This window comes from Lactuca sativa, chromosome 8 (assembly GCF_002870075.4).
Source record: "Lactuca sativa cultivar Salinas chromosome 8, Lsat_Salinas_v11, whole genome shotgun sequence".
NCBI lineage: Eukaryota > Viridiplantae > Streptophyta > Magnoliopsida > Asterales > Asteraceae > Lactuca > Lactuca sativa.
The window spans coordinates 201,030,967-201,103,055 of record NC_056630.2 but is presented as its reverse complement, the minus strand read 5'-3'; the positions used below and the strand labels follow the sequence as shown (position 1 = coordinate 201,103,055).

The 72,089-nt window shown below is 36.1% G+C and overlaps 1 protein-coding gene and 1 long non-coding RNA gene across 2 annotated transcripts; both read right to left on the bottom strand.

Moving 5' to 3' along the window:
- Window positions 1–30,350: 30,350 nt before the first annotated feature.
- LOC122195571 (uncharacterized) lies at window positions 30,351–32,699 on the bottom strand. Its single transcript, XR_006185935.2, has 5 exons — window positions 32,437–32,699; window positions 32,188–32,304; window positions 31,200–31,403; window positions 30,992–31,057; window positions 30,351–30,796 (listed from the first exon to the last, which is right to left on the bottom strand). It is a non-coding gene; the product is annotated as an uncharacterized LOC122195571 (long non-coding RNA).
- A 6,771-nt stretch (window positions 32,700–39,470) lies between these two features.
- LOC111889704 (ADP-ribosylation factor) lies at window positions 39,471–40,823 on the bottom strand. Its single transcript, XM_023885847.3, has 5 exons — window positions 40,672–40,823; window positions 40,483–40,553; window positions 40,258–40,377; window positions 39,722–39,840; window positions 39,471–39,623 (listed from the first exon to the last, which is right to left on the bottom strand). The coding sequence occupies exons 1-5, from the start codon at window positions 40,817–40,819 to the stop codon at window positions 39,485–39,487; spliced, it is 597 nt and encodes a 198-aa protein (XP_023741615.3). The 5' UTR covers window positions 40,820–40,823; the 3' UTR covers window positions 39,471–39,484.
- Between the last annotated feature and the right edge of the window lie 31,266 nt (window positions 40,824–72,089).

Genomic DNA, 72,089 nt, shown 5'->3' with positions numbered 1-72,089 from the left:
TAATACGTAAATATGCTATTATAATTTGTAACTCGTTCATACGAACTCCGTTTTTGACGTTCTTTATATCCACGCGTAGGTGAAGACGTACTCTACAACTTTCGTTTAGACTCCGTCGGCTAATTTTGACTTTATTTTTAAAGTTATATTTTTAACAAGCCGGGACAGGATTGGTCTGTTTAAAATCTCATAACTTCTTCATACGAAGTCAGATTTGGGCGTTCTTTTTATCGATGTTCTTAGTTTAACATATTCTACGACTTTCGTTTAGATCTCTAAGGCTAAATCTCGCTCTATCGTAAATTCACTATTCACGCTTCCCGGTATCGTGTCGGTTCTGTCGTGAAACTTCGACGGGTCATAACTTCTTCGTTATAACTCGGATTTTGGCGTTCGTTATATGCACGGAAACCTTGAGACATATTCTACAACTTTATGTAGAGATATCGGGATTATCTCACACTTTAATTTTGACGCTCATTTTTATTCTTTATTAATTATACATTTGTAATTAAATAATAAACACATATAATTCACATAATACTCAAATATTTCATCTTTATTACTTCAAAAAGAGTTATAAGAGTTGACCTAGACTATTACATTGACAAAAATGCTTAGCCCTGAAACCCGGGCGTTACATCACTCCCTGATCCTAAATCTATGATCTCAAGGGATCTATCCTAAAGGATCTCTAAGTGGATAACACTGCCTCGGGGATTCCTTAGGAATATGTGTTAATAAGACAACCATGGGTGAATAGAGTACCCTTATGAATACTTCATTTATATCCACAGGTCGTAGTCTTGTCCGTATGTGGTTCCTTAACATCTACAGGTTGGAGACCTGCATATATATACAACTTAGTAACACCCATATTTCTTACACCTGACTACATATTGTTCATCAATTCCTACAGGTCGTAGACCTTTCCGCAAACAAATTATTAACATCTACAGGTTGTAAACCTTCCCATGTATGATTGATTAACACCTACATGTTGTAAACCTACCCGTGTATGACTTATAAACACCCAGAGGTTGCATGCATGTCCATGTTTCACCAGACTTGTCTAGAATAGTCTGTGGCCCATCCTCTATAACCTACTAGACGACTAACCCCTAGTAGTACAATAATACCATGTTAGCTACAACCCCTCATCATATTTTACTTTCTATAACCTTCCACTACCCAATATACTTTTAGGTATAATAAATAGTTCAATACTTTCTTAAATTTAGTATAACCAGGTAAGTACTATTGAGCACAAGTATGTAAAATACAAACAATAGGCACACATAGAATTTAAGAAGTTAAATACTTTATATTTGTATGTAAGATGAAAGTAACTATGCACACACATGTTAAAAGTGGATGAATCGAAATTTGAGCAGCGTTTCTCCTAGCACTTTTAGCTTTTCCATTGATATGACCTAGGTACAAATCTCACTAAGTCTTGGTCTTATATTCCTTGATACTAATGATAATCTAGATTCCTCAATAATTTCAATGTCTAATGATCTATAGCTGATAAGGAGCAACCATGTAAGATCATATCGGAGGTGGGGTCTGTTCCTCACTTTAAAAACCTCACTAAATCTAGCCTAGACATCACCTCCGTAAGTAGATTAATTAGTATAATGAGTTCGAATCAATGATAAATCTTATTTATAGATTCATAACAACGACTATGAATATAAATATAAGTTACACTGAAAGCAATATAAGTGTAGCTTAACTTAAAAATATTTTCCTAACAAAAGTATGGAAGTTGTACTGCCAAAACTCCAACTCGAGCATTTCTAATTGTCGGATTTTCGATACTCTAGGGCTCCACTAAAACTATAACATCTAAAGAAAAATCAGACCAAAGAATAAAGAGTTCATAGGAATTGTTTCTGAAATATGGGAGGAGAAGTGAGGGGCTTGAAAAGCTATTTATAGTGAAAAATACTGAAAGGAACGTGGCGCTCAGACCAGGAGCACGTCGTGCCCTGGCCTGGTCGGCCTCCCTCATCGTGACATGTGGCATGCTTGCAGTGGGTTGTTGTAGCCCCTTTTAGAATCGTGCGTCGCGCGTTTGTGCGTGTGGTGTCAATGAGAATTTTCAAAAATTCATATCTTCTTCATACGAAATCCATTTTTGACGTTTTTATATCCACGTGTAGCTATCAACGAGATCTACAACTTTCATTTAGACACCATCGGCTAATTCTCACTTTATTTTTAACGTTGTACTTTTTAACATGCTTAAACTATTAAATTCCATGTAAAAATCATAACTCTTTCATTTGACATTTATTCTCGACTATCTTTTCATGGACAGAGTCCTAATCTCGAGATCTTCGATCTCATTTAGATATTTTTGCCTAAGAATCGACCAATCTAAGTACTCATATTATGGTAGAAGTAGCTGCTGGTAGGAATGTATCTGCTATCAATAGGTTAGAAAGCGTAACCATCAACTTAAACAAGAAAGAATTCTCTAACTAATTATTACCCTTCAAGCTAAATTAATTCGACATAATTTTGTGAAGGGACTGGTTGGATGAAAACCTCACGGACATATTATGTGAAAGGAAGATGTTACACATTAATACACCCCGGAGAGAGCCTTTCGTTTTATATGGTGATAAGAGTAGAGTAAAATCCGGAATCATTACAATGATGAAGGCCATAAAAAGCTTAATTAAGGGATGTACAACGTTCTTGGAATACGTTATTGACGCAAAGAAGGAAAAGAAGGCAATGACTAATACACCTATGGTGCATGACTTTCCTGATGTATTTCCAGATGATTTGACAGGATTACCACCAGAGAGGTAGGTAAAGTTTAGAATTGACTTATTTGCAAGCACGACGCCGATTTCAAAAGCACCATATCACTTAGCTCCTACAAAAATGAAATAACTAATGACAAAACTCGAGGAATTATTGGACAAAGGTTTCATCTTACCTAGTTCATCACCCTGTGGAGCTCCAACACTATTTGTAAATAATAAGGACGATACGATGAGAATGTGCATTTATTATCAAGATATAAACAAGGCTACAATAATGAATCGATTCCCCTACCTAGGATAGATGACTTAGTTGATCAACTGCATGGAGCAATCGTCTTCTCCAAGATTGATCTCTGGTCAAACTATCACCAGTTAAAGATAAGAGACCATGATATTGAGATGATAACCTTCAGAATAAGATATGGACATTAAAAATTCCTTGTTATGTCATTTGGACTAACAAATTTCCCCGCATAATTCATGGATTTTACGCATCGATTTTGTAAACCTTTTCTTAAAAAAATCAGTTATAGTGTTCATTGATGACATCTTGATCTACTCCAAGAACAATCAAGATCACAGTAAACATCTCTGAGAAGTATTAGAAGTCTTGAAGAAGGAGAAGTTGTATGAAAAGTTCTCCAAGTGCGACTTTTGGATTTGGGAGGTACAATTCTTGGTTCACATGGTTAGCCAGAAGGGCTTAATGGTCGACCCAACGAAGATCTAAGCTGTTATGAAATAGGAGACGCTAAAGAGTCCTACTAACGTTCATAGCTTTTTAGGATTGGTAAATTACTATGGAAGAGTCATCCAAAACTTCTCTTCTATTGCGGCTCCACTGACAACTCTGACCCGAAAAGGAGTTGCCTACACTTGGAGTGAGAAGTAAGATAAAACATTTGGGGAATTGAAGAGGTGATTATGTGAAGCACCACTCCTCATTTTACTAGAGGGAACTGATGACCTTGCGGTATTCAGTGACGCCTCTAGAGTTGGATTGGGATGTGTCCATACCCAAAGTGACAATGTGGTAACTTATGCCTTGAGAAAAATGAAGGACCACAAGCAGAATTCGTGTCCTGAAGATGCATCTCGTATTCTGAATTCTATTAGAGGCGCTGGAGAAATGATATAGACTCGCGAATGAACTGACTCCTTTGGAATTCTCGTACTAGAAAGAGTAAATAGAACCTCCTAACTATTCCTATAATAGTTACTGGTATCTCTGATCTATGAACGATGAATGGAAGGATGCCCTTGCTACCCAAGGGAAATGAACTGGTCAATGTAAACCTTTATGTCTATACGTGTATACATGATATATAACTAATGTTTAAACGACCTTCAGACGGATATCCGATACCCACCAGACCACATTCCAACGAGGAAAAGGAAATAGGGCGAACTAGCCTTCCTAAGTCTTTTAAACATTATTTATATAACTATACAAGTACAGGCATGCATTTAACGAAGTAGAAGCCCAGAAGTATAGAAGAAAACTTTGGTAAAACCTTTGGAAAACCTTTAAAAATAAGAATTTACGACTTGATATCATTATGTAAAACAAGCTATGAAAACTGTTCATAAACACGTTTTGAATATAATTTGATAACACAATATAAGTAAAGAAAACCTTTGTTGCAAACACTGCTGTAATTGGTTTAGAAGTAAAACATACAGCATGAGAGACAATTTGAGAAAAGATTTAAACAAGTAAAGACGTTTTGGAAAACCATCTATAGTATTATACTTGGTAAAACAGTTGAAAGTGTGATAAATCCTTGTGCATGCGGGTTATTAATCAAATATGATTGATATTATAACTAGCATGTTTTAACTTGTATTCCCCCCATAAAAGCATGTAAAAACATTTAAAAGGTTAATTCAGGGGTATGAACTCACCTGTTGTAAGTGGATTGGGCGGAGGTACCGGTTGGGTGCTCGGTGACAAGTAAAGACTTAAACACACTTAGTGACCTATTAACATATGATGACATATGTTTTCATACAATTAGTAATTATAATACTAATTAAATACGTAAACGCATCCTAATGTGCGGAAAACACTTTGGACAAGTGCTAGGAGTGCCCCGGGTAGCATCTAAGGGTGTGTCTGACTTGTATATGGAGTTTTCTCTTCAAGAGTAAACTCCTTATGGAGTTTTCGGCCCAAATGACCAACTCCCCATGAGTTTATGGCTGTAAACTCATGGTGGGGGTGTTCTAGGATGCTTAATGGTCTTAAACTCTTGAGGGGTGATGCTAGACTTACTTTTAAGGCATTGGAATGGAATTTGAACAACATAAGGACCATTTGAGGAGTTTACGGAAGTAAAATAGGAGTTTACGGCTGTAAACTCTTACATTCCCTTTCCTTATTTGCATTAAGGTCTTAAATGGAAGGGTATAAAGTTCTATGCATTTTTCCAAGACATATAGGGAAGTTAGGGCATCATTTGGCCTCCTTTTGGGAGTTTACGGCCCATGGACCAATCCTAGGGGGTTTATGGCCGTAAACTCCTAAGTCCTTGGTTTAATTTATGTTTAAATCCCCTACTTCAATTATGGTTGATTCTAGACATTTATCTAAGCCATAGGAGGTGTTTGAGGGCAATTCTAACACCTTAAAAGGTGTTCACAGCCCTTGAAGAGGGTTTTACGGTCCAAGAGTGTTCTTGGGCCATAAAATCATGCTTACTCTCCAAAATGCAAGGTTTTGGTGTTCTAAGCTCGTACATGCAAGTCTACAAGTCATATCTAAGCCCTAGGAGTGATTTGGAAAGGTTTTGGGGCTTCAAAACCCCACTTATGGGTGTTTACGGTCCAAGAGTGTTCTTGGGCCGTAAACACATGATTTGGCCCCTATTTGATGTCTTAAACACGAATTTGCATGTTAAATGAGCTAAACAACAAGTTAGGGTAGATTACTTACTAGTTTGGGGCTCGAAATGGGCGGTTTTTGGATCGAAAGCAACTTGTAGAGAGAGAGTGTGTAGAAAGAGAGTGAAAAGTCTCAAATGGAGTCCACTCACCCTTATATCGGGTTTGAGTCTATGGCTCGGAGGAAATCTACCTGATATTGACGTTAAACGGGGCTTTTGGTCGCACCCGATTAAATGGTCGAAATTTGGCTTGGTTGTAACTAAAATTTTTCAAGGGAATATTGAGGGTGTTTCTAATTTGTTTCAACCCTTACGAAGTCATAAGAGTCCCAATTTAATTAACCTAGTCCAAAAGGTTAACGGACAATTAATAAAGCGGGTTTTATTAACGGAAGATGAGGTTAAAAATGACGGGATAAATTTCGGGTCGTCACACTATATACATGTAGGTCTTTTGAGAGGCTTAGGTGTTAAGGCAAAGCCTTGACCTAACCTCAAATCACCCACTTTTTTCAAGTGAGTACATAGTTACATTTAAGAGCATAATTTAATAAAAGTATTTATTAAATGCTAATTGTATTAATTATACTTTGTGCTATTTTTATAACTATAACAGTACAACTTTATAGGAATTGTATTAGAGATATATTACCTTTAGTTATAGTCTTGTTTAGTTATAAAGATAAGACTTGTAAAGGGTGATTAGTTCAAAATAAGATGAATATCGAATAGGTCTCATTATGAGGTAGCATGTGAGATCAGAGTGGAGTGTAGTAGTCCTCCTCTTTATGGATAACTAGAAATGGTGGGTCCAGATCAGATAACCGACACGTATGTTTGGGTTATCGACTAGAGTGGATGACAACACTTGACTATTCTAGGCGGTCTAGTGAATTACGCTGCTAGTGTGAACTTATAACCTACAGACGTAGATAAAATGTAATACCATATTTATCAAATACTATGAACATCGGTTTCCTTAAATATTCAAGGACTCCCCTACCTGCGTAGTAAAACAGTTGCTCAAACGATTCATCAGGTAAGGTGATTCTTCCAGATGACTGTTGATTTAGGGTTTGTGAGGAATCTACGGGGCTCGGTAGATTGTCATAAGGATATTTAGATCATATTTTATATATCTAAATTAATTGCAAATGATTGTTTTTGTTGGAATGTTATAATGATTTATTATCATTAAAATATTATGGGCTTGGAAACCCTATGCGTCTCACCAAGTTTCACAAACCCGACCCACTCAATTTATGTGCATCACAGGTAACAGATCTAAGGCTGCTGGAAACTAATTACAATGCTGAGTGAAATAAGTGATGAACTTATATTAGTATTTTAAGACCTTTTTATTTTATGTTGTATCCTATGTTTGGATATTAATGGTGACGTCCATGGTATTTTAATAAAATCAAAGGACTTATGTTATCTTAAATTGTTTTAATTAAACTGGGATTTTCCGCAGCACAATAACTTGAAGCATAAAGAAAAAGTTTTAATTGGTTCTGAAAATATGGGGATGTCACAACAATCCCGCACAAACCTTTTAGTTTCATGAGGAGTAATCAGACTATCTAACATTTGAGACTGCTGGATCGAAATTGTCTTCTCGAACACCTAGGTGATAGAAGGCCGAAAAGAAGAGGGTGAACCAAACCAAGACTGAAATGGAAGACCCTTTGAGATTAAAAAACTATCAAGTTTACTCATCTTAGAGGCTGATTTATGAGCCAAGTAAAAGAGTAACCACTAAGATAAATATCAAATAGACTCGTATTTGTAATAAAGTCATTAAACAAAATTGCTTGATTCGGATAAAAAAAACAGAACCATATCTATAAGATTCATCCATCACCTCTTTAAAATCACTTCCGCATGCCAACGATCAAGAAAACCACCACAGTGAACCCAAAGAGGTTTTTTTCTCATTCAAATCCTTTTGAGCATAAACCGACACAATGAGCATATTTGTATTTGTAGGGATCCAAATACCTTACAATATAACAAGATAGTAATCTAAAATGGAATTAGTTTTTGAGAAAAGCATATTATCCCAAGCACAAATAATCCCACCCGAAAGGCCTTTGGATAAAGAACAATGAAAATCAAAATGCAAATCACCCCAAACCGAATGGACATGTAAGTTCAACCGCCTCATCTTTGTCTCTTGAAGAGCCAAAAAAGTAACATGATGTTTGATACATATATTCTTCTCCCATGATTGTTTCCCTTCCTTCCTCAATCCTTGAATATTTAAAGAGAGATAGTTCATGAAAACCCATTCACACCTCCATGACTAATAATTATTTCTTACTATTTTGTATACATCCCTCCATATAATACCCCATTGTATTACCAAATTCAATGAAAGTATTCAATTCACAAAACAAAGAGAACACTTGAGGTTTTTTAGTAATCTTAATGGAATCACAAAAAGAGGATTGAGATTCAGCAGGGCCTTCTTTAAGTTATTTGGAGACCGAAGAACTTTCATTATTTGTTGCACATTCATTTTTAAAAGAAGGAGAAGGTCATGATAGTTTCTTCCTTATCTGATACATCCCCAACCTCCCGAATGAAAGATTTGTATATATTCCCAACTAGAATGTAAGTATATTCTTGTCAAATACTATCTTCAGAGGCCGCCTACCGATTGCTTCGTATAGCTTGTACATTTTTTGTTTTGTGCCATACCTATTTGTTTTGGAGGTAAAACAGCATAAGAAAATATTAGACACAGTAATTTTTTTATATACACACAATATGAAATAAAATGAATCAAAATAAATCTTAATTACCATCGATCTGGTGAGCTCCAAAACCTCCATCAAACGGATGCGGTGGCTTATCACCACCATCACATCCATGGCTCATCACAACAACCATAAGATAGAGTAATGCAATCTAAAAAATGATATCCTAAAAAATTATAACACGATATGAATATATATATATATATATATATATATATGTGTGTGTGTGTGTGTGTGTGTGTGTGCGTGTGTGTGTGGATATCAAATACAAACCTTATTTTGCAAGTCAAATGCAAAGATTTTTTTATTCATTCTCGCCCTCAGACACTTTAGTGTCTTCTGACACATCACTATTATAATCAAGATCCTCCTCATCACAATCAATCTCGAATTCAGACACATTAATGATGATACCCGTTGGCGGACCAACTTCAATATCATCTTTCAACTGATTGAAAATTTTGAAACTACTGGCCAAAGTCAACTTAAAGAGTGAAATTAGAAAAAGCATTATTAAGAATGAAATCAAATGAATCATTGCCGACATTTCAATAGGATCATGGTCGAAATCATTTATCGGTAAATCCCAAATTCTTCTATGATTATAATTTTCAACAATCCACCGTTGGTTTTTATTTTTATCACTTCGAGAAGGTTCTCGAATGTAAAATAGTTGTTTGAAAGGTGTAGCAAATATGAGTTGATCTTCGCTGCTCAATTCACGTTATGGGTCAACACTAGTGAAACTATTATCAAATATAACTCCTGTAGTATCGAACCACTTGCAACGAAAAAGTACAGTGGAATAATTATGAGGATAATGCAACTCGATAATCTCTTCTAGTTGACCATAATATTTCTACTTATTTTGTCCCTTAATTATAAACCCCTAAGTTTTGTGTTGTTCGTTGGGTGTCATACATAAGTACCTAACACCGTTCACTATGCAGGCGGTGTAATCCAATAACTCCTTGTTAAATTCTGGAGATTTTTTTCCATATCATAGACCTTGTGAAGGAACCATTTAATGAATTCGGTTTTTCATCACTTTCAAGATGTAATGATTTGAACTCACTACATTGATGAAAAAATGATATAGATTTAGTAAAATGAAGAACTTAAAAACAATGAATTAAAAGATAAGAACAGTTACACAATATACTAACTGACTTCTTCATAACTATCAAGCACAAACCATTCTAGATATTTTTTTCTCCTTTAGATTGAGATTTTTCATTTTCCTTGCACTAGGAGGTCGACATTTACACTGAAACACCCATAACTTTGTTTCTTCTATGATAACATCCACGTTTCTTTCGGGGTGATTGAATCAAGTTTGAATATCTTCAAGGCACATCGAACATAATGAGATACATGGCATTAAAATACATACGTAAGAAAATAATGTCTCGTGAGCTACATGGGTTTATGACCCAAAACATTTATCACATTTTCGTCAAGAAAACATTTCATCTTTTCAAAACATATTTTTAGACCATAAAATATTTTCAAGCATTTTCAAGGAACACTATTATCATACGCATTATAAATATCATTTCATATCTTCTCATTTCACATCATTCACCTCTTAGATGTTAAACATCATGTAGTTATCCTTAGATTTTCCAAAATGCCCTTGTGGCCAATTATTCCATAAATTCAACTATAGATTATTTAAGCTTTCATGTTCTTGAACTCAAATCATATTTTTAGTGTCAACTCATGTTTATGAGTATCATTTACTCATCAAATGCTCAATTATAAAGGATCCATTGATTTCATGATATTGTCCCCAAATCCTTTTCAATCCAAGCTTATATATGATTCTCCCATCATGGATGAATTTGAGCATTCCAATTGGATTTGTTGCTATAAAATATTGTCTAGGTCAAAGAAACAAATTCCATTTCACCATTAATTGCAATATCCCAAAATTAGATTTCTAGGGTTGATGGAACTTTTAACCCAAATCATCAAATCCATCAGTAAGATGATTGGATTGAGATTAGAACCATGGAAATCACTCAATGTAGGTTATAAATCCAAAAGATAATAATTTATTAAAGCCAAATTCGACATTGGGGTTAAACCCTAACCCATGAACTCGAAAATAGAGCTAGAGGAGGGGAAATTATACCTATCAAGCCTTTGATTCATCTTCCTTTTGCTTTGATGTTCGATTCCTCACTTGAATCAAGACTAGATTGACAAGGGATGAAGAATCGCGATTAGAGAGGGTTTTTGGTGCTCAGAATCGTTCTTACTCTAGAAGATAAGAGTGGATGCATCCTATTTTTGGATTTGTCACATTTGGTCCCTCTAGTTTGTGTAGTTTTGCCAATTCCCACCATAAACTCAATATTTGTAATTTTAACTCAATTTTTTGACCTAACAAGTCCTCCTCCATCCATTATATAAATTTCTAGTACCTTCCAATAAATTAGTCAAGTCTTTGGTTAACTCACTTTCGTAACTTGACACTTTTGGTCCTTTAACTTTTAAATGTTATTGTTTCCCACTTTTAACTTTGTAAACTCCATATCAATTAATGATATGATTAACATATAATGATTTTATTATATAACTCATCTTTCGCTAATTTACTTTATTAATTAAATAACCTAGTCTGAAATTTTAGGATGTTACAGTTATCTACCCCTTAAAAGGATTCCGTCCTCGGAATCACGTCATAAGCCATCTCATTAGAATATAATCTTGTCACTTTTTATTTTCTTCAATGACCATATAATCTTGGTTATTTTTTCATAATTGTAATCCATTATATTAATTGATAATCCATCATTGGGGGTTACCAATCCTCTTGGACACTATTAAACTTTTGTCCCATTCTTGAACTTTTAACAACATCATGCATTAAGGTTATCCAACCTTAAGTCAACATTAGTCTATTTCCTTACTTTGGTTCTAATTTGCTTGCGCATGTCCCTTCGTGCTCAGAAATGTCACCGATATCCCCTTCTATACTAATTCCATTAGTAAATCATTACCCAGACTTATCTTCTGAAATATCTTTTCAGCTTGCCCTTTTTCACTTTCTCTGGTATCAAATTCTCAAACTTAATATAGTATTTTCAACTTGGCTTGAACGCCTTCCAAAAAAAGATTTTCAAGGTCTACACACTTACATCTCATATGGAACTACATGCTAAAACACACTATGGTACACATATTGTCTCATTTTTATTTCTATAATCGCAGTTAACCCGTTGTTGGGTTTTATACTTGAGTCAAATCACTCTACATGACCTCTTATTTTTATACTTTCTTTCTACAGGTATTGATTTCCAAATAATAATACTAACACTTTACTTTGAAGATATCATACTCGTTTATCCATACCAATGATTTTATCCTTCAACATTCACCTATAAGATAGCTCAACCATATATATCACTCTAAATCTTATACTTTTGTACAAACTGATATCATCTCACCTAAATTCATTTTTCTTCCTAACCTTGTCCATATCCCCTTTCATTCACTTTATATATCATGTCAAACCTAAATTCTCATTTCATGGGTTAATGCACTTCTTAGGCATGCAATCCTAAGTACACCATGAAAAGAAGGTCCAAATAACATGGTGTTTTTCCAGCTCAGTTTCAAAATCTTGTTGGGTCCAAATTGTCTCATCACTTATAACTTGATTCTCCCCAATTATCTACCCCTTAAAATAAATAAGGGAATTTCTTTTAAGGTTAAAACATAAGATGATCCTCATCATGTGGCAAGATGTTTCATTTATTTCCTCGCAGAAAGCTAGTTTCCTCACATTTACTCCTTATGGTATTCGAGTTCCACCTTAGCTTTACACCATTACTCACCTATAGCTTCTAATTTCATCATTCATGTGTCCTTCAACATTATTTTTTGAGTACTCGAGTCTTCCATTCAACACTTTGTTAGTTTAAATTATCATGCATCATACTTTACTCCTTTCTATTTCTTGTCCATTTTCCATGATTACGCAACCAACTTTTATATCAACAGATTTTTGCGTCCTTTAGTTACTGTCACGTGACCCATAGTGCTCGGAGACAAATTTATATTCTCTATTTGAAATCATAACAAAAATTCACATTATCATAAGTCTATCCACTCTTTGATTGAATGTCAAATCCAATTTAGCAGCAATAAACAAATCTAATATTCAATTATACTTGAGTGTGCATGGTCTACATCATTAGGTTGCACAACTTGAAAGCTCTAAATCTTGTATCATTGGTTCCTTTGTGTAACACATAATTCCAAGCATCATGTGTTGTTCTTACTCATCCTAAGGAGTGTTACAATCTCTTGAACATCAGATCATCACGCTTTCGTATCCTTCTTAGCATCTAACCCTTAAAGAAATGAGGACATTTATTCTAAGGTCCAAGCCACCATATGATTCTTATACTATAGTAGTTTGTCTATCTAACTCATTCATGGAAATTTCAAAAATTTCCTTTGCTCATTATTGTCTTCTTGACAAACCTTTTTAACAAATTAACTTCAAGTGTTCATTCTTGTCCACACCTTGTTAGTATTATAAAATCATTGATGTTCACTTTGCATTCTTCTATATTCCATCATGTGGAATCATCTTCCTACTTTATCGATCACATAAAACCTTCCAGATATTGTTCCTTCATCATCAAGCTATCATACCTTGGGGTCTTATTTCTTATGTCACTGTCGTCACATTGCCTATATAATATTTACCTTTCCTCACAATTCATGGAACTTGTATATAGGGCTTACAATGTCCCCACTATTAAACTGTTCATCACAATAGTCTAGTACTCCAAGGTAAGGTACTCTCATGGAATTATCATTATCATTTTTAGTTTCCAAATATATGCACTCTTTGAGATGGTCTTTATATTAGTTGTCTTCCCTTCATGCTTGAGAAATGCCTTCAGGTATTTTACACAACTCTTCCTTCCTTGTGGTGACTTCACTCACCAGTATAGTATATTAGGTTAATGCACTATCGCTCATCTTAGACTAGTGTCTTGTTCTCGCAAGGATGCTTTTCTTCCACATATTCCAACACACTCGATATCCTACATTTTTGTCGTCTTGTCACCAACTCCTTAGGATCCTAAAACGACCCCATTACATATACACCAACATACTCATTCCCAAGTTGTCTCATTCATGCTTTCTTTTACTATCTCACTTTCATCATCATATCACAATTTCGAAAAATTAGGTTATCGACTCACCTTCCAGTGCCGTTAATCACATCACAACATTTCTTTCATCCAAGAATGGAATTCATCATTCCATTCCATTATTTTATTAACCAACTTGTTTGTGATTTGAAGTTCTCACTCCTATGTAATAACATAAGCTTGTCCCAAATGATCAACTATAACTAGTTTCTAAATCATAAATTTGGAATTTCAAATTCTTGTCTGATTTTAGACTTTTACTAAAAGTCAACTATGTCCCTTTTTAACTACTTGATTGTTAATAATTAAATAGCTCAATTCACTTCATTACTTGGTGTTTCTAACTCACTACTAATAGTACTTAAAGGATATAAATTCAAACATATATCAAATGTACAACAAGTAACATTCATTTATACTAGCTGTTTGACTTTGGTAGAAAAGTCAAAGTTGTAAAAAAATTCTCATTATCCATTAATCATCCTCAAAACTCCTTCATGACTCTTATTTGACACAAGGTATATGCTCATTAAATCCCTAACTCACTCGATCCTTTCCCATATTTCACAAAACCCTTTCATGGTTCCACCAAGTTTAGGTGTGTATCATGTGTTTATAATAGTACGGGCCGTACACTATTATACTCACACCATACACAACCGAGCTAGACTTCACCACTTAAAGATTTTCATCTATTGGTATGAATTTTCATTACTCACTTTAAAGCAATCAATATCTCATTCTATAAGTTCATTTAACTTATTTAGAGCTTCACATCTAGCATGTCAACTTCCCTTCTATCACATGTTACACATGATTTTGTCTAAGGCATAGCAATCATATGACTGATTCATACTTTCCATAACCAAAGTCTAAGCCTAGGAATGGAATGATCCAATCCTAATTCGCTTAAACTATGGCTCTGATACCAAACTGTAACACCCAAAAATTTACAAACTTCAAAAATGTTATGCTTTTAAAATATTTTCGAGTATTACCCAACTTTAACAAAAACCGGTCCCACAAAAACATTTTCAAGCATTGGGTGTTACCATTAAGCATTGTACATGTAACGACCGAAAAATTCCAACCAAATTAAATTTTTCAAAAACAACCCGATTCCATTAAGGTTATTACAAAAAGGTTTTCAATACAATTTATTTAAAGTACTCCCAGAATCACATCATGACAAAACATGAGGAGCGGTACGATCACGCCTTCGCCTTGCCACGGTCTCCTGAAGAACCTGAAAGACATTAAACCACAACTGTAAGCCTGAAAGCTTAGTGAGATATCCCCAAAATACCAACCACATATACCATACACTCATAACATGCCATAACATATCCGATCACAGAACAGCCATGCACTTCGGGTCTATTGTGTGACTGGTCTGCCGCACCGGCCAACAGTCCACCTGGTCCACCCTCCAAGTCTAGCCATATACCTCGAGTCTGCAGTGTGATTGGTCCGGCACACCGGGACTTCAATCCACCTAGTCCACTCTCCAAATCTAGCCACATATCGAGTCTGCAGTGTGATTGGTCCGCCCGCACCGGGCCTTCAATCCACCTGGTCCACTCTCTGAGTCTACAGTATGACTGGTCCGCCCACACCGGGCCTTCAGTCGGCCTGGTCCACTCTCCGAGCCTCGGCACGTCTGGTCCACCCTCTTAGGGCCTACAGCCTATCCGGACCGCTCGCTAGGCCTTCGGGACAACCGGTCCGCCCTGGGTATCTTGGCCTACAGCACAAAGCAGGACCCGCCTCAACCCAAATCCAGTCCAAACAACCATGTGCACATAAACATACAATCATATAACAATTCATAGTCAACAAACCGATCAACAGATCACATAACATATCATCATCCTAACCAGGATACCAACCTAACCAGTCACTAGCATAGCATCACCCTACATCTTAGGATACCGATCTCAACCAGGTCTTTAACATATACCATCCTAGCTACCAGGATGCAACATATCAAAGCAATAACATACAACAAATACCCGGATCTCAATCCAATAAAGGGCCGGCCTTGGTGCCTTAGACCCTATTGATATAGTGAGGATAACTCACCTCGAAACTCCCGATTGAACAGATAACCCAAGCTGCTCCGATCACTGATACGATCTCCACCACTAGACAACCACCAAGGCACTGAACTCAAAATAATATCCAACAATTACCAAAATGCCCCTGGAAAGCACTGGTCAACCCTTGGTCAAAGTCAAAGTCAACCCCTGACTTACTCTACTCGCCGAGTCAACCTGATGACTCGCCGAGTCCCCATGCTCAGAAATTCCCCAATCTGCGACTCAACTCGCCGAGTCACCCCGAGACTCGCCGAGTCCAACAACTCTGAGTCCACTCACACACAACTCACCGAGTCATCCCTTGACTCACCGATTCTCCGCTCAACCAGAAAAGATGGGACTTTTCGACAAGACTCGCCGACTCCAAGAATAGACTCGTTGAGTCTAAGGCTATCTTCAACTTACTCGCCGAGTTCTAGGCCATCTTCATCCAACTCGCTGAGTTCCAGCTTATCTTCATACAACTCGTCGAGTCCACCCATGTGACTCGTCGAGTACCACCGGGTCTGAATCCATACCGAGGCTTTCCAAGCCATGCAGATGATCCAAACCATAGATCTACCCTTCCTAAGGCCATCCATCACGTAAAGTGGCAAACTTTCTGTGAATCCAAGGAGATCTAGGCATTTTCACTCTAGGGTTTGGGTTTGGGACAAGATGGCTCCTTCAATCACTCATAAACAGGGACTTTTATGCATTCTAACCCTTTTCCATTCAAGATCTGAGGTAGCAACCTCATATCTAACCTCTAAACTCCAATACATCAAAAGATATGATCTCTAACACCTCCAAAATGTTGAATCTAGATAATAGCAGCTCAAACAATGAAATAATACATCAAAAGCAAGCCCCATTAGCAATGAAACCCGAATCTAAGCAAAGCCCCTTGCTCCAAGCCTCCTAACCTTCAAGATTTCCTCAACAATCACCTCTTCAAGCCTCCAAATGCACTTTGATCCTCTCACACATGACAACTAGGGTTTCTGGACTTAAGAGAGTGTAGAGAGGTTGGGGGAAAGGATGTTATGTTCTTTATATAAGGCTCAACCCCGAGAAATAGGGTTTTCTCCACTCAGCGCCTACTCGCCAAGTCGGCCACTTAACACGCGACCAAAGTCGTGACCCTACTCGCCTAGTCCACCCATGGACTCGTCGAGTTCCCCTTCCCAAATTACTCTCTTAGTCCTTCAACTTTACTCTTGATATTCCGGGATGTTACAATTCTCCCCCACTTAAATTAGGCTTCGCCATCGAAGCTTGCGGCAACTCAACTCTAGAAATACTCCCGCAACGCGCCACCTGGCATTAACCAGACCAGGTTCCTCAAGGCACAACCATAGAAACTCGAACTCACTTTCTCCTTTCTTACGGTGTCCTGACCACCGTCTCAAGCCGGCCACCGACTTCACCCTCTGATAACCCCACTTAACAACTGAGTACTACTCATGATGTAACACTGCTCCAAATCGCAACCATCACTCGACCCATATGAGCTAGAAATAACCATGCACCACCGGATTCCCGATCCGAGTCCAACTCTATCCATTCCGCTGACAGAAAGACACATTCTTTAGAGCAACTCCCATGAGTTCTCCTCTTGCAATCACATACACATGCTGAACTAGCTCTAGCACCCTCGGGTTGGGAAAACCCGTTACACTGACGACATCTCCAAACATCCCCCAGGATGAACCACTAATACATACACAATTCCCTGATCAGAATCACACTGAGAGCCCAAGACTCCCTCCTTGTATCCCTTCCGAGCCTCTTGGCTCTACACCCACGGAATTCCTTCCGCGACCTCAGCAGACATCCCAAACCGGATGTGATTCCATTCCACTGCCGCAAACACGCTGCTCAATGACCATACTTGGATTACTCCAAACATAACTCTGCACTGCTGCTTTCACTTCCGTGAATTTGCACTCCCTCTCGAAGTTACATTCCTCTCTCTTTCCCTTACCAAGGAAATCCACTTGGCCGCCTTGTCACTACGACAAGTGCCAAGGTGTTCGCCCCACGCTACACCCCTCCTTTATAGCATAACTGCTATCCATGCAACACACATGCTTTAAATCTGCTCGCCAGGACTCTCGAGTCCATGCACTATCTTCACTGATCAAAATCACTACCCGGGGCCAGACCTTCTAATTCTATCACACCGCAACATACACAATCCATATCCTCGAACCGATCTAACAATACCTGCAGAGTCTTCAGCACGACTGGACCGCCTTAACAGGCCTTCAGCCAATCTGGACCACTCTCAGAACCTTCAGCCAATCTGGACCGCCCTCCAGTGCCTTCAGTCTGGCTGGACCTTTCTCCGAGCCTTCGGCCTGACTGGTACGCCTACCGGCCTTCAGTCTATCCGGACCGCTCAACTAACATTCATCATTCCGAGCTATCTCTCCAGGAAATCCTCCCATGCATATTGTTCTAGCCCTCTAGGGGTTCCGAACTCTATCTCCATCATACATACTCGATCCCGGCGCGATCCCAGGCCTTCCACAATCAAATGCCCTAGGTCTGTATCCCACCCCGCATGCCTGCCACTTACTCATACCAACCTACGCTATTGGCTGACAGAACACTGCTGAATCCCATACAGCTCAACAATCTCACATACTCATCGTTCTTTCGGAGAATTTTCCAATTCTCCCCCACTTAGGGCATTGACTATCAACCACCGGTCGCTATCACCGACCTCCCAAAACAACCCTGCACAAAACCAACACTTACACGCGGACTGATTCCCACTACCATTAGCAACCTTCACAAAAATCACATTTCCACACTGATCATCCCGCTCGAAAGAAACTCAATCTGCAGCGAACCACTCCTCAGAAAGCAGATGCTACCAGGCATTCCGACCAACGCCAGATTTCCACTAATAATCCTCATGAATGATAACCAACGAAATTCCCAACACTGATCCATAACCAAACGATAACCCTCAAAGAACAACAAATACCACACCGAAAACCACACAATAAGACTAGCAGATAAACAATACTCCACAGAATCACAAGATAAACAGGACATCAAGAAAGAAACATACCCGTGGCTGCATCCGGCACTGCTCTGACCTCCTCTGCTGCAAGCTGAAAAGCACGACCCTGAGCCCTTGGGGGCTCCGCTCCACCCTGACCTCCACCCGTGATCCTCAAAGTGGCCGGTGTTGGAGCCTGCACCGATCCTGCAACAAGCTGCGGACAACTGGCCCTAATGTGCCCAACCTAATGACAATGGTAACAAATCCTCAAATCCCGAACCGGCGCTGACTGCCGACAATCCCTCGCATGGTGCCCCTCCTTTCCGCACTTGCGGCATGCACCACCGGACCTGCAAACTCCGGTGTGACCCCTCCCACACTTCCCACAAGTGTGGCTGCTCAGATCCCCCACCCTAGAATCAATGGTCTTGGACCGTTTCGGTGCCGGCTGCGACTGCACCGGAGCCTGCCTCATCTCATGCATCTTCAATTCAATCTCTAACTCACGCCGCCTGGCGGCCTCCTGCAACTCCAACAAAGTCTCGCACCTCTGCGTAGACACAAACTGTCTGATATCTCTCTTGAGCATGCTCAGATATCGGGACATCTGAGCCTGCTCCGAAGCGAACTCAGGGCAGAACATCGCCCTCTCAGTGAACATCCTGGTGATCTTAGTCACCGACTCCGAACCTTGCTTCAGCTCAAGGAACTCCTAAGCCAATCTCTCTCTCAACTCGCGGAACATAACGAGTGCTGAACATCTCCCTGAACTGATCCCACGAAACCACAGCCCTCTGTGCATCCGAATATGACCCCGTGGTCAATCTCCACCAATCCTTCGCCCCGAGCCTCAACAGGTTCAGAGCACACCTCACCCTCTAATCACCAGGGCATGAACACGTGAAGAAACACCCCTCCACGTCTGATAACCATCTCATAGAAACAATCGGGTCCTGAACTCCATCAAAGGTGGGAGGCTTCGTATTATCGAAGTCCCGATACTGAAAACCCCGACCAGCTCCTCCCCCTGCCGCTGCTACAGCCGATGTAGCCGCCGCGGCAGCCGTCTCTGTGAGAGCTGCATAACGCTTATCAAAATACTCAACCATGGCGGTCTTGATCGACCCAAACAGTTCCGGCAACTCGGCCCGGAACAACGCAGCAACCTCATCATGCAGGATCTCACGAATCCTCGCATCCAACTCGCATGTGCTCATCTGACCAATAACCTTGGGCGGTACTGACCCGCCCGGAACTCCCTCTCCTGCTCCCGATCCTGATCCGGATCCACTCCCAGCATGTCTCGGAATCTCCATACTGAAATAACACCACAAAATCTCAGACACTTCCCACTAACCCGGGAACCAACTCTCAACCCCACCCTAGAGGTCATGGTTTCCCTGATACGTGTATGGGTCCTGTGCTTTCAGTAGTATGGGCCCATACTACCTTCCACACCTACCCATATTTGTATGAAGTACTACCACAACGCCCTAGAGAAAACATACAAACAAGCGCTCAACCCTCACCACTAGAGGAACACTAGAAATCTCCTACAAGGAAACCATAAGCTACAGGAATCACAAATCAGGCAGCATTATCATGAAATCCTGAAGATCCCTAGCCTAGCACTAGCATGCTGTTCTAACAAAGCTCAAAAACAAATATCGTGTATGGTATTTTGGGGTTACTTACTAGCTCCCGCTGATCGTACCTCCATGTCCTCCTTTACTCATTTTGAAAACCATTTTAAATTCTTTTTTGAAAACTCTCCTCAATTTGAGACTGGAGTCACACAAGTGTTCCTCCAATTCACTCAAACCAAGTCTCTGATACCAACTTGTAACGACCGAAAAATTCCAACCAAATTAAATTTTTCAAAAACAACCCGATTCCATTAAGGTTATTACAAAAAGGTTTTCAATGCAATTTATTTAAAGTACTCCCAGAATCACATCATGACAAAACATGAGGAGCGGTACGATCACGCCTTCGCCTTGCCACAGTCTCCTGAAGAACCTGAAAAACAATAAACCACAACTGTAAGCCCGAAAGCTTAGTGAGATATCCCCAAAATACCAACCACATATACCATACACTGATAACATGCCATAACATATCCGATCACAGAACAGCCATGCACTTCGGGTCTATTGTGTGACTGGTCTGCCGCACCGGCCAACAGTCCACCTGGTCCACCCTCCGAGTCTAGCCATATACCTCGAGTTTGCAGTGTGATTGGTCCGGCACACCGGGACTTCAATCCACCTGGTCCACTCTCCGAATCTAGCCACATATCGAGTCTGCAGTGTGATTGGTCCGCCCGCACCGGGCCTTCAATCCACCTGGTCCACTCTCTGAGTCTACAGTATGACTGGTTCGCCCGCACCGGGCCTTCTGTCAGCCTGGTCCACTCTCCGAGTCTCGGCACGTCTGGTCCGCCCTCTTAGGGCCTACAGCCTATCCGGACCGCTCGCTAGGCCTTCGGGACAACCGGTCCGCCCTGGGTATCTTGGCCTACAGCACAAAGCAGGACCCGCCTCAACCCAAATCCAGTCCAAACAACCATGTGCACATAAACATACAATCATATAACAATTCATAGTCAACAAACCGATCAACAGATCACATAACATATCATCATCCTAACCAGGATACCAACCTAACCGGTCACTAGCATAGCATCACCCTACATCTCAGGATACCGATCTCAACCAGGTCTTTAACATATACCATCCTAGCTACCAGGATGCAACATATCAAAGCAATAACATACAACAAATACCCGGATCTCAATCCAATAAAGGGCCGGCCTTGGTGCCTTAGACCCTGTTGATATAGTGAGGATAACTCACCTCGAAACTCCCGACTGAACAGATAACCCAATCTGCTCCGATCACTGATACGATCTCCACCACTGGACAACCACCATGGCACTGAACTCAAAACAATATCCAACAATTACCAAAATGCCCCTGGAAAGCACTGGTCAACCCTTGGTCAAAGTCAAAGTCAACCCCTGACTGAATCTACTCGCCGAGTCAACCCGATGACTCGCCGAGTCCCCATGCTCAGAAATTCCCCAATCCGCGACTCAACTCGCCGAGTCACCCCGAGACTCGCCGAGTCCAACAACTCTGAGTCCAGTCACACACAACTCACCGAGTCATCCCTTGACTCACCGATTCTCGTCTCAACCAGAAAAGATTGGGACTCTTCGACAAGACTTGCCGATTCCAAGAACAGACTCGTCGAGTCTAAGGCTATCTTCAACTTACTCGTCGAGTTGTTCTTCCAACTCGCCGAGTTCCAGGCCATCTTCATCCAACTCGCCGAGTTCCAGCTTATCTTCAAACAACTCGTCGAGTCCACCCATGTGACTTGCCGAGTACCAGCGGGTCTGAATCCATACCGAGGCTTTCCAAGCCATGCAGATGATCCAAACCATAGATCTACCCTTCCTAAGGCCATACATCACGTAAAGTGGTAAACTTTACGTGAATCCAAGGAGATCTAGGCATTTTCACTCTAGGGTTTGGGTTTGGGACAAGATGGCTCCTTCAATCACTCATAAACAGGGACTTTTATGCATTCTAACCCTTTCCATTCCAGATCTGAGGTAGCAACCTCATATCTAATCTCTAAACTCCAATACATCAAAAGATATGATCTCTAACACCTCCAAAATGATGAATCTAGATAATAGCAGCTCAAACAATGAAATAATACCTCAAAAGGAAGCCCTAATAGCAATGAAACCCGAATCTAAGCAAAGCCCCTTGCTCCAAGCCTCCTAACCTTCAAGATTTCCTCAACAATCACTTCTTCAAGCCTCCAAATTCACTTTGATCCTCTCACACACAACAACTAGGGTTTCTGGACTTAAGAGAGAGTAGAGAGGTTGGGGGAAAGGATGTTATGTTCTTTATATAAGGCTCAACCCCGAGAAATAGGGTTTTCTCCACTCAGCGCCTACTCGCCGAGTCCATCCACTGACTCGCCGAGTCAGCCACTTAACACGCGACCAAAGTCGCGACCCTACTCGCCGAGTCCACCCATGGACTCGCCGAGTTCCCCTTCCCAAATTACTCTTTTAGCCCTTCAACTTTACTCTTGATATTCCGGGATGTTACAGTACAAACCATAGCAAGTAAATGAGAATAACATCAATACAATAAATAAGGAACTTAAAAGGTTCCACTTCATCCTCTATCTCTTGACTTCTAACATCCATCTATCATCCTCACTCCTTAACTATAACCTGAGATACATGGCATTAAAAGAGATACGTAAGACAATAATGTCTCATGAGCAACACAGGTTTACGACCCAAAACATTTATCATATTTTCATCAAGAAAACATTTCATCATTTCAAAACATAGTTTTAGACCATAAAACATTTTCAAGCATTTTCAAGGAAAACTCTTTTCATATGCATCATAAATATCATTTCATAACTTATCATTTTCAACCATTGCCAACTTTTATACTTAGGGTACCCCAAGTCTAGACCAAGATGTAAACAACATCTATAAAGACCTATTTTGATGATCGGTGGATGCGGAATAAATAATATCTTGAGATTTAACGAACATAAAATGAAGAACATATGATGAGAAATTCCATAGATTAGAAAAAAGAGATAAAATATTACAATACAAGAACGTGTTTGGGAGAGAAGACTCTCCCTAGATAGGACAGATCCCACCACTTTCTCTCTCTCTCTCTCTCTCTCTCTCTCTCTAGAAAAGCTACATTGTAAGTGCACTCTTACAAATAAAATGATCAACTCTCTCTTTATATAGGAGAGAGAAAATGCCAACAATACAATGAAGGGAAATAAATAACCTAACTATCACTCATTATTTGTAGAGGATTTCCATACTCCAACATTCTCTCCCTAAATGCTCATAAATGATGAGGGATACAATAAGTGATAAAATGTTATAATACAGTAATCCGACTAGCAAGTGTGGTAATAAAATGAAACATAATGAGAACCAAATGTTGAAATGTCTCTGAAACTCTGAAGTGTCTTTGATGTTTGAAACTGGCCATGAATCTCTAAACAATGAAGGTCTTTGGCTTCAAAGCGCCACCAATGAAGTAGAAAAATAAGATCCAAATCTTCAAACTAGTCATAAGCACCACGAGCAAGTATAAGATCCAATAAAAAAACACTTCGGCTTCAAAAAGTCTGAAAAACATCTCTAGTTCTCGAATCATAATACACCCAAAATTATTCGAAGAATAACCTGCTAAAAATGTAAAGGATCCAAAAAATGAAGTTCGGATAATAAATAACGTGAGTCCAAAGACATTGTCTAGCAATTCCAAAAATTTGATCAAAAATAAGTGTCATGTCACATCGCCAAAATAATCTTCGTCTTCAAAATATCACAAATCCAAACTCGAGAAGTCATAAGATCTACACTGGATGCAAACACAAAATAATCATCCTGTGGTGGAGTCTGAATAATAAATAATTTGGAACCGGGAAACATCGAGTAATGCCAACAATTTGATCATTGAAGACCAAAAATCAGTGCCACATCGCATCACTAAATAAATCATTGTCTTCAGAAGTCTTCAAAAATCCAAACTCAAACAATCATAAAATCATAATCGGATGATATCATAATCTTCTCTCCCTATTTTTGATAACCAAAGACCAAATATCAAAAATAAATATATCATGGGGATGAAGAGTGTCGGATACCAATAGCTATGAAGGCGCTCCCTAAATGTATGAAGGATATCGATAATATACGAGAAAGAGAGTAAAAGAAATACTCTACAGTCATTTGTAGCTGGGTGATTCAGTCGTTGAAGACTGATCGAACAAATACCAAAGAAACGAGAATAACTCTGCGTGAAAAAATAATCTCTGTTGTGCCAAAAAGATATCGATATACCCAAACTGCGGTGCCGGAACTCTCGAAGTGGTTTTCAATAGAAAATAAAGTCAACATGCTCAAGATACATGATTCGTCAACCGGAGATCAAGAGAGACAAGTCATAAAATCCCATAAAGCGAAGAATGTGAAACAACTTTGTTGACTAGGCGCCATTGCGGTGCAAACGTCATAAATAATAATATGAAGTCCGACTGTGGTATAGAGTAATCTTCATGGAAAGAAGAGAATTCTTCCAAAATAATCGGCATGAAGTAAACCAATGTGACTGTCTAAGGTTGTGGCAAAAAATTGGTATTAAAAAAAATATTTGGTTTTAAACATATAATTGGTTTTAATAAAAAAAATGGCTAAACAAAAAAATTGGTGTTAAAAAAAGAATTAATTGGCTAAAAAAATTTGGTGTAAAAAAATTAATTGGCTAAAAAAATTGTTGTAAAAAAATTAATTGGCTAAAAAAAATTGGTGTAAAAAAATTAATTGGCTAAATAAAATTTGGTGTAAAAAAAATTGAATTACGAAGAGGGCTGCGGTACAAGAGACAGAGAAGGGTTGTGGTACCAATGCTGAGAGGGGTACCGTAGAGGCTTCTTAGGAGGCTCCAGTAGGCAGTTTTTTGTTGCGGTTCTAGAGGCCAAGAAGGGCTGGTCTGATGACGAAAAATGCTACTTTTCATGCGAAAATGGTACCGAAAAGGTCATTTATTCATATTTTAATGAGGGGAATCTTTTCTAAAGCATTTTGTTTCAAAAAGAAGTCTTGGGAAGGCAAAAAGAGGAATGTGTAAGTGATTTTAAGGGACAAAAGGTGATGAGATTTGTCAAGTAACATAGTTTTTTTTTATTTGGGAAGGCAAATAAATGTGAATACTCTTTACCCAAAAGAGTAACAAGGACAAGTGACTTTTGAGAGCACTATATTACGTCCAAATGCACTAACTTGAGGATTCACATCAACAATTTAAAGATGAAAGAAATGAATATCATACCTTTTATGATGAACATAAAAAAGTGTTGGGGAAAAAATCTTCAAGTAAAATTGCTTTTCTCCACTTTTTTCAATAAAAGCTCATAAATTGTGTCGTATTTCCAAGAACAAAACATCTACGGGAACAAATCTTCAACCATTTAAAGACCATAAAATTAATTTTTTCTTCCATTTTTCTTCATTTCTTCAACAGCATAATAAGATCATTATGAACAAGATTTTCAGCAGAAACTTTGAACGAAGATAAGCAACTAATATTTATTCTTCTAAGCACGAATCAACACAAAAAAATATAAGAACTCATCATAAAATTTCCGGTTTTAACCCGAAAATTCTTGTAAAAATCCGAAAAAATCTTCAAGATAAACACCGAACGAGAGTCGTTCCCTTGAACTAGTCGCTTGAACCTTCAAGGTATGGCTTTGATACCAATTGTCAAGACCCATTTTGACGATCGGTGAATGCGAAATAAATAATATCTTGAGATTTAACGAACATAAAATGTAGAACATGAAAAACATATGATGATAAATTTCATAGATTAGAAAAGATAGATAAAATATTACAATACAAGAACATGGTTGGGAGAGAAGACTCTCCCTTGATGGGAGAGATCCCACCACTTTCTCTCTCTCTCTCTCTCTCTCTCTCTCTCTCTCTCTCTCTATAAAAGCTACATTGTAATTGCACTCTTACAAATAAAATGACCAACTCTCTCTTTATATAAGAGAGAGAAAATACCAACAATACAATAAAAGGAAATAAATAACCTACCTATCACTCATTATTTGTAGAGCATTTCCATGCTCCAACAAAATCAATCCACCAACGTATTATGCTAACCAGGACATCTACTTCGATAGATTCCTCTAGACCTCTTACGAGGTATCGTGGCCTGGGCAGCTATCATTCCTTCTTTACTTTCCAATTCTTGTCATTACTTTCATTTCTCATCATTACTTTCCATGCTTTGCAAATTTTGTACTTTAGCATCACAATACTCATTTCAAAAGCAAGACATATATACTTCAAATATTTCAAACTTGTTATCAAAACATTCTTTCTTTCAAAAACATTCTTTCTATCAAAAACGTTCTTTGCTCTTAAAACATTCTTGCCTTCAAGGCATTTTTTCAAAACATTCTTTCCAAAAATATTTAACACTTTATTTTCAAAACATTTCATATATCAAAACATTGCATTTCATTGTCATAAAATCATTTTGCCATGTACCCCAAAGTGGGAAAAATGTCAACACGTACTCACCTACTTCTCCAATGTAGATTGGCTAGTCATCTTCAAGTTCCTTTGCTTAGATCAACACTTCTCACGCACCACCGATATAACATAAAGGTGAAGATCAACAAAATGACCAAAATAACCCTTCTAATATTTTTAACATTTAGATATTCCCCATAACCTTATTTACTTCCTATTAGCATATATAGAAATTTTGGGGGAAATCACTGGTCGTGTACTTGGTTTGTCATGAAAACCATACACTCAACAAAACCTTTGATACGACCAGTGTCAAAGGGACACGCCCCCATGTTGTGACTAACACTCCCCTGTGTCCTTTTGACACGGCCCGTGTCAAAACTGCAGATCACCATTTTGTGCAAATTTTTGCTAAAAGCTTTGTAACTTTTTCCTTGGACTTCCAATGGCCACCAAACTTTACAAAGTCGGTATTAAAGACTAAATGAAAGGTATCAAATTCTCAAATACAAAATTAGTCCATATCCTCATGATGAATTAATCATTAAGACATTAAAATGTCATCAAAGCTATATGAAACATAACATGACATCTAAGCATCCTCGTGAGCAATTAGGCTCTTAAGGAAAGGAAAGGAAACCCAATTTCCGATTCTAGCCGAAATGGCCCATGATCTACTAAGCTCCCAAGCTTCTACGATAGCTTCGGAATCGGCTTTTCTGTTAGTGTAGGGTTATATCACCAAGAAGAACAAAACTCACCTCTTTGTCGGTGGAAGTGTGCATTTGCTTGAAATGCTACCTTGATGGCGTGGAACAGATACAAGACATTGAAGTACTAGAAGCCACATCGTTGCATGCCGAACCACGAGTACATGAGCAAGAAGTAGCGATGGGAATGTTGGTGTCACTCACCCTAGAAGAGCTCGAGTATGAGAGAGGATTGCACAACGACATGACGGATGATGAATAAATACAATGACTACGGACTTGGAATGAAGACTACGACCACAACAATGTTTTATATTTAAAGATGTATTAGTTTGACAATTTGGATGTTTTGTGTCTTAATGTTTGAAGTTGTATTATGTGTTTTGAATATAAAAAAAGAGGTTAAAATTGCTCAAAGAAATGTGTTGATTCAAGTTGAACAATTTTGTGCCTACATTATGTTTTTGTACATATACACAAACATCAAATTTAAAACGAAAAAAAAAAACATCAAAAAGTATGTATATTATTAAATAAGAAACAAAAGCAAAAAAATAAAATTAAAAATAAAAAATAAAAAATAAAAAGTAAAAAATAAATTGACATATATATATATATATATATATATATATATATATATATATATATATATATATATATATATATATATATATATATATACTAGTAGCATACCCGTGCGATGCAGCGGGCGGCGAATAGTTTCATCCCAGATATTGGTTCCTTTTCCCGGACGACAAATACTTTGATTTCGACCTATTTTGGGCATTGTCGACAACTCTTTTTTTGATTCAGTATTTTTTCCTAACTCGTCTTTTTTTTAGATTCAGTTTCATTCTAAACCAGTTTGGTCTTGTGGTGTTTTTTGTTAGCATTTTTGTTCGAATTTAGGTTTTTTGGGATTTGTTTCAGTTCAATCGTTTTAGTCTCACTTTTATTGACTTTGATGTTCGTGTTTTCATTTGAGTTGACCCGCTCAGTTATATTGGTTAGTTTTCGTCAAATCATCAAATTACAACTTTATAAATTTGTTTTTCTCTGGTAGGCTTTTCAGGAATAGCTTTTTCTTCTGCAATTGGTTTTGCTTTAAGTAGAGTGTGGATATTTTTTTTCTTGAAAAATAGTTTATTCTCAACGATTAGTTTCTTTTTGCAAAATATCGGGTATATATGGTTTTGGTTTTGCATATTATGTGAAACCTACACAACACTAAATGAATAGTTTTTTTTAGGTTATAGTTTCATTTCAACAAATTGTTTCATTTCACAAAATAGTTTCGCTTCAGTGATTAGGGTTTAGTTTTAACGGTTTTGTGCAAAACCCCGGATGCCAATTAAAGTTTGCTTTATTCGGTTGGTCTTAATCATTTTTTCATTAGATATTTTGTAAACATATGATTTGAAATCTTATAGTTGTCTTATGGTTAATATCCCTAAAATCTTTGATTTGTGTAATGGCATTTCTAAACAGCCCACGTTTAAATCACAAAATAAAAATGAAACAAATATCATATAAGCATAATATCAAAACATCAAAAAAAAATGTTTAGAATTGAATTTGTTGGTTTATAGAGCCAAATCATGTAAACAATCTGCTTTTATTGTATTCTCTAGATCCCTAAATATATATTTTGTTTTTTTTTTTTACCAAAACAGTCATTAGTTTAAAAATAATACCAAATAGTCCATGAATGCATATTATTTTTTTTACCAAAAGAACCTGACTTTTTTGGTTCTATAACCTAACCCGGTTCTTTTCGGTTCTATCAGTCAACTTGTAGAAGCAAGGCATTTATCCAAACCAGTCAAAAATAACAATGTACTTTTGCCATTGCTTGAGCAATGATAAATAACAGCATGTAGGGGTGAGCACGGTGCAGTTCGGTGCGATTATTAGCCAAAACCTCACCACTAACGGCAAATGCGGTTAATCCATTTTGAAAACCGCTTGATGCGGTTATTTTTGCGGTGCGGTTAGGCAGTTATTTTTGTGGTGCGGTTTTGTTTTTTCTGTGTTACGGTTATTAACCGCATAGATTTGGTGCGGTTATTTTGTGTGGTTTTTAACCATAGTTTAGAGCACAAACAATTTTAAGAGTTCAAACATATTACTTGTAAGAACAAAAAAAATGTATAAGACAATTAACTTAAATCATAAACAATTAATATCTTAAAACCGTCAACTCAATAGTAATTAAAAATAAATTTCTTAAAATTGTCTAATTTCACCATTTTTCAAAGTTAAACATAGCAAAAAACCAACACTTTTGGCTTCTAATATTTTATTCATATTTCATTCATGAAATTTGTCTTATTTTTATTATTTAATATATTAATAATTAATAAAAAAAAGTTGTATATAATATATGCGGTGCGGTATGGTTTTTTGCGGTTTTTGAAAACTAATAACCGCACCGCACCACGAATTTGCGGTTTTTGAAAAATAGAAAACCTCACAATTGGTTTTTATTGCGGTTGTGGTTTATCGGTTGCGGTTTATACGGTTTTTGCGGTTAATTTTAGTTGCTGTGCGGTTTTTGCTCACCCTTATATACTAGTAGCATACCCGTGCGATGCAGCGTCAGCAGGGACATAAATGTTTGAAACAAAACTACAATGAATTTATACAAACAATAATGTATAGATGATTAGTATCTAGGAACAATGGACTTTCACTAAGCAACCAATTATGACATCAAACTTTGGAGTTGCAAACCTTCAAAGAAAAATATGAAGCAGAATTGCATATATTGTAGATAGAGTAATCATCGAGCAACCGAATGTATCAAAAAAAAACTTACAATAAAACCGAATGAATGTAGTTCCAGCGTGATCTGTTTTATCAATACATGGGTAAAGCATTGAAAAATAAAATACTTAACAATACAAACATATGTTTTTTTACGTTTTTAGGATTAAACAATTATCAAAGTTCTAAAAAGCAGCATTAACCTCCTGTTCTAGTGTCCATCCTTCCCATTTTGGTTCTGATTTATCAAAACATATGTTTAGTCATCCAAAAGCTCCAAAATCTCAGTCTAGGCTACAGATGTTACTTCCGCCTCATTAATAACTTGCTCTTGTTTGTTTCTGTTAGCTTGTTAGCAACAATCATCTGCTATAGAAAAAGAAAAAAAGATAATTAACGTTTCTTAAATCAATTTTTTAATTAAGTCGGATATAAACCACTTCAGCCAGATATGTCCTTCTTCATCTTTTCTTCCAAAAACATCTTGATCACTACAATAAAGAAAACTATAATTTATCAAGAACTTAAACATCATAAATTTATTAAAAAAAATTGATCTCTCTGTTCTTTACATCTTGGTATTATTTACAGCTTGGAATAAATGAACCATAATTGCATGAACGACACAAAATCATCATATGAATAATAAAAAAAAGATTCCACCAAATGAATAAACAAACATTCACCTTTTGACTGATGTAACAAGATCTGGAAATGAATTACTTTCACGAGTAAAAGCTCCACTTGCCCAACTGAAAAGCAAATCTCAATAAGGTGTTGAAAAAAATAAATCATAACTTATACCAAAACAAGATTTAAAGCCAAATGAATAACAATGAAAAGGTTAATAATTAGAAAATCTTGATTTTTGAACACTAAATTCATGAAACTTACATAAGAAAACATGCACCAATGAATAACAATGAAATTGTTCGAAGCTTGTAGGCCCAAGCTGTCCATGGGTCGAGTTCTTCATAAGTAGATGAAGTGCTCACTTCACTATTAATATTGTATTAATATTGTATATTGGATTATATGTTCTCTTCTTTTTCCTCTCCTATTAAAACCTTTAGTCTCCATAAAGCTGTATCTTGATCACTACAATACAAATCACACCATGATAATAGATTATGTAATTGCATACTATTAGCACATAAATTAAAAAACCATAATTATAGTTGGTTGTTGAATAATCCTTAAAAGAAGCCAGTAACGTAAAAGTACACAACAAATTAAGGCCTAAGGGATGTGGTTTGGTTTCCATGGAGAATAGTTGGATGCAATGCATGAATTTAAAAAATGGGCAAATAAATCTAGGTTGACTAAAAGGTCAAGATTAGAAAAAAGAAGAGTAAATTACACGAATGGTCCCTATGGTTTAGGGTAATTTGCGCGTTTGGTCCCTAACTTATTTTTTTAACTCGGAAGGTCCCTACTGTTTGTTTTTGTTACGCGTTTGGTCCATATCTTACTTAAAAAACTATTTTTCTCTCAATTTTTTAATTTATTTAAATAAACACACCCCAACCCCACCCCCTCACCTTAACTTACTTACCCCACCATTTTTCCCTATTTAAATAATAGTCTTTTTAGGTAAGACATGGACCAAGCGCGTAACAAAAACAAACAGTAGGGACTTTCCGAGTTAAAAAAATAAGTTATGGACCAAACGCGAAAATTACCCCAAACCATAAGGACCATTCGTGTAATTTACTCAAAAAAAGAAAGAAATGGTAAAAAAAAAAATGCATTTCCCTATTCTTACAGGTTGGTATTATTTACAGCTTGATTGCCAAATTACTACCTGATCTTGATGGCTTTTACATTGCATTTTGGACTAAAAATTCGAATTTTTAACATCTTCAAAGTTGAATTCAATCACCTTTTTTATGGAAATCATCATCTCTTTGTTTGGAGATTCTTGTGTGATTAAAGTAGCAGCTTTGTATGGACTCTGTGTGTTTGTTGAAGCTTCTATTGCAAGATTTACGTCCCATGTCTGCAAATCAAAAAAGATACAAATGTCTAAATATTATGAGTGGTCTGTTCGTATACCTTTGTGGTGGTGGTGAGAAAAAAAATCATTTTTTGAATCAAAGTGTTGAGATTGAAGAAGGAATGATACTTATACCTCGACGGATGTGGGGGCAGCAACGATATTAGCGTCTGTAAGGATGAGTGGTGGAGTAGTGGAGGAGTTAGGTTAGAGATAGAGGCAGATATGGATTCTGGTAGGGTTCTTTGCCGGAAAAGTGGTGCGAAGGAAGAAAGATGATGGAGACGGCAGTCGGTTGAAGGAGATGACTATCCGATCCGAATATGCTATGGGAGAGATGACGAAGAAGGTTGTGATGGCAGCTCTTTAATTAGGGTTTAAGTGTACTCAAAATAAGAAAAAATGAGAGGTTACACAAAAATGAGAGAAATAATATATATTTTTTTTGAGTAAATTAAAAGTATTAAATTGATACGTTTTTTTTCTTTGGAGTTATATGCATAATATGGTTGTAAATGATGCATTAAGGTTTAAACCTCTTAAATTTCAAGAAAGAAATATAGAATATGCTTTATATATATATATATATATATATATATATATATATATATATATATATATATATATATATATATATATATATATATATATATATATATATATATATATATATATATATATATTCAGGCTTAATGCCTTTCCAATTCCTTCCCCCATATTATATTATATTATATTATATATATATATATATATATATATATATATATATATATATATATATATATATATATATATATATATATATATATATATATATATATATATATATTAAGGCTTAATGCCTTCCCAATTCCTTCCCCCAAAAAATCTACTATGAATTGCTTTTTTTTTGGTTAACCACATAACAAAGCAATACAACAAAAAAAACATTAGTGTTTTACACTTATTAGCCAAAAAAAAATATTATATGCGTCGAACCATTTTTTTAATCGGTTTATTCTGAAGAACCAATTTCGGTAAAACCAAACCGGTTTATATAAGTTCAGATTTTTTTGGTGGTGAACCGGTTTGAACCGGTTTTGAGTTGATTGACCAGAACCGAACCAGTTTTCTAAACCAGTCCGATTAAAAAAAACGGTTCGTACACCCCTAATCACAACGCTAACATTATTATAAAGGCTTGCCACCTAAAGTTGGGCCTAAAAAGCCCCATAGGACCATAATAGACTAAAAGTCTCGTTAGCCATTTTCAATCTCTTATGGGATATTCGTAGAAATTATACACGAAGTTGACTAAACCAATGGGATATGCGTAGAAATTATACACGAAGTTGACTAAACCAACCATTTTTTTTCTTGGAATTTGTAAAATAATAGGCATGTTTGAAATGTCATATTTTGGACTAAGGTTGTAAAAATCGTTTAATGGTAGCTTGATGATCGACTGGTGTTAAAGAATTAATTGGTCTTGATGAAGATTAATCGGGAACCATAGATTATTAATAAAATATTAAAATTAATCAAAGATTCATATATATTTTAAGAAAAATAGGTACTTCAAAATTAGAAAATAAGAGAATTTGTAATTTGAAATTTTGAAAATACGAAAATATAAATATTTTGGTATAATATTTGAAAATTTGAAAATTTTAGAGTAGAATTTTTTTTTTTAATTTTTTGAACTTTTTTTTTACTTTTTTGACATTTTTGACTTTTGTTATTTTTTTTACCGATTAATCCTGCCAAACCCGATTAATCCCTAATTTTCGTCAAACACACTGATCATAATCGGTTGGAGAACACCAAACGATTAATCCACAATTAATCCCGATTTCTGCAACCATGTTTCAGACTAATAAAGGCTATTCCGGAGTGATGGTTGGCGAGATATTGACGTTAATATACTTTTGAATCTGATATTATACATTGTGAACTATAAAAGTATATTTCAGAATACAGTCTGGAATGTAAGGTCGGAGTAAAAAAAAACTAGGGTACTTCTATTGTCCTTGTTGCTCCCATAGCTCTCTTTTGAGCATACTAGTTTCTACACATCTAGCTTTGTTTTGTGAAAATGAGTTCATATAGTCAATATCTTTAGAGTACATGTTTGTAATAGAGGGTAATGAGAGTGAATATACGAATCTATGTATTATATTGCTCCAGATTATGGAATAGATCTAACTAAGGATACCAATTTTTCTAGGTTCATTACGTTGGTTGGAAGTTCAAGTTACATACTAATCAAATCTGTCTTTCTTAGTTTTCCAATAGGCTTGTTGACGAGGGTGATCTAAAGGTAAGGCTATGGCTGATAATGGTCCATCATTTGAGGGAAATGAATCAAAAATCGATCATGCAATATTATTGATGAAAATCTACTTCTACACAAAAATCCAGTGGAAAATTTTCATTAATTCTCTAAATATGAGAATGATAAGACTAAATCTAATGATGATGAAATTTAGACCCTACAAAGCCTAACCCCATAAGGAAAGTTATCCTTCTTATTTTTCATAATTTTAAGAAACAAAAACTACTCATTGGGGGATGCACGATCCCTTACCATTGCCCGAATTGTCAACTCAAAACATAAAGCTTTTGTAGCCCACAATCCCTCTTTGCATGCAAGGTGTTATAATTGTTCAAAAGCAAATAAGATCTTAAGCTTGCATTGGGAATCAAATGTTTTAATGGTGGATTTTAAATTATATCAAAATATCTACTACAAACAGGTTTAAATTGGTTTGCTATGTAAAAAAAATGCAAATGGTGGTTAAGGTCTACAAAAGATAAGGTTACAAGTACTTTTTAAGTTCCTAAATTATCAGGAAACCACACTTGCTCAATCATACAGTTGTATCCACATCATCGCCAAGCCAACAAGAAAGTGTTGAGCCACTTCTTGAAAGACATATTAGCTTATAGTACAAGAAATATATATGTTATGGGGAAAACAAATCCAACAAATTATAAATGACCGTTTTAGTGTTCATATATCATACTAGCAAGCATGTATGTCAGAAATCTATGCTCTGGATTTGTTGAAAGGGTCCCATGAAGAAGGCTTTCTAAGATTGGCTATGTATTGTTAGAAGTTAGAGAAGAAGAATAAAGGAATCTTTAAATATATAAAGAGAGATGACGAAAACATATTTGATTACTTTTTTCATGGCTATCAGTTGCACGATGATATTTCTTTTCCATATTTTTTATAAATGCTATAAACATATTGGATCTTGTTACTAATCTATTATTTTGTAGATTTAAGCGTTTCTAACATGTTTACGTCCTCTTATTATCATTGACAGTGTCCACCTTAAAATAAAATACATGGGAACTATGTTCCTAGTAGTAGCCATGGACGATAATAACCAAATCCTCCCACTGACATTTGGAGTTGGAAAAAATAGAAAGTGTGGAATCATATATATGATTTTTATCGAGGTTAAAAGAATGTATTAAGGATATGTACCATTTCTCTATCATATATGATAGTTCCAATTCCATTGAAATGGTCATTCAATTTGTGTTCCCAAACGCATCTCACAAACTTTATTGTCGACATTCTTTTGATGAATATGCGAGAAAAGATCGGCAAAAAGAGAGAATCAAAATTTTGTTTTGGGAGACATGAAAAGCTTACAATATAAAGCTTACAAAGAGTATGATTTTAAAGATAGCTTGACTAGGTTACGACATTCACAAACTAATGACTAAGGGATGTAAACTGGTTTACAACCGGCTCAAACCGCACCGAAATTAGAAGAACCAAAAATTTGTTAAGCAGTGAATGAGGAAGAGAGAACTGGACTGAATATCACAAACCAGTTTCGGTTTCGATTCGGTTCCAGTTCCAATTCTACTAGGAAATGGTTATTTAAGAAGGTGTTCGATACCAAAACCAACCTGAACCGGACCAGAATCGAAAGAACCAAAAATTATGGATTGGAGGAACCGTGAACCAGACCAAATACCACTAAGCAGTTCAACTTGTTCTGGTTCTAGTTTGTTTCTGGTTCCGGTTTGGTTTTTCAGTTAAAAAACGCATCCATACTGATGACTATTGAACAGGGATGGGCATAATCAATCACTATAAACCGGCAATGGAGAATTTCTTGGAGTTAGCTACAATATAATGACATCAACCAGTGTCGAGTTTGTCAATGTGTTATCAATAGACGCATGGAAACTATCAATAATAATGATGACATTTTTCAAGAAAAAATGGTGGTGTCAACAACGTAATGTAATATGTATTTAAAAAACCTATAGTAATTTCACTTTGTTTCACCTTATGTTATTGTGCATGGCAATATGTTGGTATATATATATATATATATATATATATATATATATATATATATATATATATATATATATATATATATATATATATATATATATATATATATCAAGTGACTGCCCAAAAGAAAGATGGTATAGTTTACTTACAAGAACATTCATGTACATGTGGGTAATGGAAATTGATTGGTATAGTATGTACTCATGTGATGACGACTTTCAAAAAATTAAGATATAAACACTGCTATAAATGGGTGCAACAATATTTCACAACAGAAATGTAAAGAACAACATATAAACAGGCGATGTTTCATGTGCCGGTTCTTGATGGATACGAACAACCAAATGAAGTCATGGTTGTATTATCATTGTTGATTGGTACACAACAAACTGGATGGCCACGAAACCATAACTATATCTCATCTTGGGGTGAATGTTCGTATTTAGAAATGCAGGTGCTGCCAAAATATTGGACACACACGTATAAATGGGACACTCCATTCCCGGAAGAAACAACAAAATATGAATCAAGTAGGACTAGATCGAGCGTTTAGATTAAGTCTATGTATCAAGTAAAATTTAGTCAAGGATATAGTCAACAATATCTTATAGTTGATATAAAAACCATTAGTCATGTATGGATTAAATCTGAAACTTCTTAAATTTGAATATATATCATGTTCCATAACGTGTTTATATTCCACGAACATAACAAATACTTACAACTTTGTAACATTTTAAAATTTGAGTGTATATATATATATATATATATATATATATATATATATATATATATATATATATATATATATATATATATATATATATACTAGCCGTTACCCGCGCTAAGCGTCGGGCGGCAAAGAGTTTCTTTCGGAAGATAGTTTTAATGTGATGATTAGTTTCCTGTAGACATGAGCTATTCATTGTGGCCATTTGGTAGACTATTTTGTGTCGAATATTTCATTTCAACAGATAGTTTCTTGCTAGGTGTATAGTCATACGATACGACAAAAGTTGAGTCTACATCTCAAATAATTCATCTAATAGTTCATACTTGATTTTACAATATATATATAAATAACAACAATCTGCAACCATGTAGTTTTGTACATCTATAACAAGTCCAATATATAAACTACACCAATCTGCAATCATGTTGCTTCATCTGCTAGCCTTGCATTAAAAATCAAATAAGCATCTAAGATACATATTTGAAGAAATTGTAAAATAATAAGTTGTTGATTGTACCTTGTTAATCACATAACACTTCTTTGTACACAACGTTTGATGTGTAGATTTCATTATTATCAAACGTTTTTTCCAGCTTTACTAATACCTTGGTATTAAAACGTGATATTCCTCTGGACAACGCCACATAAAGCTGGCCATGTGAGAACACCGATTCTGGTAGATAAACACCTACATTTGGAATTGTTTGTCCTTGAGCTTTATTGATTGTCATAGAGAAACTAAGCTGAATTGGAAACTACTTTCTCTTAAGTTTGAATGGGAACATCTTTTTGTCAGACGGACATAGAGGAATTCTTGGTAAAAACACTCTTTTTCCAGCATGTTGGCCAACAACTATCTCTGCATCAATCACATTTTGTTGGAAAGCTCGACATATCAATCTGGTGTCATTACATCAATCACATTTTGTTGGAAAGCTCGACATATCAATTCAATCTACTCTAGAAAATGAAAATCTTTTTGCCACATGTTATATTCTCATTGATTTGGCCACATGTCATTTTGTGGTTATTTTCAATTAAATTTTTTACACATGGCATGTTGTGGTTTTTTCCATTTTATTAAATTCCTCATAATATTTAAATGTAATAATTACAATAAATGTAATAATAAATGCATATCAATTTCAATAATTGACTTTATTTCTAATTCCAAGATTTCTAAATTAAAACTTCATTAGTTTCTTTTGATTATTTATCTAAATTATTTGTTTAAACTTAAAAGAAAAAAAAACACTTTACTTTTAATAATCCAATAATTTTCTAATTTTTCTTATAAATTCAAACTTTTTCAAATGTTTATAATTTTCATATTCAATTTTTTTTAAGTGAACCCATGTAATATATGGGTTTTACACCTAATGTAATAATATGGTAATGAATTCAAGTGATTAGGGGAAAAAAATTGGAAAACCATGAATTATTAGCATAATGTTGTAGTTTGAGACATGTATTTGAATTATGTTATGAAAAAATAATAATCTTCAATGCAAGACATTTTCAAAAAATATCAAAAGGGAGAAAAAAAATGTAAAATGGATGATTGAAATGATCATAGTTGGCCTATTGAATTATTGTGATCCTAGATGAAAACACTTGAATTTGGAACATAATGAAGGGTAAAGCGGATCTTGAAGATTGAGGTTAACTTACCTACATATATTTAGGAGTTAATCATATTTAAAAGTTTCATTTAATAAAATTCAGATTTATGTTGTTCATATTTGAAGAGTTGATTAATTCCTTTATACTTTCTCAGCTTTAGTCATACTCACGCTCAATCTCTCATGACTGCAAAAAGACATAAATGCCCTTTTTATAATTGGAAATAGCCTTAGGACCAAAAGTAGGCAATGCAGATCTACACAATTCCAACCATCTCAATTCATTGTATATTTAAAATTTAAACACCAGTCAACAACTTTTCATTCCCACATTAACAAAATGAAGAGAAAAAATCTTAAAACTCAAAACAAACTAACACGGAGCTCCAGAAACATCTATAACCGAAGACAATCCAACTCTTGTTTATGCCTGATTTAAAAAAAAAAAAAAAATCAATATTACATCTGGAAACAATCACAACATAACAAGACTGTATTGTAGCATTATACCTTCAATTTTCATCATTTTAGAACACTATAATTTGAAAATCTACCAATTATAGCAGTGAAAGGCTTTACCTTGTTAGCAATATTATTGGAAAGCCAATCCAGACCCTCATATAGACCTTCTCCAGAGGTAGCACATGTGTTTTGAATGTACCTGTCACATAAAAATAAAAATATTTTTTCAATAACTTTACATTTTTAATTAAGTAGGTTGCTATTTCTGTTATTAAATTTGTAATATTTTTGGGTTACCAGTGTCGTTGTCGGAGAGAATGGAGGCCAAGCTTATCAGTAATCTCAACAGCATTCATGGCATTTGGAAGATCTTGTTTGTTGGCAAACACAAGCAACACCGCATCTCTTAGTTCATCCTGTAACACCCATGTTTTATTTTATTTTATTTTATTTATATAATAAACAAATTCCCAAATAAGAGTTCATGTAAGACACTGTGTTTGTGTTTGGCCTGTATTTGACTGGGACTGATGTCAATGACAGTACCAAAAAAAGTGCATTTTTTTTCCTCTGCCCAAAAAGTGGAACAAGATGGGACAGGACTTGCCAGTATAGTACTGAACATGTTGTACTGTGTTTGGCATAACATGTTATACTGTGTTTGACATGCATTACAGATCATGACTGACTGAGACTCATGTCAATGGAACAGAGTGTCATTTGGGACAAAAAAAAGATTTTTCATTTCTCAACCCGAAAATGGTGAGACAGGGACTTGGTCTCGATCTCTTGTATGTGAAAAGACGTAAATGCCCTCATCATGTCTGCAGTACCTCATTAAGCATCATGTGGAGCTCATCTTTAGCCTCCCCAACACGGTCACGATCATTGCTATCAACCAAAAAGATAAGCCCTTGTGTGTTCTGGAAGTAGTGCCTCCACAAAGGTCGGATCTGAAGAAAAACCAAATAAGTTTCATATTTATCCAATTTTGGAGATTTTAAAAAAAAATATTGATAAAAAGAAACCCATATTATACGAATTGATTAAAATTTTACCTTGTCCTGACCACCAACATCCCAAACAGTGAAGCTGATGTTCTTGTACTCAACAGTCTCCATATTAAATCCTGCAAAGATTCAAGTTCATTATAGTATAAACATTAATTTTATTACAAAGTATTCAGATTTTTATCTTTTTCTTCATGAAAGATATAAGAAAGTGAAAATGAATGTAGTAACATATACCAATAGTGGGAATTGTGGTAACAATCTCTCCCAACTTGAGCTTGTACAAGATTGTGGTTTTACCAACTACATCGAGACCAACCATCAAAATACGCATCTCTTTCTTAGCAAACAAGCGACTAAAAAGCTTGGTAAATGACAACCCCATCTTGATTAATCTGATAAACAGACAGACAAACATAAGCTTAGAACATGTCAAATAACTTTATATCAAATGGGAAAAACTGGAAATATCACAAGTGCTCAAATGAAGATTGTGAAATCTCATGTTTGATTACATGATGAAATTTCAGTAGATGATAATATATCATACAATATCCGTATATGAACCAGTAACCAATCTCCACCAATCCTTTGCCCTAGTCCTCAACAAGTTCAGGGTACACCTGACCTTCTGGTTAGTAGGACATGAGCACGTGAAGAAGCATCCCTCCACGTCAGAAAGCCACCTCATGGCTATGATAGGATCCTGAGTACCATTAAAAGTTGGGACTTCGTGTTATCAAAGTCTTGGTACTGAAAAACTCAGCCAACTCCTCCCTCTACCGCTGTTACAGCCACTGCAGCTGCTGCAACAGCCGTCTCAGCAAGGGTTGCGTATCTGTCATCGAAGTACTCTATCATAGAGGTCTTGATAGACCCAAACAACTCCAGAATCTGACCCCGGACAATCTCGACCACCTCCTCGCAGATGATCTCCCTGACACGATCCTCTGTCAACACTGGCCCATCCTGGCCGATAACCTCGGGCGCTGTCGGGGCCGATAACCACCAGCGAAACAAAATCACTTACAACTTAGTCTGCACATATACTAAAAACATGCAGTTGCTGAAAAATAGAAGGGCCACACATACACCTCCATTTTTGGTCAATCCGACGAAGTCAAGATCATCAAGTAGAAGTAAGCCTAAGTCTAAGGTGAATGCTAGTCAGTCACTAGTTAACAACATCCAACATTTATTTCAAATAAATCATAGAATTGTATGTTTATCAAATGAGATGTTATATGTCGTTCACAAACTTATCAATGACATGTTATTCAATATGTTTCGTACTTCAAACACCATACTCTTCGTTTAAATTAGAAGTTATAAAACATCTGAATTTGAAAAGTTTGATACTTTCATTTACATATACAAAATACAGTATACCTGATGTGTATTTTTAATGCACTAGTTTTTTATTATTAAATCGCAAACAATCAATAACTAAACTAATGAAAATAAACTGATTAGAAACAAGTCACTGTACGTAATTTAATTTAGATTTGATTACATCTCAAAATCATGGTTAATTACTCAAGTTCAAATATTATTCATTCATCATTCACCGATTCCTAATATGACAAGCATGATGATTAGACTACTAATCCTAATGAATCTAAAGACTCTTAATTTCATCGACATGCCATTAATTATCCATAAATTCATTGTTGAGTTCGTATTAAGCAAAATTTGATCTTTATTAATCCTAATGATCATAGGAATTAAATCATACATAGAATAATCATCTACTCATGCACACACATTAAAGTCAATCACTTTATGATCCTAACCCTAGGTTTTGATCAAACTCTTGCATAGTTACTAATGATCATAGATAAATATGATTCAAATTAACACATTCAGATTGGTCATCTAAGCTCTATTAATTTAGCAATAGGGAATAAAGTAACAATATTTAACACATATGGATCTTTCAATCAAACATGACAAAATAATATAAACAAGAACAAACAATCCAACTAGAAAATTAATCCATAGTCTCAATGATTCATCTAATCATAAATGCAAAGCAAAGGGTTTTAACACCCTAATTTAGAAACTAAAACATAGATAGAAACAACCGGAATGCTAATCATGGTAAGAACAGCAAACCGAATGATTACTGACATGAATCCGCTCTTGAATCCTTCAGATCTTTCCTCCATATCAGCTTAACGGCCCTACGACTGTCTTCTAGACCCTCAAAACGACAGCTATGAAGTTTTCTTGTCGCACAAGTCGAAATGGAATATCATAGATGCAGAAAATAGTGGAATGATGGGGTATTTATAGTTGAATTGAGGAGGTTTATTAAAAATGGAATGTTAGGGTTGGATTGGAATTAGGAAACTAATGGTGGCTTAGCGATTAAGGAAATAAAAATAAGGGAAGTGGTGCTTGGGGAATAAGTAACTTGGAGGGAGTTTCCGTCCAATTTTATGCTCCATCTTCAAGGCCGAATTTGGACATGCTAAAAGTGGATATAGCAAAAAGGCCCTAACACATAAGTTGTCCGAATTTTGTCTAGTTTCCATAACATAGTGAATCTCCTTAATCGGAGTTACGAGTTATGAGATATGTCCAAAACACCGAATATAGGTCAATCTGCCAGCAACATCCTTTTGGTCCATTTCAGCTTCGTTTACCCCATTTTGCATCATAGCTCACATTTTAACTGCAATCAAACATTTCAAAGCATTTGGAGTATCATATATCTTAAAATATAATATTTTTACCTAAATATATTAGGATAATGGCCTAAAATAGGTAGTTAAATAAGATTATATCAAAATACCCCACATTATTCTCATTCTTGCCCACAAGCAAAACTAGATTCTATAATGATTTCATATTTATACCACACATCAAAACATTGCTCACCAACATCAAACATAATAACCCATTTTGAATTCGCCAATTATGTCTCACCGCAATGCATATATTTGTGTCTAAGAAATCCTAAGTACTCCCAAATCCTAAATACTCACATTCCTCATAAACGTTCTCCACTTATTTTGAACAACATTCATTTCTACATTCCTCCGAATACATCCTCAAAAAACTTTCTTAACCTTAAGATATTTTTGTTAAGTTCTCAAGCATACATATGATAAAATAACATAGAAAGAAAAATTACAATAAATATTCCCTTGGAAATTTGCCTCATTCTTCACTTTCCTCAAGATCTTCATACTTTTAAGCTTTTATTCACTCAATAACAACATTTTAAGATTTTTTTTTTCAAGTTTTTTTTTTCACAACTTTTTTCTGTTACGTCCCGAAAATTCATAGTAAAATTTTCATTTTTTAAAACAATAAACCATAGAAACGAGTTGTTCCAAAACCGATCAAGGTGAATATATTACTTAAACATCAGAGTAAAATATTAAAAATTGCCAATGCGGAAAACTCTGGTGGATGCAGTGTAGTCACGTCGGGCCCTTCCCTTTTCGTACTAGAGATACCTGAAACCATAAACATAAACTATAAGCACAAAGCTTAGCGAGTTCCGCAAAGTACCACATATCATAGCATAAAACTGCCAGGGGCTACTCCCATGGTCTTTCCTTGCAATGACGAGGGCCAAATTTCGGTCTTACATACAAATGTCATGGGCTATCCCCATTGTCTTTCCTTGCAATGTCGAGGGTCAGATCTCGGTCTTTCATACAAGTGCCAGGGGCCAGATTTTGGTCTTTCATACAATTTTCAGGGGCCTGATATTGGTCTTTCATGCAAGTGTCATAAAGGCAACAAGCATTCTACATAACAAAGTAATGGGTCGACATTGGTGACTTCGACCGACAGATAGAGTGAGAAAACTCACCTCACAGTGTGAAAGAATACTTGCATCGATCACTGCTCTAAAAGCTATCTATACCGGTCACCTATACAATTAACCGGAACCCAAATATCAAACTATAAATCAAATTACCCAAAATGCCCTTAGGTCAAACTTGGTGAAAATCCTGGTTAAAGTCAAAAGTCGAACGAGTCGACCGCGTCAACTCAGTTGAGTACGTTGGACGTACTCAACACGTACGCGGGGCGTACTACGCGTTGACTAGAACTCGAGGGGCTGACCACGTACGTGCAACGTACCCTTTGGTACGCCCAACGTATGCGGTTGCCATCCTCCCAATCCGTTAAGAGCTTAATCCTTTAAGCTCTTTCGTCCAAAATCCATATCTAATCCTCAAATGATATCCTTAACCATAAAGTTTCCAACTATATGGTCTTGCATGGCTATTAAGTCTTCTACATCCAAAAACCCTAACTTCTTAACCCATTAAGACATCCAAGACAATGCATGGTGGAAAACTAGGGACCAAGGTCACATTTTTATGGTTCCTAATTACTACAGAATGGTCCTAACAACCAAGATCTAATCTTTAAGTCTCAAAGGGACCAAAAGTGCATCTTTTTCAACTTAATCCATTAAGTTAAAGTCTCCAAATTTTAGATCCGAATCAATATGATGTTTAGATGGATAAAGTTTCCAACTTTATCCATAACAAGGTCACAAACTTTCAAGATCTAAACTTTATGCACTAAAGTAACCAAAAGCTCATAACACCCAAAACTAGCTAGATCTAACTGACGCGTCATCAAAATTCTCTAGAAGAAAGATCAAGGTTATCAAAATCTGGATCTACAACCTCCAATGCAACCGACATGTCTCCAATGAGCTCCTGCTTCTCTAAGATGAACGAAGAAAACTCCAAAGCACTTAAAAACACCTTCTTTTTGTTTACAAGGCTCAAACTTGGGTTAGGGTTTCAAGGGAGGATGTTGGAGAGGCTCATACATTGCTGCTGAAAAGACCATTCGTATAAAAAATAGGGACCCTCAACGCGAGTCTCATCCCTTTGAGCCAACTCGGAACATATCTCATGCTCAAAATCCGTTTATTCACACATTAATTTTATCTGAATTCTTTCGATTTCCATGGCGACCTTCTACTAAACTAAGATATAGAATTTCCCCAATCGTCTAATAATCTCGCACACAGTCACACAACTAGACCTTACCCTCGAGTCTAACTGCTACAGGCTACTTGAGCTTAAATACTACACAAATTCCATCCCTTGATCACCGAGTCATCCCATTCTAAACGTAATCCAATACCTGACTCAAGTATCTTTTTACCATGTCTCATCCATACTATCATCACCCTATGGGCCTCGCCCACGGGTCTCACCCAACCTGCATAATCGAATAGGCCTTGCCCAAGCGTCTCACACAAACGAGTGCTGCACAGGCATATCCTTTCCTTGGATCCAACGATCCTCAAACCAAAACAAGAGAAATCTTCCGAAAATAATGACTGTCTCAATCCAGGCATGTGTGATCCTCCTTCAACCCAACGACCATTCCTACAATGGCCTACATCATTTAGGTGAATGCTACGACAACATCACAAACTAACAACACTTCCTCGACAACCTATCATCCTTGTGTATGCTACGATTACCTAGTGGTCTTACAATCACTTTCATAACTGCCTACAAATCCGGTGAATGCTACGAGCCATCCTGCAGTCTTACAACACTCCCGTTCTGCCATGGCTACAACCCATGGTAATGCCAGCTATCTACAAGAAAACTTTGCCATGAATCAATACCAGTCAAAACTCTAATCTGTTGATCCTTTACAGGCGGTCGGGTCGTGATTCGAACCTCAAGGCCTTAATCAGACGAGAATAGGGAGAAAGGTCCTACACAACCCCCAACATGAGACTAACCATTACCCAAAATGTGCCACTATGGATGGTTCACATCCTCGAATGTGATAACCTGATTTTCACCCTTTCTTTTCTGATTACAACTGCCCAACAAACCTTATTCTTAGCAAAATTTTGGCTCATTCCACAATCAAAACTGGCTATCCACTTACCCTTGGCATGTCATTTCAAGTTGACTTGCATTGGAATATTTCCATTAACCCCGAGTGATTCTCCCCCACTCTGAATCATCTTAAATATGTCAATTTGGTACCCATTCAAAATTTTGATCCATCTACAACTTCGCTACTCAAGATTTCCACCAACCCAAGTCTGCAAGAACTAAAATTCCATGTCTAAACAACCCATAAACTCCTATTTCGAGCTAAATACCCAGAACTCAACGCTTGAAGAAAAGGTTAACGTATCCAATGCACTTCTTTGTATCCTTACATAAACTTATCTGATAACAAGAAGAATTTAACTAGAACAAAACGGGCACACACACTAAATAAGACCTTCGGTATGTAAAATGATATAAAATAAACCTCCAAATAAATATAAAAGAAAAATAATTAACCAACCACAAGGGTACTACCATTCCTGGATAATCAATCATAATATTCCACATACACCAATTCATGACAATAAGTACAAAAGCAAGAGCACAAGAAAGATGAATGTACTACACTCCTGCAACACCCGATGGAGCTCGATTCTCCTCGGTCTACATATGAAATGCTTGGCCCCTCACCGTTGGAGCCTCTTTCATTCCCTTATGTCCATCTGTAATCCTCAGTGTAGCTGGTGCGGTTGCCCTTACCGCTCCACTCATCAATCTCGGATAGTTAGTCTTCTTGTGGCCCACCTGGTTTCAATGAAAACAAATCGGACCTGAACCCCGTGGACAATCTCTACTAAAATGACCTGCCTAAACGTAGGTGAAACATCCCCTTCTTGTCTCCTGACAGCTCCCCTCATGAGTCCTCCCACACTTGGCACAACGACCCCGACCCTGATGGCATCCTATTATGGAATCCTGAGTCTTGGGCTTCTTCACCTTGCCCACTGTTGTCAGAATCTACTCTGACTTCCTCTTCCCAAGGTGCTCTAAATCAAACTCCCGTTCATGGGCTCTAGAAATCATATCATTTAGGGTCTTGCACCCTAACAAGCTCATAATCTCTCTGATTTCATCCCTCAACATATCAAGGTAGCTTTCCTTCTTTATCTCCTAATCCACTGCATACTGGGGAACCAATAAGGCCCTCTCACGAAACCTAGCAGTGATCTCTATCACAGTCTCAGTAGCTGGTGAAGGTCCTAAAACTCCCTCACCGATTGCTTCACCTCAACAGCCAGTACAAACTCCTCCTAGAATCTCGTGACAAACTCTTCCCAAGACATGGTTACCACAACCGCAAATCCTAATGCTCTACCGACGTCCTCCCACCATTCACTGGTTCGGTCCCTCAAAAGACAAGACGCAAATCCCACCTTCGCCTCCTCAGGGCAGAATCTCATTCACTAAGCATTCTCCTTGTCAGCGATCCATTGGAGGCTAGCAATGGGGTCCTTAGCCCCAAAGAACTTTGGAGCTCCACAAGATTTGAACTCCCAAAATGAGGGAGTCCGCGCTCCCAACTGTCCAGCCGCAATCTCGGCCCGAAAGTCCTCGATTCGCTCATCCAATAACTCCATAATCCTAGAGTGGTAGACTTCTCGATGCTCCTCCATAATCTCCAAGATCCCCTCTTTGGCCGAACCTAAAATCACATGAGTCTGCTCCAGAATACAACGGGTAATCTATGACGAAATGAACTCCCACATCCGCTCATCCAACGACTCAGTGCCAACACCTGATCTTGAAGAACTTGAACCTCCTCCACGCATGATCATCACCATTCTGAAAATCAACCATATAATAATCAGATCAGTCCCATAGAATTCCTCAACCTACAGGCTTCCTAGGTTCTCCGTGACCCTGCTTGATTCGAGTATGGATCGTGTGCTTTCAGTAGTACTAGCCCAATACTACCTTCCATACATACCCATCCTTTCCTCAAGAGTTATCCCGAATCCTCCAATTCACCTTCTCAAATCGGTACTCCAAGTACTTGCTAAACAGCATAACCCAACCCGCTAAAGCACTTCCTAGACTCTCCTAGGTTCCTAACCTCGCCCTGCCATCAACTACTGAATATTTCCCACTAATGTCAGCTAACAACTTCATGAATACGGTTACATGCAACAAAGCTTAGATAATCCTTCGAGTAAAAGACTCAAACCTACAATGGTTGGACACATACGAGAGTTTCACAATAGGTTCAAATCCATCACCTTGAGATTATTTAACCCATGCAGCATGCAACTTTACGTATTCGCTTAATAGTTAACTCACATCACTAGGGGTCCCACAATGCACAAAGAAAGCAACATTCGTATAGTAACACTACAAGTCACAAGAAAAAACAAAAGACCTCCAAAGATCACTTACTACTACTCATGTTAGGAACTTTCATTGCCACCGTCGGTTGCCTTATGCATGAATATTATACATAATATAGGATCAAATAGACTGTCGAATGAAAGGTTCTACCCTAGGACCACAACCAGATAAGGAACATGAAATAAGGCCAAATGAGTCATTCTAGGGCTATATGTTCCTAACCGTATACAATTTTTCAAGCATACACTTAGCAATCCATTCTGCCAATATAGATTCCAAATCTAGAACAACATTCAATTCTCATAGGCCACAAGGCATCACATATCATGCCAATCTATCATGCAATTTCTGAAGGTATTCCTAGCCTCGTCTTAGCATGCAAGCATTCGTATAATATATCAACATGTATGCGTATTCTGGGAAACACTTACCTGAGGTCGGATGATTACACGCATCACACCCCGTTTTTCTTTATAAAAATCTTTTTAGAAACTAATTTTCTTTACAAAAATATTTTTAGAAACTTATGTTCTTTCAAAATATTACCAATTCCTCAGTTTGAGTTCAGTCACACCCGAGAGTGTACCCAAATCACTACTAGAAAACAACCCTTTAATGACGCGCAAACAATGACACACGTTGATAGAGAACATGCATTTGTGCGTGCCCTAAAAAATAATGTCAGTTTTCAAAATTTGAAGGATAGAGGACACGCATTTTTGCGTGCCCTAAAATTAATGTCCAAAAAAATACAAACACAGAAGACGCTTATCTTAAATGTGTGTCATCTACAAGTGTCTCTTTATAATTTTTTACAAGAACGTACGTTTTTGAAAGGGGGAAAATGAAATCCTCTCAAATTCTAAAATTTTGAACTACCCCGCTTCTGCAGTCTCTTCTCTGTATCTCCCTTCCTTCTCTCTGTAAACCCTAAGCCATCGCCACCACCATTGAACCTTAAATACTCAATCCACACTTCACGCCTTCTGTGATTCTCTCCTCTTCGGCTCTCTAATCTACGATTTCAGTCTGAAAACATCCATCGACCTCCTTGCTTCGATTAGAAACCCAAAAAATTAGAAAACGCCACATTGCCGAGTGTGTTGGCGTCGGTGCTCTGGTGTACCTTGTCACCGTTTTACAATTTTTCCGACCCTTTAATTTTAGCAAACCCACCGGAACCCTAAGTCTTGCCTTTTACAGATTCACATGTTTCCTTCCCTAATCGCCTGTATTTGATTCACTATTTGGGCATTTTGGTAAGAGCGTAACGATTTCACTATGCCCATGGTAAGTCTCGCAAATTCTGCCATGGAAGCAGCCTCTCGCTCGTTAGCTTCTAACGATTGCAGTACCAGATTCACCTTTTGGAAAATCGCTACAAATCATTTTAGTTAGAGATGTCGATGGGAAAAGCCTTTTGGGACGCCTTGAACAATGCAATTTCATCCAGAATTAAATCATGAAATGCCTTTGATGAAACCTCTCTCTCTGATTTCCTTGGTAGCTTTCAAGAATGGCAATTTCACCCATAATCAAATCACTAACATCTCACATTCTCTCCTCCCCTCTCAATTCTATTGGCGATTTTGGTTTATAATTGTTTGTTTTCCAGCGATTTCACCCAGACCATCAATTTAATGTTATTTTTTCGGTGAACGAGCTATGTCCGAAACAATGTAACTGTTTTCCTAATAATTTCTTATTTTTAATATTTTGAATTGTTTGATTGATAATAATCATATTGATTCTGCTTAAAACTCTTGATTTCAGGTTTCTCGTTCCCAATATTATTTCGGTCCATATGACAAATGGTCAGTTACATGGTAATTTTTTTTGCTCTACATTGTATACATATCATCAAGTCACTTGTTTAATTGATTCGTGGTATGATTTCACTAACTCAGAGAGTTTAATGAAACGAGTTAAATAAGTTGTATCATGTTTACGTATAAAATCTTGTATCGACTCTCTCTGTTCATGGATAGCTTGAAGTTTTACGTCTTTTGTATATTCTATAAAATCTTGCAGCTAATTTACTTTTCTTATTTTAAACCAAGGATTTGAATAGACAGATGGTTTTATTTTTTTAATTCAAAAATTTGAACTCTTGTACTCGTAATATTTCTTTTTCTTTCAGCTGATTTGATACAAGAAATTGACAGTGAACTACCTGTTGTACAGCTTGCTCTTGAGCTCACTCACAAGATCTTTGGTTCTTGTCCACCTATGCAAAGTTTTAATCCAACCAAGATGCTCACAGTAAGATTTTATTTAAATATAACATTGATGCAATTTTCCCTTTTTCCTATTCCTAAAATGAACTGATGGTATAGTGATTAGGACTCCGGGAAGCTTCAAACACTTGATATAGCGATTGCATGCAGGAAATCATCATGTTCCCCTGTTTGCTCGCAAATCCCATTTTGGCTCTGTTTTTTTAATCAAGTGCTGTTAAAAAAAATATTTTATAAAATGAAAATGCACTTGAAAAATGAAAACAACATGAAAATGCACAGAACTCCAAGTTCCTTCAGTTTGTTTCAAAGATGAGTCGTGGGGACTTGACTATTGAGGATAACCAGGTCAGGGTTATAAAAGGTATTTAACATAAGTGCTCAGATTATTATAGTAATTTGATGAGAGGATTGTGTCGTTGGTAATGCCTTACTGGATGGATGAATTAATTGCATCACATGTTCCCTGTTTATACATATAATAATATTTAGTAGATTAATGGATTTGGGTTTCAGTAACTGGAGATTGCTTTTATGTTTGCAGTTGAAGAAAGAACATAGCAAGTATGAAGCAGACAGACGAGAAATCAACAACAAATAATCAACCAAAATGTTCTGTAAGATCACAAATCAGAGAGAACAAAGCAAACCAACCACCAAGAACAAAAAACACATATGCAAAACCTTTGCCTGTAAAACAACCAGACACAAACATGGAGTCTGAAGAAGCATCTCAAACTCCCAAAACTGTTATATCATCAGTTGACCAACAAAACATCATAAACTTAGAGAAAGAACGAGATGAATCAGACTCTGAAACAGTCACTGATTCTATATCCACCACAAGTGGGGATGAAAAACTAGAAACCATTCCAATAGTCTCACAAAAGCCTCCTGAAAACAAAACAATATCAACATCAACTAAAACAACACCTTCTTATAATGGCATAAAAGATTCAAAAGGGGGTGTGAAAGTTCATCCAAAGCTATCATCTTCACCTTCATCAGTGTCATCCTAAGGAATAGATGATCAAACTTGTGAAGATCCAAAGGAAGTTGATGAAACGAAAGAGAATTTGGATACAAAGATTGAAGAAATGGAATAAATGATAGACTTCCATTAATCTTATCAACAGGTATCCAATAATCAACATGTATGAATGTGTTGGACAAAAATATTTCATTTTCAACTAGTGCTTATATGCCAGGGCAGCCTTCCAGGTTTGGTGGTATGTTTTGTACAATTTCAAATCTGAGAAGCCGATAGGTTGCTACAATGCTTTTGTTCAGGTACAGCTACACTTGTTTTTATACTTCCTTATGTAATTCTTGGCCTTTTAAACTAGTGTCAATTTTGAAACCTAGAAACAAGTTACTATAGAATATCATTTTAAAGTAAAGATAAATGAAAATTTTCTGATAATGTTTCAACACATGCAGGAACTAATTGTAATTGATGATCTTCTATATGCTTTAGTTGGGATTGAGGGACGATATATTTCTATCAATAGAGTTGGAGGGAATGATAACTCTTTTATCTTCAATGTTGATGGATCTATGGATTTGGCACTCCAGGTTAAGAATCTTCACATATACAATTATACATACACATATGCACATATGTATGTATCTATAACATCATGGAACTCTTTTCACTTTTGGGAAATAAATATTGCAAGCAAATGTAGGAATCATCGAAAAGAATATTCCCTTTATGCAAGAGCTATTTGATAATCAATCAATTTGTGGAATCAAGATCACAGTTCAAGTCTAGATTAGTTAACCATGCCTTTGATGTTGCACTAAGGGCCCTCCTTTTGGTAATTTATTTATGTTCAATGTTGCCTATTAGATGATGGTTTTTACTGCATATAGTTATAAATAATGATATAGATACTTACATATTTGATATACACAGCAGTGCAACTTTGCAAATTCTAAGTTTTGGTAGCTATAGTGAGTGATAAATTTACTAATACAATAACAAGTCAAGTTATTCAATAGGAATCATTGACTATGTAAGATAAATATAACAATATAACACATTTTAGTGTCAAGGTTCCATGAATTTTCTATTTTGCTATTATAATAAATAATTATTTTTCTCAGGATTATCAAGCCATGGTGGCATAGCTTGAACATCAATTTCGAATATGAAGACTCTCTATACAAGGATTATGGTTCTATTGTCAGGTAATTTCATTTATTATAAACTTCATTTTTTTGTTTATATATTTACAAACTATGATGAGTTTTTTATTTTTTGGTTTCAAGATTCATATTTGTTTCCTTTTTACATATTTGCAGCCAATGATGGGATGAATGCAAGCATTATCAACAATAATAAGAAAGGCATCAGCAAGTAATTTTGTGGGTTCAGCAGTTCTTAACCTTTTATAGAGTCAGGTATGTATGTCAATAAAATAAACTACAATATATTTTATGCTATCTATTTATTTATTAATATATTTTAAATAAAAACAGGCCAAGATAATGGCTGGTAACTATTTGGTGAGATCATTGCTTGAGAAGATGATAGAGTCTGCAAATTCTGCTTATCTTGGCATACTTGAAAGGTATATATAAATTCACAATGCCCAATAATATACTCCACAAAGTACTATTTTGCCCCTTTACCAATATTGAAAGCATGTTGCTATTTTCTGCAATTTTCCCATAACATACTCAATATTGTACATATATATTTGCATATATGCAGGAGGGTGTATAAAGGAGTATCCTTTGGAAGCTGTCCTTGAGGCCACCAAAAGTACTTTGATTCAAGGCAGTACAAAACTCTTATTGGTAGATCATTTTGATTCCACTTTCATACATACATACATACCATGTGTATTATTAATGAGTTGATATTGATATTGTACAACTGACATGATTATTGTGTAGGATTTCCGTGTTGTTCTTGATCAAGAGTTGGGATTTCCGTGTTGTTCTTAGTTGGATTAGGAAGATTTGTTTTTCTAGTTTGAATGATGTTAATAAATAAATGTGATTTGTTTTGAATATTAGTACATTTATTTTATGAAATTGATGTTTTCTTATATAAGTATTTTATTTTGCATTATGAGACTTTAAATGTGTTATTTAATTTGAAAATTAGTAAATCTATCAAAATAATATATATTTTTAAAACATTTAAAATTATGACACGCATAAATGTGTATCATCTTTCTTTATGATAGGGGCTTGAACGATACGCAATGTGAGTCATAAACGCGCGTCGTAAATTTACGACACACGAATGTGTGTCATGTTCTTTATGACAGGGCCTTCCTTCACACGCACTGTGTGTCGTAAATGCGTATCGTAAATAAACGACGCGCAAAAGCATGTCGTATCTCGTTATGACATGGTCTTCCTTGACACGCATTTGTGCGTCGTCTAAGCGTTTTACGACACGCATCGCACGTCGTAAAAGGCTGTTTTTCTAGTAGTGAATCCCTCAAACCAAGGCTCTAATACCAACTTGTAACGTCCCAAAAATTCATAGTAAAATTTTCATTTTTAAAACAATAAACCATACAAACAAGTTGTTCCAAAACTGATCAAGGTGAATATATTATTTAAACATCAGAGTAAAATATTGAAAATTGTTAATGCGGAAAACTCTCGTGGTTGCAGTGCAGTCACGCGGGGCCCTTCCCTTTCATATCGGAAATACCTGAAACCACAATCATAAACTTTAAGCACAAAGCTTAGTGAGTTCCCTAAAGTACCACATACCATAACATACAAGTGCCAAGGTCTTTCCTTGCAATGTTGAGGGCCAAATCCCAGACATACATACAAGTGTCATGGGCTACCCCATGGTCTTTCCTGTCAATGCATAGGGCCAGATCTTGGTCTTACATACAAATGTCAGGGGCCAGATCCTAGTCTGTAATGCAAGTATCACAGAGAAAACTAGCGTTCTACATAACAAAGTAATGGGCCGACATTGGTGCCTTCGACCGACATATACAATGAGAAAACTCATCACACAGTCTGAAAGAATACTTACACCGATCACTGCTCTAAAACCTATCTATACCAGTCACTTATACAATTAACAAGAACCCAAATCTCAAGCTATAAATCAAATTACCCAAAATGCCCTTAGGTCAAACTTGGTCAAAATCCTGGTTAAAGTAAAAATGTAACACCCTGTTTATTTATTAAATGAATAAACAAATTAATGAATGAATAGTAGCCCTAAAATAAATAATTATATATGCAGGGTGCTGGGTTCGAGGAGTTAATTGCCACATTTTTAGAAGTCTGGGGTTAAAAGTGTGAGTTCGAGACTCATTTTATAAATATTCATCAAGACAGGGGCTCCGTGGTAATTATTTGGATTTAATTTAAAAGGAAATGCGATAGAAAGGCTAAATATGTCATAATTGAAAGTTGGGGGTTTAAAAGGTAAATTTTGGATTAGTTTTGTAAAGATTTTAGAAGTTGGGGGTTGTTTAGAAAAATCCGGACTTATTTTGCAAAGTATTTCAAGGGGCAGGGTTTAAATGGTAAATTTTAGCCTAATCTTGAAAAGAAAATGGGAAGGAGGGACCAAAGGCGTTATTTGGGCGCAAGGTTTGATGGGACACGAGTACTAAACCTGTCACCTTATTCCACCATGCGAACCCTAACCCTAAAGTAGAACATCAGCCGCCATCTTCACCCTTCCCTCTCCGGCGCCGCACTCCCCTTATGCCTCCCATTGCATCCGGTCGTCGCCACCATGGAAACTGCATCTGTCACCAATATTTCGCCATCATAGCAATACCACCGAGCCTCCGCTGCCATCGCAAACTTCCACCGCTGCCCCAGCAACTATTCTTTTCTGTTGCCGACCTCCGAACGCCGCACGCCGGTAGATGGGGGGTGCGTTCGTTCAATGTATCGTGCGATGTTGTTGTTGTTCATGTTTTGTTTGTGCGTTTTAGCCTAGCTGGAGATCAAGAGAAAAACCCACCACGGCGGCTGACCATGGTGGTTGGAGCCCTGAAACCGTGTTTTGTCACCATAAGTCGTCGTGAGGTGGTGGATGTGGGATAGGATCCATAGATGAGGGTGTTTCCGAAGTCGTTTGCTCATTATTTGGACGGATTTTATGAGAAAAGCCACCACAGCCACCATCGTGAGGTGGTGGTTGCCGCCATGTGTCGTCGGGGTGTGTGTGTGTGTGTGTGTTTATTTTAGTATAGTGTGTGTGTGTGTTATTTCGTGAGTTCATTGTAATTGTAAAAACTGGAATAATGAACGGAAAAATCAAACCACCACCGGCCGCCGTGTCGGGTGGCGGGGCACTTTGCCTCTTGTGATAGATTCGTTTCGGTGCTAGAAACCCTAATGGGCTCAAAGGAGCTCTAATGGGCCCAATGAAGCTTAATGGACTCTAATGGACCCAATAAAACCCATATGGGCTTAATAAGATTTTAGTGGGCTTATTAGGCCCAATAAAGCCCTAATTGTCATAAAAGGCCAACAAATTGATAAATGGGCTAATATTTAGATTGGAACACCCTAGTGCCAATGAAAACCTAACTTTAAGAATTAATCGTGTCGCACACACAAGAATTATTTAATAACTTGAGATATTAAATAATAATCATTGGCAAAGATTAATCTAAGCAATATTCAACTTAATGGATTAAGTCATTAATGGGTTAAGTAGGAAACTTAACCCTAATCATCATTTTATGTGAAACCCTAATTTCACTTGGGTTTATTGTTGGGCCTTTCTATTGGGCCTTGATGATTGGGTTATTAAATGGGCTATCCAAGATCAAGCAAATGGTCTAGAGTAATTTAATGGGCCTAGGGTAAGGCCCATGTAAGGGACTTAGGCCCAATTTGGAAAATTGGGCCATAGATGGGCCATAATTTGGGTCTTAATGATTATATGATGTTGGGCCTTAATATGAGACCATGTATAGGCCTAGGCCCAATTTGGAAAATTAGGCCATGTGTTGGGCTTTGATTCCTAGTTGACTTTGGGCCTACGGATTGGGCCTTGGGCTTGAATAAGCCAAGCTAGGGGTAATGTAGTAATTACCCAAAGAATGTACTTATGATTATGTATTGGGACCCAATTATTAATTGGGTGTTATTTTGGTGTTGACAGTTCGGGAATCTGTCAACCAGCAGCTGGGGTCGAGTCTGCGAGACTTCAGCAAGTGTAGGATTGTGTCTTCGGGACTTCAGCAGTGTGAGATGAGTTACCTTCCAGTAGCGGTGGGTATACGGCCACAATGTCGGCCCACCAGTAGGAGCTGTATGTTAGATGATTGTCTTTGTGATATCATCTAGGTTTGCTACTACCTGATATGTTATATATGATAGTAGTAGAGTTCGGTTGTTAGGACCGAAGGATAGGTCAGACACCCCAGATATGTCTGACAGTATGTGATGATATGTTTATATGCCGGTATGATATGTTATGATATATGTGATAGTAGCAGTAGGGGGTGAAATAGTCCCCGGTAGTCGGGTGAAATAGACCAACGGGTACATTAAGCACCCCAGAATGGCTTGACCTGGGTAAGTCAGACACCCCAGAATTGTCTGATAGTACATTATGTTATGCTATGTGGTAGTAGTAGGGAGTGAAATAGTCCCCGGTAGTCGGGTGAAATAGACCGACGGGTACGTCAAGCACCCTAGAATGGCTTGAGTTGGGTACGTCAAACACCCTAGAATGGTTCGACCTGGGTACGTCAAACACCCCAGAATGGTTTGACCTGGGTAAGGCAGGGGCCCCAGAATTTCCTGACAGTATATTGTATGGTATGTGGTATGATGGGGGAAACTCACTAAGCTTCGGGCTTACGGTTTACAGTTTTGGTTTTAGGTACTTGTTTTTTTAAAGGAAAGGAGTCGGCTCGATCGCAGCGCATCACACTATGGTTTTCTGCACATGAGATCTTTGGGATTACACTCTGATATTGTTTTATAATAACATGTTTTGATTATTTCTGCTTTGGTTTTGACATGACATGATATTACAGATGTTTTATTACACTGTTGGTTTTCTAATAACGTATTTAAAAAAATGAAATTTTTGGCTTGTATTTTTAGGATGTTACAAAAAAGTCAACCGAGTCGACCAGGTCAACTCAGTTGAGTACATTGGGCATACTCAACATGTATGCGGGGTGTACTATGCCTTGAACAAAACTCGAGCGGATAACCACGTACGCACAACATACCCTTTGGTACGCCCAACGTACGCGGCTGCCACCCTCCCAATCCATTGGGAGCCTAATCCTTTAAGCTCTTTTGTCCAAAATCCAGATCTAACCCTCAAATGATATCCTTAATCGTAAAGTTTCCAACTTTATGGTCTTGCATGGCTATTAAGTGTTCAACATCCAAAAACCCTACCTTCTTAACCTATTAAGACATCTAAGACCATGCATGGAGGAAAACTAAGGACCAAGGTCACATTTTCATGGTTCCTAATGACTCTATAATGGATAAAGTTTCCAACTTTATCCAATCAGAATGGTCCAAAAAACCAAAATCTTTTCTTTAAGTTTCAAAGGGACCAAAAGTGCATCTTTTTCAACTTAATCCATTAAGTCCAAGTCTCCAACCTTTAGATCTGAACTAATATGATGTTTAGATGGATAAAGTTTCCAACTTTATCCATAACAAGGTCACAAACTTTCAAGATCTAAAATTTATGCACTAAAGTGACCAAAAGCTCATAACACAAAAAACTAGCTAGATCTAACAAATGTATCATCAAGATTCAAGCTTTATACCTCTAGAAGAAAATTCAAGGTGAAAAAAGTTTGGATCTACAAGCTACAATGCAACCAACACTTCTACAATGAGCTCATTCTTCTCCAATATGAACCAAGAACACTCCAAAGCACTTAAAAACACCTTCCTTTTGCTCACAAGTCTCAAACTAGGGTTAGGGTTTCAAGGGAGGGTGTTGGAGAGGCGAGGCTGAGAATGGAATGGGTTTGGGGAGTCAAGGAGCTTAAATAAGGCTCAAACCACGAAAATAGTGTTTTGCAATTGATCGCGTACGTCCAACATACTCAGGGATACCCTAGTACGCCCAACGTACTTCCCCGTACGCCCAACGTATGCGGCTTAACCCAAAATCGTCATAACTTCAAACGGTCATAACTTCTTTGTTTTAACTCCGATTTTGACAATCTTTATATCCACAAAAAGGTATTCAGGAGCTCTACAACCCTATTTAATTACTTTTAACTTAAAACACAACGAACTAAACTCCTTAATTCATAAAATAAGTCTGAAACACCACTTTTCCCATTATACCCTTGGGCTGCAAAGCACAAACCATACTCTTGGATCACATTATCTACACTAACCACATCCAAATGGATCTAAACCTCATTTTCCTCAACGCCTGAAACCTTATGATAGTTGATCTTCGTGTCACGGCCCCGAATTATGAAATGACTCGAAATAGAGTGTTACATTTTCATCGTTTTTTTCATTTTTTCTCTCAAAGTAAAAACCTAAAAGAAAAATATATTATTAAGCAATAACACTTAACCTCAACCTTTATTGGTTAAAGGCATTAGTCTAAAGTGCAATGACTACATAAATTTTCCTAGATACATTTTAAGTACACGATGCAAAACATATTATATCCCTCAAACTATACAAGATTGCGTTTTTATCTCATGATTTCACTAGGGCTGAGAAGCCACAAATACACTATAACATATTGGCTCAACTAAATTTTAGAATTCTCATCAAATTATCCCACATAACACTAGCAAATTTAGCTCTTACGCAATAATATCAAAACAAATTTTTTTAAATTAACTAGATTTCCTATTATAGACCATTTTTTTCAAGGTTTTTTATTTCCAATTTTTTCAATCTAGCATATATATATATATATATATATATATATATATATTAAATCTAGCATGCTTGTTGTCCTTTTTCCAATCATCATATCCCACACTTAAGTTATACAATGCCCTCATTATATATAGTAACAATTGAAACATATGAAATAAAAGAGGGAGAAAAGGAACAAACTCACCATGGGTATGTAGTCGCGAGAATGAAATCAAATGTAGTGGGTTGCTTCAAAATTTTAACTGGAATGATGATGCTTCAGATTTCTCCGGAAATTGAAAACTAGATTTGCTTTACTTTCTATTCATGTCGAGACTTGTGTGTGAGACGATGGCGAAAACATTATATAACATAATAATGTGTAAAATCCAGAAAAGGATTCTCGGGATTTTTCTTCGCGTAAATATGTCTCCATGTCATGGATATGCATGGACTACGACGTGGTAGATGGACAATACTAAAATTCTACGAATAAAAATCAACTCGATTCATGTCGGCCTAACACTCCTCTTGTTTCTCGTATATGATCTTCCCTTTAGTAATGAACTTTAATAAAGTCTCAATCCATCTCTCGTATGAGTAAGTGACCCCACACTTATGTGATGCATCGCCTCTCATGAAATATATCTCATAACAGATCCGCACTCGATCCAAATTGTTGAAATTACTAAAGGCATCCAAAGGGCAAAATAATTCTACAAACATCTAAAACATCAAAGAGCATCACCATGGAAAACAAAATTACACAAACTAAAAATAAGAATAAAATAAAAACACACTAAAATATAAAACTAGCAAACCAATAATGAATAATCAAAATAAAACTAAAAACGCAAAACAAATAACAAATAATCAAATTCCTACACATAACAAAAAAAACTTTCCCGACAAGTGACATGTTATCAAAGAAAATTAAAAGAAAACTAAAAACTAAAAAACAAATAATCAATAATCAATAAACTAAATTAATTGAAAATTGTTCTCCAGCAATGACGCCAAAAACTTTGATGTGTTTCTTATGCACAAAAGTAACTAAAAATTAGGAAATCAAAATAATTAAAAATGATATCACGATCACTCGTCTTCGACGGAATCATGCTACAACTGTTGATTAAATATCTTGCATGCAAGAAGTGGTTTGTGAAAACACAAACTTTTGGGACCCGTCCATTTATTTCTTTTGCTTTCTTTACACCATTAACTAATAAGCAGAACAAGAGTGTACCCAACTAGTCAAGAGTAGAAAGAGTTTGGTCTTCCACTTAACCACCATGATATGTCTTGCTATACTACGCCTCATGGATTGAGTTGGACAAATCACCAAAGTAGTAGACTAAACAAGTCAAGAATTCCCTAATAGCTTGAAATCTTAAAACCCATGCAAAAAAAAAGTAATCAAGCAATGCGTATGATCATGAATTCCTGCACATAACAACAAAAACCTTCCTGACAAGTGACGTGTTATCAAAGAAATAAAAAAAATAAAACTAAAAATGCAAAAAACAAATAATGAATAATCAAATAAACTAAATTAATTGAAAATTGTTCCCCAAAAACGGAGCCAAAAACTTTGATGTGTATATTTATTGCACTAGTTTTTTATTTATATTTCCTAGTCTATCAAATCTAAACCCCACCTTACAGGCAGTGAACCTGACCGAGCATAATATAGTTTTAATAAGCAAGTATGTCGAACTCAAGGGGAAAGTTAGTGAATTGATATTAGAATTTTTGATTATAGGTTATACTAAATAAAAGAAAGAAGAAAAGGGGGTTTATTATTAAATCGCAAACAATCAATAACTAAACTAATGAAAATAAACTGTTCGAAAACGAGTCACTCCGGGTACTTTGGTTTAGATTGGAGTAGATCTGAAAATCATGGTTAATTACTCAATTTCAATGATTATTCATTCATTATTCAACGATTCCTAATATGACTAGCATCATGATGAGAATACTAATCCTAATGAATCTAATGACTCTTAATTTCATCGACATGCCATTAATTATCCATAAATTCATTATTGCGTTTGTATTAAGCAAGATTGATCTTTATTAATCCTACTGATCATAGGAATTAAATCATGCATAAAATGATCATCTACTCATGCATACCCATTAAAGTCAATCACTTTATTGTCCTAACCCTAGGTTTTGATCAAACTCTAGTCATAATTACCAATGATCATGGACAACTATGATTCAAATTAACACAGTCAGAATGGTCATCTAAACTCTATTAATTAGTAATAGAGAACAAAGTAACAATATTTAACACATACGAATCTTTCAATCAAACTTTAGAAAATAATTTAAACAAGAACAAACAATGCAGCTAGAAAATTAACCCATAGTCTTAATGATTCATCTAATGATAAACGCAAAGCAAAGGGTTTTAACACGCTAATTTAGAAGCTAAAACACAAATAGAAACAATTATAATGCTAACCATGGTCAGAACAGCAAACCGAATGATTCCTGGCATGAATCCGCTCTCGAATCCTTCTGATCTACACTCCATATCAACTTAACGGCCCTCCTACCGCTTTGTAGACCCTCAAAACGACAATTATGAAGTTTTCTTGTCACACAAGTCGAAGTGGAATATCATAGATAAAGAAAATAGTAGAATGATAGGGTATTTATAGTTGAATTAAGGAGTTGTATTTAATATGGAATGTTAGGGTTGGATTGGAATTAGGAAACTAATGGTTGCTTAAGGATTAATCAAATAAAATTAAGTGAAGTGGTGCTTGGGGAATAAGTAACTTGGAGGGAATTTCTGTCCAGCTTTTATGCTCCATCTTCAAGGCCGTTTTTGGAAATGCTAAAAGTGGATTTAGCAAAAAGGCTCTCACACATAAGTTATTCGAAATTCTGTCTAGTTTCCAGAACATCTTGAATCTCCTTAATTGGAGTTACAAGTGATATGTGTAAAACACTAAAGAGAGGTCAATCTGCCAGCAACATCCTTTTGGTCCTTTTCAGCTCCGTTTCCCTCCTTTTGCATCACAACTCTCATTTTAACTGCAATTGAACATTTCAAAGCATCTTACGTATCATATATCTTAAAGTATAATATTTTTTACCCAAATATATTAGGATAATGGCCTAAAATACATAGTTAAATAAGGTCATATCAATACCTTTATCTCAAATCCCTAAACCTTAATGGAAACTGAAAATACAATTGAGTTGGTTCCTTCTTCCTGAAAGATACGCAAACCATCTACTAGGAATTGTTAAACACCATAACCATGACGCGCTCAACTGTTAATCTATGATATTCCTAGAATGTGTGCCAAGGTCTACGACTAGGAAAATCGACAAAAAAAAAATCACCTTCAATATTATATGACTTTTTCATACCACATCATGGTAGGCGGTGACTTTTTTAGATCCATTACGCTTGGACTTTAAGTACCTAGTATTAACAAAAAAAGGTTTTATAAAACAACAAATATTCTGAAACAAGGATGTTTCTGTAATGTATTTTAGTATGTCCAAAATACGTATGAAAATACATTTTCGAAATAAAAGTTCCGGACATCAAAATAACACATTAATTGACTTTTTTGGGTCACTATCATGAAGCTTGACAAAAAAACAATCCTACATAATGTCTTCTTGTGTAAAAAACAACATATTTTACGGTGTCTAAAATCTGAATCTAAATAATAACTCCATGACTATGTTTATCCTAAATCTCACGATAAAGTAAAGGAACATAAACAAACAGAAGTAGAAATCATTATAAAATGATGTCCTTTTTTAGACTCGAGCAACTCTATCACACCCCCGAACCAGGACGGCGAAAACGTCCGGGGGCGGATGACGTCATTGTATAGTATAATAACAATTGACGTCCGGGGGCGGATGACGTCATTGTATAGTATAATAACAATTGAATATAAATGAAACGTAGCAATCCACGCAAAATACATTGATAATACATACTTACAATGTTTACATACTGTATTTGTTCATAAGTTACACAAAAGTGACAGAAAAGTAAAAATTCCAAAATGCAGCAATCTAGTTCTCAAAGACTTAGGTACCTACTTAGTGGTTCCCTGAGAATACAAGTGGTTTTGAAAAACGTCAACATTGAATGTTGATGAGTTCATAAGCATATTTATATGAAAAGATTTGTAACAGCTTTGTTTAAAAATGATTTGTATATCTCCAAAAAAATCCGATATTTTCTATAAAATGAGTTGTAAGTCTTATACCAAAAACTGAAAATATATGTATGCATGCCCTTTGTTTCTTTTCCTTGTAAAATGTACGTTCCCAGAAAAATCCAATATTTTCTGATGTATGAAAACTATGGTCTTAAATCCTAAGACCAGAAATGTATGTAATAGTGTACTGAAAGGTGGTGTGCAGTTTTATATTTTAATAAAACCGTTGAAGTGTAAGCTTCCCGTAAACCAAGATAGTATTGTTAATCCCTATGTGATTTATTATAACCATGCTTAATGTGATTGTTATACATGTACAACGTTCTTCAGGCGTCGGAATCGGTAAGATATTTGTCACCCTAGACTGCCCGTCTAGCTGTAGCGAACAGCTCAGGTGTGGGGTTGTCAATCCCCGTATAGATCTATACACAATTATCTCACTCTCCCTCCAGGAGACTCTGTTTATAATGCAGGACTTAAAGTTTACGCTAGGTAGGTACGGTGAAGTGAATGTGTCTCACTAGAGCATTAACGGATTTATGCAAACTACGACTCCTTTTTTCTTGTATAATAAAATAATTACACTATTGGAAACCATATGGTGACTTCAACATTTTTATACTTATACAATTTTTAATTTGTAAAAGTAAGACATGTAAATATCCAAAGATCAAACATATTTGGACTTATATAAACATACGTTTTTGTTATATTTGTATATATCGACCTATAGACCCGATTTTTGTGTAATAGAAGTGTTGATAACCACAAATATCCCGATTTTTAAGTAGTAAGCTAGTATTATTTACTTTCTATACGAGAAATTTCTCCATATTCAACAACAAACATAGTACATGCTTGTGTCCAAAGGACAAACAAAACTTGGTCATGTAACACCATACAAATCACGATTTTAAGGTATAAATATGTGGTGGTTTCAACATTTTATGCAGCTATAGTTTGATAAACAAGTTGATGCATACAAATATCCATTGGGTAAACATAATTTGACTTGTACCCCCACCCCCCTAAAAGCATGTAAAACTCAAAAATTTGGGGGTATGAAGCTCACCTTGATGATTTTCGTGGGTTGTAGGAAGGAAAAGATGAGTGGTTTCAAGCCTAGCCTTGTGCACAAGCTTGAAGAACTTCTCGAAAATGCAAGTGTTCTAAGGATCTAACACACGAAAATGTGTGTAAACATGGAGTTTTTAGCTTAAAGATGCATAAAAACACTTGGGAATTACAAGAATGCTTACCAATTTCTATGAATTTCTTGAAGAAAAGTACCCTTTGAAGACCCTTGCTCGATTTTTAGAGAAGAAAATGAGAGATAAAGGAAGTTGTAGTGAAGCAAAGATGGTGAGAGTGGGAATAATCCCCTCTTTGGATGTAAGTTTTTAATGAGGGAAGGATGAGACTCTTCCTTGATACATGATGGTTCATAAGATGCCATGCATGGAGGTTTGAAGGGTAAATGCATGAGAGGTGTGGATGTTTGATGGTTAAGAAGAGGTAAAGCATTGAGGTGTAACTTAAATTGATCAACTCTTTTTTTTGTCTTATGCCCAAACTGAAACCTCATGGGTTTTTCGGCCTTCACGGGCTATTGTAAAGAGTTTTCGGTTTTTAGATGGCCCATTTAGAAGGGTTTTCGGTTTTGAGGTTATTTGGGCCAAACACTTGTAAGCAAAGGCCCAAAATTTTGTTTTTGTTTAGCTATTAGATCAAAATTGAGCTTATAAGAGGCTATTACAACTCGATTCTTAATGCATGCATATATGTACTTATATAACATTGTCATTTTTGAATTACCATAACCCATTTCAACATGGTTACATAGAGAAGTTGTTTGTTCATGGATACGATCTCGACCCTAAATTTGCTAGTTGTGACAACCCCTATAACATGAACCCATTAGGCCTAGTCCACTTCACACCCAAACAAAAATCCCGGTTCAACTCGCCTTTTAGGCTATGTGGAGCAGTCTAGGCAACCACTCAACATTTGCCTACTTGGCATTTGGCACACTGCACCATGAGTGCAACATGGAAAAAATGGCAACTCTATTCGACAACTTATTTCCGAACATTCTCCCCCATTTCCTCCATTTGACTTTTTGACCAACTAATCACAATGGCTTTATTTTTTTTTTAATTTTTTTAACATGGCAAAAGTGACAACCTGCGCCCTATAAATAACAAAATTTGAAGCAGTGTGGCAAATACTAGGTGGCGCTTACATAGACCGTGACAAGCTTGACACCACTTCCTCCAACCTCATTCGTTTATATTGTTAGCCTAATAAGATTTTGGGCTTTATCTTGTATTGGGTTTTATGATTGGGCCTTTTAGCTAGGAAACCCTAATTAACTAGTCTGTATATTATGTATTTCCCTTTCATTGTATGTGTACTTCTCTTTGATAATAATACGAAACCCTAGCCGTTATATGTTTTTCACTTGTTAGTCTTCATGGTATCAAAGCTCAATTGATCATCTGTACTTTCGTTTTGGGGCGAGTTGTAGCATGCACGACACTATTCATCAAAGTTACTGTTCTTCGAAGTTGCTATTCACGACACTGTACTTGTTAGTTTTCATGGTATCAGAGCTCGGTTGATCATTTGTACTTTTGTTTTGGGGGCGAGTTGTAGCAGGAACAACACTAGTCATCGAAGTTACTATTCATCGAAGCTGCTATTCACAAAGTTACTATTCACAAACACTATTCATCGAAGTTACTATTTACCTATACTATTCATCAAAGTTACTATTTACCAACACTATTTATCGACATTTCTATTCACCAGCACTATTAATTGGAGTTACTATTCATCAACACTATTAATATATTGTTTGCAATTTTGGGTATGGTTTTCTTGCTCGTTTCTCTATTCAGTTTGATTTGATTTGTTCGTTTCAATGACTTCGAAGGTTTCGTTTAGGCTGTTGGTTTTGTTGATTTTTCGATCCTGACTGTTGCTACTACTATTCGTATTTGCTATTGTTTTGGTTATCCTCGTTTTATTGATATTGGAAATGTGGCCCCGAGAGATGATTCTCTTCAGTCCATTAGTATCCAACTCGATGTCAAGAACTATGCCTATTGGAGTTATGTTATGAAGAATTTCTTTAGAGGCAAGACTATGTGGGGGATTGTTACAGGTGACAGGAAGAAACCAACAGACGAGAACACCGATAATTATGCAACCTTACTAGATTCATAGGAGACTTATTGAAAAATGTTTTTGTATGTGACCATCACTAAAATAAGACGAACTTTTTTATGTTATCTAAGAAATATTATCAATTATTTCATGTTGCGTGGATTCGTGCTTAAATGTGAAATACAAAAATACGCGGATGTCGAAAAACGCACACACAAGAAAATTTAGTTGTGTGTCTAAGTCGTTGCAATAATATATATATATATATATATATATATATATATATATATATATATATATATATATATATATATATATATATGTGTGTGTGTGTGTATGTATGTGTTTTGTGTAACCAAGTAAAAAAAAGAAGTCAAAGAAGAAAATGAGAAGCAAAACATATTTGCTACGCCTACTGCCTATTTCCACTTGCAAGTACTCCCCCATTCTTTCATAATTTAAGCTAAAAGAAGATATTTATTATATAATATGTATGTTGTGTGAATGTGTGTTCGTGTATATGTAAAAGAAAAGAGAAAAGTGAGTTTTGAGAGTTGTATTTTTATGTTGTTCATCCCTTGCAACATCAAACTCTCTCATCACCAAACAAACCCACTACAAACCTCAAGAACAAAACCTACTACATCATCAACATCTTCATACTTCATCTCTGTGAAGCTACAACAACAAGCAACACTTAATCACCACCCTTATACCTCCAACCTCAAACACCTTCATCAAAAAATGAACACACACCCTCTCACATTACATACATGTACATATATATGAAGAAACAAATATCTAATGCACTTGAGTTTGAATTGGGTGGTGTGAAATTAGCATAAGACATTTTTCTTTTTTGATATAACTTTTTTTAAAAAGATTTTAAACAAGTGATATTAAAATGAAATATTTAAAGAAAAGCTTATAGAAGGTTTATATAAACGCTAACCAAAAGTTTTCGACAAAATTTCAAAGTAAATCTAACAAGCCCTGATACCAATTATTGAAAATTAAAAATATCACCACGAATAAAGGCTCGGATACCAGTTATTGTGTGACAGATATATAAAATAAAAAGATAAAAATGCGGAAAATAAATATGGAATTATTAATCACTATAGGAAAGTTGTAAATGATTGAAAGTTATAAATAAAATAAATAACTATAAATAAATAACGTAAAGCTATAATAATATAAATGATTGTATTTAACTGATATAAAATTGTAATAATGTAAATGATTGTATTTAAATGTTAGAAGTTAATAATATATATATATATATATATATATATATATATATATATATATATATATATATATAAGGTTGGTTAACTTACCAGACTGATTGAAACAACTTATCTATCAAGTAAGTTTATCAAATGATTGACTGAATAGGCTTAGGGTTGGACTAGTACCTAATAGGCTTTGTTTCTACTTGTTCGATATTCAGTCGGGTTTGGTTTGTTGAGTGGTGCAGTTTAGAAAATTGATTTAGCCCATTTTGAAATAACTAACCCACTTGATTTTTGACCCAATATTTCTTTTGTCTAGCCCAATATGAGATTAATCCAAATAAATTGACTTTGGTATTCTTGTTTTAGTAAACGTAAACAAACATCGAATGAATATCCTTCATATTTTCTCCATTTTCGGTATAAATCTCCCTGGATACACAATACTCTCTCGTGTTACATACACGTATATATATATATATATATATATATATATATATATATATATATATATATATATATATATATATATATATATATATATATATATATATATATATATATATATATATATATATATATATATATATATATATATATATATATGAAGAAACAAATATCTAATGCACTTAGAGTTTAAATTGGGTGGTATGAAATAGAGAAATTAAATTATCTCCTACTTTTTACACCTATAATTATTCCTATCCACTAAAATTATGACAAATTACCATTCAATTTAATTGTAATTGATATATTCCTAATATAACCTTAATGAGTTAGTTAAAAAAATATGGAATGGTGACACTTGTCATAATTTTATTGGGTAAAAACATTTGTAGGCATAAAAAATAGGAAGCAATTTAATTTCTCTATGAAATATCATTGTCTTGCAAGTGGCTAGGATACGTGGGTTTTCTTCTTCTTCATTAACTGAGAATTAATAAGAGATGTATATATCTCTTAAAAATTTAGTTGATAAAATTAAATTTCATATTGTTCCCTCAAGGTTTAAAGTCTTGACAAGTTTAAGACTTGATTTGTTTTATCTTCAAACAACTAAATATGCGGCTGTTTTTCCGTCTTTGCGTATTTTTTCCATTTGATCATGAATCCATGGAACCTGAAATAACCGATAATATTTGTCATATTAAATATAAACAGTTCGTCTTATTTTAGTGATGGTCACATACAAAAACATTTTTCAACAAGACTAATAACTCCAAGATCATTACTTGGATTAATAATTCTGTTATCCAGTCTATTCGTACTCAGTTGACGAAGTATGACATAACAAAGGAGGTTTGGGATCACTTGGCTAGGCTGTATACACAGTCTAACTTTGCAAAGCAATATCAGTTAGAGTTTGATATTCGAGCCCTCCAACAGAAAAATCTCAGTGTTCATTAATTTTATGCTGCTATATCGGATTTTTGGTATCCATTCGGTCTTACAGAACCTGATGTGTTGAAGGCTTTTACGCCTTATATTGATAGAAAGGAAGAGCAATGTTTGGTTCCATTCTTTATGGTGTTACAGTCATATTTTAAAAGCTTGTGTGGATCAGTATTGCATAACACAACTCTTCCCACTGTTGATCCGGTTGTTCAAGAGTTGATTGCTAAAGAAACTCGTAGCAAGTGTCATGCTGACAAAGGTCCCAAGTTAGCCACTCTTATTGTCTTTGTTGTTCCATAACGACCTCAGACTTCAAACCAAAATCGTCCCAAAGTTGCATTTGATGGGTATGCTTTCTGTATGAAGAAGAACCATTGGAAGGCAAATTGTCCATTGCTGACAAGCAAGGGAAATTAGCAACAACAGCAAACGAGATCACCTGCATAGTCTTATCCTTCACAGTAGAACATGTCTTCTGGACAGTCACGTCCCTCGTTTCCATCTTTTAAGCCACCACAGTACGTTGCTGCTACACCTTCAATTGAGAATGAAACAAATTTTACACCATCATCAGCCTTGGATCCATAGATTGTTGATCAGTTCAGACAGTTCATCGTTGTCAATCCAACTGCCATGTTAGCTTCCATGTGTCATTCAGGTCTATCTTCATCGAACATGCCATGTATTCATTCATCCTTGTGGATATTGGATTCTGGTGCATCTCATCACATGTCACCACATTTGTTATCTTTTTCTTCATTATCTTCTTGTACACCTGTCTCTGTTATGTTTGCTAGTGCTACACCCATGTCAATAGAGGGTGTTGGTTCAATTGTCACTCCTTATATATCTTTAACATATGTGTATTACATTCACATACTTTCTTTGAATCTTGCATCGGTCAGTCAGTTGTGTAAATCTGGTTGTTGGGTCTTCTTTTCTGATCAATTATGCTGTGTACATGACATTTGGTCTCGGAGGGTGATTGGGATAGGTCGTAGACTTGGGGAGCTCTATGTTTTGGAGCAACTACAGGTTGCTGATGTTGCTGCATCTAGTGTCAATTTGTCGTCTTTTCGTTTAAACCCTTCGTCATCTGTTTTTATCTTTGGCATTCTCGTTTGGGACATATGTTAGCGTCTCGTTTATTTCCACTGGTGTATTAGGTTCTTTGAAAACTAATGATATTTCTGATTGTTGTGGTTGTAAACTAGGAAATTTTTCTGCTTTATCATTTAATAAAAGTGTCACTTGTTCTATTGCTCCCTTTAATATCATGCATTCTGATGTGTGGGGTCCATCTCTGATCACCTCTAAATTGGGAGATAACTATTATGTTTTCATTCATTGATGATTACACTTGTTGTATGTGGGTTTATTTTATGAAGCGCAAATCTGACTTTTTCACCATATATAGTGAATTCAAAACTCTTGTCAAGACTCAACACTTTGCTGTCATAAAATGTTTTTGGTGTGATTTACGAGGAAAATTTACCTCCAATGATTTAAAAAAATTATTGGCATCTGATGGCACTATACATCAGTGATCTTTTACAAACACTCCTCAATAGAATGGTGTTGCTGAAAGAAAACATCAACATCTCCTAGAAACTGCAAGATCCTTACTACTTTCTGCTCAAGTTCCCAATATGTTTTGGGGAGAAGTTGTTCATACCGCCACTTATGTTATTAATGCGTTCTTACTGTGTACCCTTCGGGGAAGTCTCCTTATGAAATGTTGATTGGACAACTTCCAGATTATTCTCCATTACGAATGTTTGGGTGTACATGTTTTGTCTTGAAGCCTCATGTAGAGAGAGATAAGATGTCTTCAAAATTAGCTCTTTGTGTTTTTCTGGGATATAGTCTTGGTCAGAAAGGTTATCGGTGTTATGATCTATCTAATCAGAAACTGTATGTCTCTCACAATGTCACTTTTTTGAAGCATATTCCATTCTATAGCATTCATGTTCAGTCACATGATGCAACCCGAGAGGAGTACCGTACTATTGATCCATTTAGCATTGACATTGATAATCCACCACATGTCACTGATCCACTACCTGCTGCTGATCCACCACCTATCAGTGATCCTCTGTCTGCAGATCATCAAGACCCCCCCCCCCCCCCCCCCTTCATTGAGAACTTATTGTAATAAGAAGTCCACAAAGCATCTTAAATTTGTCTATTCCTCTTACTCACTAGTGTTTTCCTCTTTTATTGCTAATGTACATTGTCACTCTAAGCCAACATCCTACAAAGAGGCCATTTCTGATCCCCTTTGGCATAACTCTATGGCTGAGGAACTTGCAGCTCTTTATCAGACTCATACATGGGATCTGGTTCCGCTTCTGCCCGGAAAGCACACAATTGTTTGTCGTTGGGTATATAAAATCAAAACAAAGT

What these genes read in the sequence shown, in the direction of transcription:
- LOC111889704 (XM_023885847.3), bottom strand. Translation starts at nt 40,819, where the DNA reads ATGGGGTTGTCATTTACCAAGCTTTTTAGTCGCTTGTTTGCTAAGAAA. An exon ending in TCCACATGATGCTTAATGAG is followed by an intron (nt 39,841 to 40,257) that starts GTACTGCAGACA and finishes TGGGTGTTACAG; the next exon opens with GATGAACTAAGAGATGCGGT. An exon ending in TCTCTCCGACAACGACACTG is followed by an intron (nt 39,624 to 39,721) that starts GTAACCCAAAAA and finishes TTTATGTGACAG; the next exon opens with GTACATTCAAAACACATGTG.